This window comes from Coffea arabica, chromosome 4e (genome assembly GCF_036785885.1).
Source record: "Coffea arabica cultivar ET-39 chromosome 4e, Coffea Arabica ET-39 HiFi, whole genome shotgun sequence".
Classification (NCBI taxonomy): domain Eukaryota; kingdom Viridiplantae; phylum Streptophyta; class Magnoliopsida; order Gentianales; family Rubiaceae; genus Coffea; species Coffea arabica.
This window is the reverse complement of record NC_092317.1, coordinates 13,229,597-13,301,685: the sequence shown is the minus strand read 5'-3', so window position 1 is coordinate 13,301,685 and position 72,089 is coordinate 13,229,597. Positions and strand designations below refer to the sequence as shown.

General features: G+C 33.6%; 5 protein-coding genes and 4 long non-coding RNA genes across 12 annotated transcripts in view; all 9 read left to right on the top strand.

The window, feature by feature from the left end:
* Window positions 1-409, top strand: part of LOC140005480 (cysteine proteinase inhibitor 4-like) — an 823-nt gene extending 414 nt beyond the window's left edge. The window contains exon 3 of the mRNA XM_072046479.1: window positions 125-409. Within this exon, the coding sequence (XP_071902580.1) occupies window positions 125-409 (285 nt within the window). The remainder of the gene's footprint in view (window positions 1-124) is intronic.
* Window positions 410-15,460: 15,051 nt separating this feature from the next.
* Window positions 15,461-17,028, top strand: LOC140005479 (uncharacterized). Its single transcript, XM_072046478.1, has 2 exons — window positions 15,461-16,838; window positions 16,958-17,028. The coding sequence occupies exons 1-2, from the start codon at window positions 15,461-15,463 to the stop codon at window positions 17,026-17,028; spliced, it is 1,449 nt and encodes a 482-aa protein (XP_071902579.1).
* A 109-nt stretch (window positions 17,029-17,137) lies between these two features.
* On the top strand, window positions 17,138-17,946 carry LOC140006064 (uncharacterized). The gene is made up of 2 exons (XR_011813649.1): window positions 17,138-17,711; window positions 17,800-17,946. It is a non-coding gene; the product is annotated as an uncharacterized lncRNA (long non-coding RNA).
* A 1,934-nt stretch (window positions 17,947-19,880) lies between these two features.
* On the top strand, window positions 19,881-21,934 carry LOC140006063 (uncharacterized). 2 transcript variants are annotated; one of them, XR_011813648.1, is made up of 5 exons: window positions 19,881-19,898; window positions 20,038-20,225; window positions 20,326-20,418; window positions 20,503-21,019; window positions 21,734-21,934. It is a non-coding gene; the product is annotated as an uncharacterized lncRNA (long non-coding RNA). The 2 variants fall into 2 exon arrangements; XR_011813647.1 differs by lacking the exon at window positions 19,881-19,898 and having other exon boundaries at window positions 19,984-20,225.
* A 12,498-nt stretch (window positions 21,935-34,432) lies between these two features.
* Window positions 34,433-35,255, top strand: LOC140005478 (cysteine proteinase inhibitor 4-like). The gene is made up of 3 exons (XM_072046477.1): window positions 34,433-34,484; window positions 34,599-34,666; window positions 34,971-35,255. The coding sequence occupies exons 1-3, from the start codon at window positions 34,433-34,435 to the stop codon at window positions 35,253-35,255; spliced, it is 405 nt and encodes a 134-aa protein (XP_071902578.1).
* Window positions 35,256-50,305: 15,050 nt separating this feature from the next.
* Window positions 50,306-51,873, top strand: LOC140005477 (uncharacterized). The gene is made up of 2 exons (XM_072046476.1): window positions 50,306-51,683; window positions 51,803-51,873. Exons 1-2 carry the CDS (start codon window positions 50,306-50,308, stop codon window positions 51,871-51,873), a joined length of 1,449 nt encoding a protein of 482 aa, XP_071902577.1.
* Window positions 51,874-51,982: 109 nt separating this feature from the next.
* On the top strand, window positions 51,983-52,791 carry LOC140006062 (uncharacterized). The gene is made up of 2 exons (XR_011813646.1): window positions 51,983-52,556; window positions 52,645-52,791. It is a non-coding gene; the product is annotated as an uncharacterized lncRNA (long non-coding RNA).
* A 1,933-nt stretch (window positions 52,792-54,724) lies between these two features.
* LOC140006061 (uncharacterized) lies at window positions 54,725-56,779 on the top strand. 3 transcript variants are annotated; one of them, XR_011813644.1, is made up of 5 exons: window positions 54,725-54,743; window positions 54,883-55,070; window positions 55,171-55,263; window positions 55,348-55,864; window positions 56,579-56,779. It is a non-coding gene; the product is annotated as an uncharacterized lncRNA (long non-coding RNA). The 3 variants fall into 3 exon arrangements; XR_011813645.1 differs by lacking the exon at window positions 54,725-54,743 and having other exon boundaries at window positions 54,829-55,070; window positions 55,348-55,451; window positions 55,537-55,864; XR_011813643.1 differs by lacking the exon at window positions 54,725-54,743 and having other exon boundaries at window positions 54,829-55,070.
* A 12,522-nt stretch (window positions 56,780-69,301) lies between these two features.
* Window positions 69,302-70,124, top strand: LOC140005476 (cysteine proteinase inhibitor 4-like). The gene is made up of 3 exons (XM_072046475.1): window positions 69,302-69,353; window positions 69,468-69,535; window positions 69,840-70,124. Exons 1-3 carry the CDS (start codon window positions 69,302-69,304, stop codon window positions 70,122-70,124), a joined length of 405 nt encoding a protein of 134 aa, XP_071902576.1.
* Window positions 70,125-72,089: the final 1,965 nt, after the last annotated feature.

Below are 72,089 nucleotides of genomic sequence, written 5' to 3'. Positions count from 1 at the left end.
TTTTTTTGAACAGGTGGGGAAGATTTGATTCTTAATTTTGTTAGATTGAGTTTCTGCCAAGTGTTCCAATATTTGGGATCTAGAATTATATATTCTCCAAGTTTTTTGGTTGACATTTTTGTAGGGTAATGCTGCTGTGCCTGATGATTGGAGTGTAGTGAGCACTCTCGACCGTCACATTCAAGCGCTCGGAGCGTTTGCAGTGGATGAGCACAACAAACAGACCAATGACCAGCTGGTGTTTGTGGCTGTGCTTTCTGGCATAAAGAAAACCGAGGACGATCGTTCCGCCTACTGCCTCCTTATTTCAGCTAAGAATAGCACGGGCAAGTTGGGCAGCTACAACGCAGTGATTATAGAATACAACACTGGGTGCCAGCAACTCTTACAATTTGAAGAGTCGCCATGAGTTACAGAGAACAAGGACTGAAGATTATGTATGCAATATTAAATATCTACCCTGTGCTAAATTAAGAATGGATGTTTCAGATGTAATGCTGAGGTGTTGAAAAAGGTGCATTTGTACCAGCAAAATGCACCTCACGTATTAAATAAATAAAACGCTGTGCCCTGTTAGAGTTTATATACTTTGCTTTTCGCCATTTTTTGCTTTCCTTGTTATATATATATATACACACTACAACAAAAATGACCTTTAAGGGCATTTAAAGGTATCAGTATAGATAATCTAACTTGACACTTTACCTTTCCTCACACCTCGGACGAGTGTTGTCCCTTCGAATATAGGGATAGGCTTGTAGCATTCAAATGTGTCAGGAAAACTATGCTGTTATAGCATCCCATCTGCCATCAAAAATCCCTTTTCTTGATAATCGAAAGTGTCATTACATATTGCTTTAGAAGCTGAGCTATGCTGACACTTTTAACTGCCAGGAGTTTTTTTTTTTTTTTTTGATATAGAAGCAACCTGCAGGTAGTGCTCCCTACTATACATTCCGTCAATCAAAAATCCAAAGGACTTGTAAAATTATCCTAAAGAACAGAATGCATATAGTAATCTAAAAGCAAAAGTTAATGCTTAAATATAATTTGTTGAACTAAAAGTCAGTAACAAGTACTAACATAGTAAATTCCTAACAAGTACAAACTTGAAAGATTCTCTTGTGCACAAACTAAAAGATTCTCATCCCTAACAAGTAGAAAGAACTTGTAGTAGCTTCCAAACTTTCCAATGAAATGAGAGCCTTCAGTCATAACCATGAATACCCCATCAATCTTCAGCCGGTTCCACCTGTGCACAAAGTTTGTTGGGATCATTAGATCACCATACCAGAAAGCCAATGCCCATGTGGCATACGTGACCAAATAGATAACTCCAAACCCTGCTCCCTTGGCAAACACAATCTTTATCCCTAATGGCACCGACTTATCAAACACATCAACGTATTTTTCAGCTAAAAGATCCTCTGCTACAAATGAGAATATAGTTCTAATCGATGATATGGCTTGCTCCGCTATGCTGCCTGCTCTACGGTAAGAGTCCTTAAATACACCATCAAAGAAAAAGTCAGCAAAGAAAACTAGGCTTCTCAGAAGTTATAGAATTATCACTGGAAATTTTTTGTTCTTTATCTCTTTTTTTACAGCTAAACCACCATATATTGCCTTACAGGCAATGCCACAGAACATAGTCAATGGTGTGACTGCAAAGATTGCCAGGGAAATCTTGATCTTAAGAATCGAACAGCGTAACCACATATGAATGTGAAGATGTGATGCACAAAATGTGCCATCTGCATTAAACAAAAGAAATTAATTGAAACCAACCCTGGAAAACTTAATGCATGGTATGGCTGTACCACACAAATGGTCACTGTCAGCTAATCCAAGAATGTTAACGTTAGTATTTGAAATTCAACTCATTCATACCTACATTCAAGTCACTACATCTCTAAATATCTCTGTATGTGGCAAACCATCTAGAACTTAATTAACTAATTCATCTCATTATGTTGCAACTCTCCTTAGATTACTTTTATTGATGCAAATTGTTGACCAAACTAATGTAGATACTGACCAAAGAAAGATTACCGGCAGTTCTGATTAAGATCATAGGAGTGATTAAGCAGAAGCGTCAACCCAAATTGAAAAGAGACCTACTCCTCCTCTTTGTTATCCGGTTCAAAGTTCAAATTGCAACCTCAGAGAAACGCTTACCTGTTAAATACGCGACCATTGTAATATCTCATGCTCAAACCAGCCGCTGTTCGACCTTCAAACCACCCAAAAACGCCATAGTTTCCCCTCTTAAAACCCGGTATGCTCACCATTTTCTCAAACATCCCAGACAGATACTACTTCCAACTTACAGCTACAAAAACTCCAAGTGTTTTGGTCAAGAGATAATTTGCCGAGATAGCTTGTTTACGGAGAGGTGAGAGAGATGAGAAGAAGAAAATTTTCACTAAGTCTTTTGGCCAGCAAAATGAAAGTTTTGAATATTTCACTAAGTGTTTTAGCAAATGAATCTTCCGCCAAAATCAAACGATGCCGTTTTGTGTCTTTTTTTTTTTTTTTGGTACATCTCACATTTTCTCAAGTGTCATGATAGATAGTCTAAAGGCACATTATTATTTGTATATCAGATAAAATAAAAAAATTAGAGTATATATTATTGAGTTGATAATAAGTGTCATAATAGGAGTGCTATAATGACACAAACCAGCAAGTGTCCTTATAGGCATGTCAGGAAATGTCATTTTTGTTGTCGTGATATATATATCAAGCCCAGGATGAACTAAAAGCCTGAATGAGCGCTCTATTCACCCAAGTATAGTCCGGCACACCGGGGTGAAGGGCTCGGCTCCATACTGGTATAACATGCTTGGGGTCAGTTTGAAAATAAATGAATTGTTAGTCATAGAATATCATTCTTAACTTCTCATTGATGTATTGTTTCATCAAAATTCAATCCAAATTAAATGGTATTCTCTTGTTCCTGAGTGGGTCTTTTTCATCATTTTAGGTTTTATATATCGAAATACAATCCAAATTACAATGGTATTCTCTTGTTCCTGAGTGGGTCTTTTTCATCATTTTAGGTTATATATATATATATATGTATGTATGTATGTATTTGTATATATAACTCTTCATAAATCTAAAGTCAGAGGCGTGGTAGTGGAGATTCTTGTGCTCGACACGGTAGTTTTAGCCTGTGTGGTGGGAACAGGTTGTACTTTTGGAGTATTTTAGTTGAATCAGTTGTAATACATTGAATTATAATAAAATTTGTGCAAAATAATTGTGTGAGCTAATGGAATAGGATTATAGTCGACAAGCACACCATAGTATTCTAGAAACTATAGCAAAGGCATGAATGCTTGTAAGTTCAAAGTCATAGTTAAGGCATTGTAGCCTTAGGTTGAGCTTCAGATTTTGGTTAGATGCTCAGTGGCTCCTTTTGTATGTAGGTGGTATGGAGCATCTTCATCATAACCTAATGAAGCAGTTTATTCAAGCCAACACTATTCACATAGGTAGTACCATTCACATAATTTTTGATAGTGCTGCTTCTTCAAGTTTGGCACTTCTTAGTTGCTGTCTCAGCGTTTTTGATAATGATGCATACTTTTCTCTTGCCTTTTGATTCCGAATTTGCCTCTTACCATTAAATTTATCAGTATTTTTGGGTTCTTCCATCCTAGATATTCACACAGACAGCCTAAGTGTTCAATTTGTTACCATAACAACTACAATTACTACTCATATTTCAACCAATACATGAGACTGGAAATAAGTAGCAAGGAACCAAATTAGCCTAATTGCCAACACAAAACTGCACCAACCAGATATGATTTCACATAGCCTTTGACACACAAAAGGAAGGAATCCAAATATTCATAGTCACGCCGAGTTCCAAAATTTTATGATGCCAACCACAAGAACTACAGCAATCATAATACGATTTTAAATCTCAGCCAATTAGCCTGCCATCTCATGAATACATAATGACGGGCTTTTGATATAAGTACAAGTTTAATTTCAAAATATACCTGTTTTACTGCAAGTATATAGGTCAAATTAGTAGTTTAAGGCATCTATCGGGTCGATCCCACAGGGAGCAACTTTACAAGTACTAAGACCTTACTTACTCTATTATTAAGACTTTACTTACTCTATTATTAAGACTAATATTCAATTAAAGCAAGAGAAGTTGTAATTACTACTATCTAACTAGTCTTAACTATATTACTTACAAGGTAACAATGGAGAAAATTCACTAAATACTTAAGTCTAGGGATATAGATTCAACTTATGGCATAAAAGATTCAAGTAAATAGATTTACCTCTTGTTACAACTCTTGTTTAACTAGGGATTCATTCCAAATCTCATTCTCATGACGAAATGGCCTAGGTCTAGTTTTCCCTATTCTCATAGTGAATAACTAGCTCTACTCTTGTTTCCTTTATGAAATGCATGGTTAATCCAATTAAGTGCATCTCTGTTCTCATGAGTCTACTACTTAAACTCTATTTATGTCTCCCATCATTATTACCAACTTTCATTGAATAATAACAACTAATAACTTGCTATTAGTGATCAAGCAACAACAAGTGATAAGCATGCATAATAGACAAGTTAATATAAAGTGTAATAAGTGTAAATCATATTCAACTCATATTAATAGCCATAAACTTCATCTATTTCCAAGATCTAGAAATTTAGCTACTTATATGGTAAATGACAAGAAAGAACATAATTTCATTGCATGAACACACATTGAATCACAAGTAAAAAGGTAGATAAAGAAAGCTTAGCCAAAAATAGTGAAGAAGCTTCCAATGATCTTCTATTTCTTCAACAAAAATGAGTTGTACAATGAAATCTTCAATTGTTCTCACAAATGTTCTAGTTAGAGAGAACAAAACAAGACTAAAACTAAGCTCTCATGCTAAAATCTGATGAGAACTAACTCTAATGTCTCCTCTCTAATGATTCTTACATGTATATTGTTAAGAGAGTCAAAAAGTGACAAGACATAAAGGTTCTTTTCTCTTCCTTTAGGAATCTTGAGCATGTGCAGCCGAAATTCTGTTCATAAATTGAGCAGGAAAGAAGTGTAGAAACAGAGCAAGTGGCAAAGCAAACGCGACTTGTAGAAGTCAAGCTACAATACGCGACTTGTCAATACACGGCTTCAAGTCGCGTATTGAAGGTCGCATATTCCTCTTTCTATTTGTTTCGTTTCCTTACTTCTTTTCTGCTCCAATTCAATTCTAAAGATTAGAACAAGATGTCCTCAATTGTATTCATGCCTTGCTCCAAGAGTGATTGACTTGAATAATAGCTTCCTTTCCAATGTTATCATTGAATCAAGCTCAAATAGAGTCAAAATGTGTCCGACTTGATTTGACATCGATAATTCTTCTCAATTCCTGCAAAACTAACAAACTTTTGCACATTAGGTTGCTCAAATGAAGTTCACAAAATTTAGAAGGTTAGGGAGCAAGTTACGTCTTAGAAGTCCTAAATTACATCTAAAATGAGCCTAAAAATTTACTAAAATTCACATATAATAAACACTTATCACATGACATAAATGGAATGTAAGCATTTATCTATAGGGTACCTTGATCATGAAACTACAGTTTGATAATAACCTCTGCTCACACTTGAGCCAACTGCTCCAACAAACATGTCAATTCAAGAATATAGTTACAACTTGGAAGAAAAATCTAACAAGCATACACAAAGTAGCTAATCAATGAATAATACACCGATTAATATATATATAAAAAATACCAAACGTCAAAGCTTAAACTGGAAAGTCCCACAAAGAAACAGAGCAGACAAACATATGGTGTTTTCTCCTGGTATCAGTCTCATAGTATGCACAACCAACTCAACCAATGGTGTTTGTGTTAACAGCCCCAGTTATTACAACTAGCTCAAACATCTGGTCAACAAATACTACAAAAGAAGAAGAGTCCTGCGGTTACACTTGGGGGATGGTTTCCAACAAATTCTTCATCTCTCATGCATTGATGATGTCTTAAATACAACATAGTTATTGATTTTAATCATCGCACTCCTTGAGGAGTTCACTTGCTTGTGTGGAAGTTGTAGGGTTATTAAATCAAGTCTTTTTAGGATTTATTTATTTATTTAAAAAATTATTGATTTTGTTGTAAGAGAGAGAAAAAATTCAAAGTGTTAATAAGAAATGCCTCCTAGTCCCGTTTCTTCGTTTTTGTCTTCTGGCCTCGGAACTCATTTGTCCTTTCTTGCTTGATTGAGGTGCAGAACTTTCGGACTTGTTTTGTGTCCACTGTTTGTGATTTATTTGATTAAATATTGTAAGGGCCTACATCGTGGTATTCAAAGTTAGGTTTATTGGAAGATATGTCTATGCCAACTACATCGACTGTGCCAACAAATATTACATATGCAATGCCAAAACTCACATGGAGAAAAGATTATAGTTTTGTGAGAACTCAAATGGAAACTGATTTGAGGCAAGTGTCAATAGGCAAAGAAGTATGCATTGTCTCAAATTCACTAGACAATTGATGCTTCAAATTTTGAAAAAAAAAAATGCTAATGCCAAAACTACAAATCAAGCATAGGATATTTTGGCAAAGACATACAAAGGAGTTAATATAGTTCAAAAAAATAATTTACTAATGTTGAAAAGGAAATTTGAGTTGATCACCAAGAAAAATATCAGAAACCATTGGATCATATATTTCAAGATGATTGACGTCAAAAACAAGATGGAGCTCAATAGTCATGATCTCATGAATAAGGTGCTAGTAGAAAAAACTCTCAATACTTTACCCATGAAATTTGATCATATGGTGGTTGTGATTCAAGAGACAAAAGATCTCTCAACCATGACCATTGAAGAATTACAGGTTCGTTAATTCTTCATGAGCAGAGAATTAATGGAAAATTGGAAGATGGTGCAGAAAAAGAAACAGTGGAGAAAGCATTGCATATGCAGATAGATAAATCCAAGGAGAAGGATGATGGTTCCAATTAGAGGAACCAAAAGTTCAGAGGAAGAAGATGAGGAGGCCATGGTAGAGGTAATTTTTACTAGCAGAGAGGTAACAATTATCCCAAAAATGAGCTAGCAAATAATAATAATTCTCTCACACATAATATTCAATGCCATAATTGCAAAAAAAAATGGTCATTATAAAAATGAATGTTGGTACAATTATAACAAGAAAGGCAAGTATGCTAATATGGCAAATAATAATAGAGAAAAAAATGAGACTATTTGTAAATTTGGATGAGTCTTTTAGATCATTTGTTAAATTTGGTAATAATGAAAGAGTGCCCATGCTTAGGAAAGGAAAAATAAGGATTAATTTGAAGACTGGTAAATCTAATTTTATCTTTGATATTTTCTATGTGCCAAACTTTTATCATAATTTGCTGAGTCGTGGACAGCTTTCTGATAAGAGATATGATTTATGCTTTAACTATAACATTGGTATTATTACTAATGATCGTCTAAGACTAATAGTAAAGGTATACATGAATATTAGCCATCTATAGCCTATCACTCCCAATTGTCATGATTTACCTTACTTTAACTCTGTTGTTCTTGATGATATTTGGTTATGGCACATGCGCTTGGTCACTTGAATTTTGGGAGTTTGAGTTTTCTTGCCAAGAAGAATATGGTGTATGGACTGCCTTCCATTGACTTTTCTGCTAAGCACTGTAATTCTTGTATTTTGGCAAAGAAATGCAGAGATTCTTTTCCTAAAGGTAAGGTTAGGACGGCTAGTCATCTATTGGCATTGATACATGCGAACCTGTCCTCAGTTGAGGTACCTTCCAATGGTAACAGTAAATATTTTATTACCTTCATTGATGATTTTAGTGGAAAAACTTAGGTATATTTTTTGAAAAATAAATCTAATGCTTGTGATATTTGTAAGAGTTTTAAAGTGTATGTTGAGAAGCAAAGTGGCCATTTTATTAAAATTCTGTAAACTGACAGAGGTACTGACTTTACTATCTGTGATGATTTTTTAGAGATATATGAGATTGAACACCAATTGGCAGCCAAAAAAGCTCCTCAACAAAATGGAGTAGTGGAGAGGAAAAATCGCACTTCGATGGATATAGTGAAATCGATGATGCATGCCAAGAATATGCCTAAAGATTTTGGACAGAAGCCATTGTTTGTACTGTATATGTTTCTAATTGGTCTCCTATGCGATGTGATAGTGCTAAATTGTTATATAATTTGTGTCAATTCTCCTATCATTTTAGTAGATTATTTCATTATTGTGTGGATTCTACTTAAATTTTGTGTTTGGTTGGTATTTTAAGAGTTTGGAATAAAAGAGTTTAAAAAGAGTTGTTGAGAAGATTATTTGATGTTAAGCACGGACGCGTCTTATAGTAGGTTCTAGAATTCAAAAGTGCGGGACTCCAAAGTAATATTAGAAGATCGATCGATTATTCTCTGCAGCTTTGAGAAGAGACCAAGAGTCCTATCTATCTTTGGAAAGCTCTCTTTTTATCTAAGATAATTAGTTAGGATTATTATTTTATCTTTAGCTTTTATCAAAAGAGAAATTTTATTTTTATCTAGATAATTTCTAGGTAATTAGGGAATATCCTTTTAAGTGTGAATATCGATATATTCACAACTCATTCTCAAGAAAGCGGGATCATAGATGGTAGTTAGTTTTTTCTTCTCTTTCTCTAGAAAATAAACATCGATATTTTTCTCTCATTGACTACACATTCACCATGAGGAGCAACTAAATTTCCTTTTCTAGTCGAAGGTTAACTTAAACATGCGGTTCCAAACATCTGTGAAATCGAATCATTTTTATCTATTTCTTTTATTTATTGATATTCATACGTTTTCTAGTTTAATTTTTCATGATTATTTTGTTATTTGAATATCAAGGGCTCGATATTTGAACTAACATAACAATTGACATGCATGGGATATGCATACAATAATAAATCTCAATCCACAGTCAAGTTTTAAATTTATAATTTTCTAAACTACCCCACACGCGATTTTTTACAAGTATACGGGTCGTGGGCGAGTATAGGGTAGTTAGGGTCGAACCCACAGGAAAAACGGACAACTACTGCCACTACTAAAGTTTCTCTATTATTTAAACTACCAACAAAGTAAAACCAATAAGTCCAAACTACTAATGGGAAGAAAATACAAACGAAAGCTCCGTTGGTAATGGAATCCCTATCTACTCATGTTAATGCAATTTTTCAACTAATTGAGTACTAAAATCTCGATTAAGTCATGGCGTAATTTCCTTATGTATGTGATACCTACTTTCGCCAGTGTACCAACTATATTTATAACTAATCCATACCTACTTTTGTGATTATGAAATCAACCATAAACTCATTTACTTCTATGAAATTACTACAAAACAAGTTACAAACGTGCACCTCTACTTTCGTGAGTGTATTCCCTACGTTTAACACTTCCGTGAACTAGTGTCAAATTTCAATTTTCATTGCAAATTTAACACCTTGAAATTATCACAATCAAGGGCCAATTAATCATGATTTTGAGAACAAAAATGCTAAATAACTCAATCAAGATAATAGTCCAAAATAATCAAGAAATCAAAACATAGCAATCATAGATAGTCCAACCAAATACCTAAGGCATAAACTTTAAAACAACAACAACAATATAATATCAAAACTAGTAGATTCACTAAACATAGAGTTAAATACAAGATAAAGAGTTTGGGGAAGAAGATAACCCTTGTCACTAGAGCCTCCCACCATACCCCTTCTTCATCCCAATCTTCCGTCTTGCTCAGCTTTTAATTAAATGGATACATAACACAAATTCTAATCTAATCCTACAAACTAATAGAAATGGAAAAGCTATAAACATGGTGGGTTTATGTCTTGCCTCAAAGGGCAAGACACAACCCCTTTTATTTCTCTCTTTTGCTCCAAAGCTCTCACCCTCTCTAAGACTAACTAGAAACTAAAGGCTCCCAAAAGCTCAACAAAGTTCCCTCTCTTTATAATCTTCAAATCCCCTTGAATCTTCCATAAGAAACTTGATTTGGTCTTGAAGAGTCAAAAGGTGAAAATGGAATGACATAAAGTTGATGAAAGTTGATGTCTTGAACCTAAAAAGTAGCTGCCAAAATGTCATAGATGCTACAAGAAAGAAGGATGAAAAGCTGTGCAAGTTGCAGATTTTTTCTGCCTAAGTATCCGACGTGGTATCTGAAACGAATTTCACTGTCCCACATTGTATACTACTAAATACTCTTCTTCAAAAAACTCACTGCCGACTTCACTCTTTGAATCTGATCTCATATATTGCTCAATACTCTTTTCTCTTGCAAAACCTTCTAGCGGGTATCCAGTTTGATATCTAATTCGAAATTCACTATCTCACCCCATATAGTCTCATCCAATCCGACGATGACTTTTTGTAAACGGCCCCGTATTGTCCTTACTTCTTTATCCCTACCAAAATATAATAAACATTAATAACTAAAAAGGATGAATTCAGAAGTCTTCTCAATGTTATTCAAAAAAATCAAATATTGTCAAAATGGTCACTCACATTGTCTTAGGAGCTCAGAATTAACTATAAATAAACTAAAATATGCATAAGTTATTAGGTAAAATGGATACTTGTCAATAATCTACTGCTATATTAATCAATTAAATTCGTAATTATTTAATTGATTAATACTAGTGGCGACTAGTGTGATTGGTCCCATATTAAGGAAACGTATAATCTGACTTAAACAAACCCTCATAGCGTGTTTGTTGGTTAGAATTGGACTTTTCTAGTTTTTATTGCAATCGAAAAATTAAATCCGACAACCGTACTTAGGGTTGTTTCTTGGTTAGGAAAATAGTTAATGGTCGTCCATTGACTATCAATAAACAAAGGAAAAGTTAGCTGTCAGAACTTGTTGATAGTTATAACCAATCTATAAATGAATATTTGAATTATTCTTACATTGATGATTAGTTGTGTGGATCGTGTCTGAAAAGTTGCACCTTTGGTTAGAGCCATATTTATTATTGACTTATTTTGCTGTTTAATTTTGTGAATTTTCTTTTTCTTAATTAGCTAAAATTCACCGAAAAATTTCCCTTCCTTTGTGCTCTAGAAAAAACGAATTTTTTCCAATTCTTGTGAATTCGACCCTACTCACCACTATTTACAAAATTCATATTTTTCTCAAGCAGATTTTTATTATTGCACAGGCTCAACACCTGTCAATTTTTTGCATCGTTGCCGGGGACTGATGCTTGATTAATTTGTTTCTTTTGTTAATTCATATTTTTTTATTTTTCACTTATTTTTTTACTAGTTTATGGCTGCAACATTTAATATCTTGGTGATAGACTGGATTTTATTTCTAGGAAGGGTAATGAGACTCGTGTTTTTTCTAATGATCAACATTTAGATACACTAACCTCTCATATAGAAAAATTGACTGTTGCAACTTGTAGAATTTATTATATCTCGTATCATTCAACCGACATGTGCCCTACATTTTAAGATGACCTGAGTGCCTCAATCCGTACTTTTGGAAATTTCTCAACACTATCTCAAATGTGGTGTGACCCACATTCAAATACGTATGATCAATAATGGTGGGACAATTTCAACTCTTTAATTATACAGCAAGGCCAGCAGGTTTTTAACATCAATATCAACAGCAACAATTATTATTCACGTCATGTATGTTTCGTGAAGAATGATGGAATTACAAATTGCTAATACATATCAATTTCAACATGAGACACAAATGAGAATTAGAAGGATGGAGGATCAAATATGTCTATTGCCATCAACAGTAAGCCAATTGATTCCTCCAAGTTGTGAAAAATTGCCCTCACAAACCATTATCAACCTTGAGAAAAATGAGAGTGCAGTTATCCTGACAAATGATGAGGAACTGCAAGAGTTTCAAGAAGAAGGATCTAATGATGTAGTTGAAAAGGAAGTTGAAAAGATGAAACCCCAATCTCAAATTACTATAGTAAATGAATTCAATGAATAATTTCCAAATATGATGACATCCCTTCCATTTCCTAGCCAACATTCTCTTGGCTCTTATTATGTAATTGCTATTAATAAGATTGACTTTGTTATACCAGAAGTTTTTGAATCACACGGTAGGAATCACTACAAGAAATATATTTTTCAGTGACAAAAATTTATGTGACAACAAAATCTTGTCACAGATAACCTAATTCAGTGACGACATTAGGTGTCATCACAGATGAGTACAGCACAAGCATAATCAGTGACAACATTGGAAGTTGTCATTCTCAACTCGTCACGAAATAGTTGGCGCGCATATCATTTGATGCCGCGGGAAATGATTTTATGACAACTCAAGTAAAGTCGTCACAAACGCTCTCTCTACAGTGACAACATAACTTGTTGTCATTGAAAGTCTACCCGGTTCCAATTTTGTGACAACTTTTTGCGTCACTATATACTACAGTATTTTCATCAACTTTCACTAATTCTACTATGACACCCTAATTTTATTATTTAGCCCCCAATTCTTTTATATTAGCAAAAGCACCGAAGATATGACACCCTAATTTTATAATTTAGCCCCTATTCATTATGTATTAACAAAATGCAAATGATATAATAACAAACTATTTTTAGATATTTGTAATTTTTGCTAAGTTGACATAATAGACATGTCTGAGCATAAAATTTTTTTTAGGAATTGTTTATTATTACTTATAACAACCCCCAAAAATCAATAACTGAAATAATTTGAAAAAGTGTAATTGAATATAATTTGTAGTCTAATGTTAGCACTGTGAAAGATTAGTATAACGTGTAATACATCATAAGTAATAATTATTTTCATATGGAATGGGTATATACGAAATTAAAATTATTCAGTAAAATATCTGTCGTGCAATAAGATTGAGAGTTGTAACACATTTAACAGAATATTTGATTACATGTTTCTTTTAATTTATTATAAAAACTAAGTAATAGACAAAGAGTAGGATAAACATGAGTAAGAAGTGTTATACTGTATATAAGCAATTCTATAGTATTTTCATCAAATTTCACTAATTCTACTATGGCACCCTAATTTTATTATTTAGCCCCCAATTCTTTTATATGAGCAAAAGCACCGAAGATATGACACCCTAATTTTATAATTTAGCCCCTATTCATTACGTATTAGCAAAATGTAAATGATATAATAACAAACTATTTTTAGATATTTGTAATTTTTGCTAAGTTGACATAATAGACGTACTTGAGCATAAAAATTTTTTCACGAATTGTTTGTTATTCCTTATAACAACCCCCAAAAATCAATAACTGAAATAATTTGAAAAAGTGTAATTGAATATAATTTGTAGTCTAATGTTAGCACTGTGAAAGATTAGTATAACGTGTAATACATCATAAGTAATAATTATTTTCATATGGAATGGGTATATACGAAATTAAAATTATTCAGTAAAATATCTGTCGTGCAATAAGATTGAGAGTTGTAACACATTTAACAGAATATTTGATTACATGTTTCTTTTAATTTATTATAAAAACTAAGTAATAGACAAAGAGTAGGATAAGCATGAGTAAGAAGTGCTATAATGTATATAAGCAATTCTATAGTATTTTCATCAAATTTCACTAATTCTACTATGGCACCCTAATTTTATTATTTAGCCCCCAATTCTTTTATATGAGCAAAAGCACCGAAGATATGACACCCTAATTTTATAATTTAGCCCCTACTCATTACGTATTAGCAAAATGCAAATGATATAATAACAAACTATTTTTAGATATTTGTAATTTTTGCTAAGTTGACATAATAGACATGTCTGAGCATAAAAATTTTTTCACGAATTGTTTATTATTCCTTATAACAACCCTCAAAAATCAATAATTGAAATAATTTGAAAAAGTGTAATTGAATATAATTTGTAGTCTAATGTTAGCACTGTGAAAGATTAGTATAACGCGTAATACATCATAAGTAATAATTATTTTCATATGGAATGGGTATATACGAAATTAAAATTATTTAGTAAAATATCTGTTGTGCAATAAGATTGAGAGTTGCCACACATTTAACAGAATATTTGATTACATGTTTCTTTTAATTTATTATAAAAACTAAGTAATAGACAAAGAGTAGTATAAGTATGAGTAAGAAGTGCTATACTGTATATAAGCGATTCTATGCATGTTAAATTTTTGAAACATGTTTTATTGTGTAAGTTTTATTGTAAGGTAATTTCTTAAATAATTTGTATATTGAGTTGTCCAAACCCAAAAAGATGTATATAGACACAAACAAGCACACATATATATACATGCACAAAAAAGAAACCAATATCAAATAATTTATTGATATTTATAGATGAGATTAAGGAAAAAAAAAAGAGATTAAGTATGAAAAAAGAAACCTGAAAAAAAAATTTGGCTAAAACAAAAAAGAAAAAAGATGTATGAAGCTAAAGGCGTGAATCCTGGAATCTCAAAGACGTGCTTAGATGCCAAAAAAAAAGAGCGCCAGTCTGAAATCTGAAAGAGACGCGAGGCGGGTGGCTGAAATCTCTACAAAACGACGTTGTTTTTGGTTGTTCACACACAAACAAAAGTCTCGCCGCTTCTCTCTTCCAACACTTAGACAAATTTCATTCTCAGTCTTTCCTTCCTATGGTGAACTAACCCTTCCTTCCCGTAGATTCGAAATGCCGCTCGCCACCGTTAGCCGCTGAAGTCCGCCGCTATCCACCACCATCAGCCGCTGAAGTTCGCCGCTACCCAGCAACTTGAGCTTTATTCTTCAGCCTTTCCTTCACCACTGACGATGACCCTTTCTCCCCTCCATTGACCCGCAACCGCGTCGAAATGCCGCTCACCACCGTTAACCGCTGAAGTCCACTGCTATCCACCACCATCAGCCGCTGAAGTCCGAGCTATCCAGCACCATAATTTATTCTTCAGCATTTCCTTCACCACTGACGATAGCCCTTTCTCCCCTCTATTGACCCGCAACCGCGTCGAGCTCTTTAGCACTAGCAAATCCGAGGCAATTGGGGAAAGCTATACATTTCTCAGGTAAGTTCAACTGAAGTTTGTTCTTTGTTCTTTATTTCTTTGCCATTTTCGAACCTACATTTTAATTTTCCCCTGTTTTTGTTGGCTCATTATCCAATGGCTTCTGTCCTGCCCCCGAAAGGCTTCATTTCCTTGCCATTATCCGAGGCAATTTGGGCTTCTGAAATGTTGCATTTTACATATTACTTTTCTTGATATATGATACTGATTTCATGGCTTTTCATATGAATTTTCATATTACTTTTATGGCTGCTTTTCATATGACTTGTAGCCTTAATTTTTGAAAAGGCTAGTTAACAAATTATTCTCTTTAGTTTGATATTAGAAAAGTATTTTGTACTAAAGGCTGATGTGTCTATATCTAGAACATGGATAAAACTTGGATGAAGATTAGCAATAGGAAGGACAAGGCTTATGAACTCGGAGTCAAAAATTTCCTCAAGTTTGCATATTCTCAAAAAGTTGAAAATCAGAAAATCCCATGCCCATGTACACAATGCAATAATTTTTGTAACCAAACTAAAACAGTTGTGGAGGATCATTTATTGACTCAAGACATTCGTAAAAGCTACACAAGATGGATACACCGTGGGGAACAATTTCGACACCAAAATTGTGGGGATAGTACTGAACATGGGGATGGAGAGGAGGATAGTGATACTGAAGATTTAAATGACATGTTGCACGACATTGGGACAGCACAATGGGGGGACAATTGGGCTGGTAGGGAAGAATCAACAGATGATAGTCTAAATGAGAATCATAGTGACACAGATAACTTTCTTAAATTGTTAGAAGATGCAAAAAAGGAGCTGTATCCAGGGAATCATTTTTACTCAAAGCTATCCTTTGTAGTCACTTTGCTCCATTTGAAAACAATGAGCGGGTGGACTATAAAGTCCTTCAATGCATTGCTGGAAATTTTTAGGCATGCACTACCTCCTGAAGCCACAGTTCCCAAGTCTTTTGCTGATGCTAAGAAGCTCATTCGAGACTTAGGTTTTAAATCTGAAAAAATCCATGCTTGTGTCAATGATTGTGTTCTCTTCCACAAGGAAAATGAAAATTTAGACACTTGTCCAAATCTAAATTGTAAAGAACCTCGCTACAAGATGGCAGGTTCAAGAGTTCCACGCAAAGTTTTGCGTTACTTTCCTTTGAAGCATAGGCTGCAACGATTATATACCCACAAAGAAATAGGTTCAGATATGAGATGGCATAAAGAAAAGTATGTGCATGATGATAACATCATGCGGCATCCAGCAGACAGTGAAGCATGGAAACACTTTGATAGGTTGCATCCGGACTTCGCCGTTGATCCTAGAAATGTGAGGTTAGGTCTTGCAACTGATGGTTTCAATCCTTTTGGGACCATGAGTAGTGCTTATAGCATCTGGCCTATTTATCTAGTGCCATACAATCTGCCCCCTTGGAAGTGTATGAGAGATCCTTTCTTTTTCCTATCAATGCTAATTCCTGGGCCTAAATCCCCGGGAAATGAGATTGATGTTTACATGGAGCCTCTAATAGATGAACTGAATGAAATGTGGCTTGGTGTTGAAACATATGATGCATATAGTGGCAAGAAATTTGACCTCCGGGCAGCTTTACTATGGACTATAAATGATTTTTCAGCTTATGCAATGCTGTCCGGATGGAGTACGAAAGGGTATCAAGCATGTCCTATTTGCATGGTTGAGACAACTTGCGTACATTTACCACACCGAAAAAAGTTGTGTTACACAGGTCATCGCCGCTTCTTACCCATTGACCATTCTTGGCGGCGAGAAAAAAAACCTTTCGATGGCAATGTGGACTTTAGGAATCCTGTTGTACCTTTATCTGGAAATGAAATTTTGGATCAGGTACAAAATATGGAGATAAATTTTGGGAAGACCAAGGCGCAATCCAATGCAAAGAAACGCAAGCGTTCTGAGAGTGGTTTGAACTGGACAAAGAAAAGTTGTTTCTTTGAGTTACCATATTGGGCAGACCTCCTTCTTAGGCATAATTTGGATTTAATGCATGTGTCAAAAATATCTCAGAGGCTGTCATTGCCACAATTATGGATATTGAAAACAAAACCAAAGACCACTGGTTGTGTCGTCAAGATTTGAAGGATTTGGGTTTGAAAAAAGAGCTACATTTGATTCCAAATGGCGACTCTTATATCATGCCACATGCCTGTTACAGCCTAACCAAGGAGGAGAAAAAAAAAGTATGTGAGTTCTTGAATTCTGTCAAATATCTAGATGGGTTTGCCTCAAACATTTGCCGATGTATAAAGAATGGCCAGTTTCAAATTTCTGGAATGAAAAGTCATGACTTCCACATTTTTATACAAAGGCTACTCCCACTTGCAATCCGTGGAAGTTTAACAAAAGAAGTTCGGCAAGTGCTATTCGAGTTAAGTGAATTCTTCAAAAAATTATGTGCTAGAACATTACATAGAGAGGTTCTGGAGGAGTTAGGCCAAAAAATTGCAGTCATCTTATGTAAATTAGAGAGGTTGTTCCCTCCAGCTTTCTTCGATATAATGATGCACTTGATGGTTCACTTGCCTGCTGAAGCTATCCTTGGCGGTCCAGCTCAATATCGTTGGATGTTCCCATTTGAGAGGTAGAGAGTTGTACATATAGCCTTGTAAGTTTTTTTTTATTAAAGACCACTGCAATCTTCTAATTTCTTTTATTTTCCTTTGAGAAAGACATATGACAGTGCTGAAAAGTTATGTTGGGAATAAGGCCCGGCCAGAGGGATGCATTGCTGAGCGGTACATAGATAAAGAATGCTTGACATTCTGCTCTATGTACCTAGACAATATTGATACGATATTCAACAAGCCTGAACGAAACAATGATAGGGGATATAATACTGGTGAATTGTCCATTTTTTCATGCCCTGGTCGTCCATTTGGAGGGCCCAAAAGGGGCAATTTCCTTGACTCAGAGCTGGAAAAAATTCATACATTTATATTGAACAATTGTGATGAGCTTGAGAACTATATAAAGTAAGCTTTTAATGTTAATTAAAGCTTGTACCTTTGTTCTATATTTTGATATGTTCATAAAAAATTTATGGGTTTATTGTTTTTGTCTATAGTGCGCATAAAATGGAGTTGGAGGCAGAGAGTGCTGAAAATGTGGACCAAAGGCACGATAGAGAATTTGCAAAATGGGTTAAACAGCGTGTATGTTTGTAGTGTCATTTGAACAGCCTACTTTTTTTATCTCTAATACAATAAATTACTGATTTAGGTGAAATTGTCCTTACTAGGTTATGTATGGCAGCGAGGCTTCCAATGGCGAGCTTCGAGCATTAGCATTTGGGCTAGACAACCGAGTTTGCATGTATACGGGCTACATGGTTAATGGGTATAGGTTTCACACGGAAAATCGGGAAAGGCAAAGAAAGACTCAAAACAGTGGTATTGTAGTTAGAGGTGAGCATGGTAACAATATGATCGATTTTTATGGTGTGATACAACAAATTATTGAAGTAAGATACTGGCTCGAGAAAAAAAAGGTTATAGTATTCAAGTGTGACTGGTGGAAGACCGATGATAGTGCTGGGATGCAAGTGGACAAAGAATGGGGTATCACAAGTGTCAATTCGTCCAGAAAATAGTATGAAGACCAACCATATGTCCTCCCTCAACATGTTCAACAAGTCTTTTATCTTGAAGACTTGAAACTAGGCAAAAACTGGTTTGTCGTCGAGAGGTTCAGTCCAAGGCACTTGTATGATGTTCCTGAAGATTTAGAAAAAGAATCAATTGTTGAGGAAATATATCAAGAAGAAGCAACTGGGGATTTCACTATTATAATAGACCTTGACAATCCACCATTACTTTCAAGAGAAGACAATGAGATACCGAAGGCTGTACCTTCATCCATTGTACATGCTAAGAAGTCAAAAAATAACTCAAATGGCACCTTTGAAGACTTCATTAATGATGATGATGAAGTGACTGAACATGAGTCTAACAATGAGGAAAACGAAGAGGAGATTCTTAGTGATAATGACATCGATTCGGAATAGGTGAAATTGATGAGGACTACATGACACTAAGTTTAATCTCTTTAACTCCGGCTAACTAGTTTTTATTCCTAAATTATACTATGCTGTAACACTAACTTCTTGTTACTTTTAGATGGCTGGACCAGGAAAGTGAGGCCAAATGCTGCAGAGAAAAGCTCAAGGTGCACAATAGCCTGCAATACCTAATTCAGTTGGAAGCAATCAACCAAGAAGTGCATCCAAGAGTGTATCCTCAGAGAATGCAATATTTGTCACTCCAACTTCTTCATCTAGAGAAATTGCTAGTGAGAGTAGGATGATACACCCTCAGATATCTGAGTCTCGTGCATCCGGAGAAAATGAGACTATTCCAGTTTCGGATGAGCAATAAAATGGTAAGTTAGACTTCATTTTCACGGCTGAAATTAAAAACCAAGTTTCTATTTCATGACTAACTTTGTTAATGTGGTCAAAGTAATGTATGGACTGATATTTGTTAATAGCTATGCTGCTGTCAGCAAGAAGAAGAGGACGTACACGAAATCTATCATTATCAAAAAAAAAAAGAGGCTAATGAGACGCTCACCATTGAAATTGATGATTGTATTTGGCGGATTGTTGGGAAGGATTCTCAATACTTCATCACAGAAGGGGGTTGTGTTGTTAGGAAGGCTGCTAGGCTTAATGTTCCAAAGTGGTCCCATTTCAATCCCGGTGACCGAGAAGGCATATATAGCACGGTTACGGTATTTGTTGACCTGCTAATACTCTAATTTCATCCAGAAAGTATGAGAGATTTTACTGCTTTAGATTTGCACTACTTTTGCACTCAAATCTTCCTTAGATTTAATATGTCATTTTCACATAGATTTGCTTGGTTTTAAGTAGATTGCACTGTTATTGTAGGATGACTTTCGATTTCCAGAGCACATCACCTCAAAAACTGCTATTAATAGGCAGTTAAACACACAATATCGAAACCATCGATATCGGCTTCACAAGTATTTTCAGAGTTTTGAATTAAGGCAAGAAGCATTGAGGCAACTTCCTGAAGGTGTGAGTGAAGAAGATTGGAAGTGGCTGGTCAGCTACTTTGAAAATGATGAATTTAAGGTTAGCTTGTCAAAATAACCTATCCTTTTATTAAATTTCAGATTTCACTTCACAAATTTGCTAATCTTTGTCAGTTAAAATTTTCACTAATTTGTGGCAGAAAATTAGTGAACGTAACAAGCAAAATCGTGCCAAAAATGACTGCCACACTACTGTTGGCACAAAATCGCTTGCAAGAGTTGTTGAGGAAAAGGTAATCTGAAACCCAGCCAACACTTGTACATGTACATCCTTTTTGTCATATGACTAAAAATGAAAAAATTGAAAATTTGGACAGAAAAGGAAAGAAGATGTCGAGCTTTCAGAGATAGACATGTTTGAGTTAAGTCGAAAGTCAAAGAAGTCAAGGGGCTGGTAAATGACAAAGCAAAAGAGACCTTGGTGAGCTGTTTCACTTGGATAATGGATTTTTAAATTATTGACATCCATTCCAGCTACATAATGATCATATTTTTTACTTGCCTAGGACAAAATGAGGGAATTGCAGGCTACAACTTCAATGACTAGCAAGGAAATATGCGAGCAAGAACTTGGTTACATACCTGGACACATTCGCGGTCGTAGTGCAACTAAGAAGCAAGCTGCTGAGGTAGAACGCTGGAGGCATGAGATTGAGGACAGCCGAAAAAGAGCAGATGAAGCAGAAAAACGAGCTGCAGAAGTAACTCAACAATTCACTGCTCAGCAAGAGTTGATTAAGACCTTGCAACAGCAACAAACAGAAACAAGAAGCCTGTATGATGAGTTAGCTAACCAGCTGAAAAACTTGCGCAAATAAGCAACTTCTGTGTCAGGTATAAATAAATTGTTTGCTCTTCATAGTTATTACAATTGAGGCACTTGAATTCTGGTTCTACAAAATAGAGATTCATTTTTAATACAATTGGGTTGCTTGATGGCACTTGAAATCTAGTTCCACCAAATCTGATTCCTATTTAATGCAATTGAGTTGCTTGAGCCTGATTTAGGTGCTTGAAATCTTGTTCATGTTTAATTACAGCCATTGAGGTGCTGGATGTTGCAACCAAAACTTTAGTGTTTTTAAAGCAAAGGTGTTTGAATGTTGGGATGTATTCCACTTTTTTCTTTGTCGAACTCATCTAAATTTTTCTATATCAGAATTTTTTTTTTGTGCTAAGGAAAAAGAGGCACATGTGATTGTGTGTGTGTGTGTGTGTGTTTTTTTTCTTGATATACTGTGTGGTTCACAATCATCTAGGCTCTCAATGATTTTAGGATTTTATTGTTGTTATTGTTATTGTTATTGCATATATATTTGTGAACATGCAAATATTTATTGTGTTTGTATTGTTATTCTATATTTCACAGAATATACATTCAATGTCTTATTTGCTATAATTTCACTTTATTTTTGTGTTAAGCAATTTACTTAGATTGCTATAATTTCAAATTAGAGTGACATTAGTTTTTATAATATGGTGCCTATCTAGAAGTGTAGTTCCAGTTTTAACACCAGTGCTCATTGCTTCAATTTTGGTAACGTGTAGGTTCTAACACGATTCCCAAGAAGAAGAAGCCAGTCATTGCTGTGGAGATGGTTTTTGATTTGAAGACTACAAGGCCTATCGTGCTCATGTTTTGTTCTAGATGGGAATCGTGCTCATATTTTTGTATAGAACTTTACTACTCTCTATTGTGGATGGGAAATCACTAGTATTGTAACTGAATGGCTTATTTTGGATGGTGCATGGTTTATGACTCATTTGAGGCAACATTTATATATATATGTATTTGGGTTGATCTTCTATTGGAAATGAATGTTGGCTTTCTTTTCGTATGTTGGCTTTTTTTTTCTCCTTGCTACTCAATGAACGTTTTGTGATTGTTGGCAGCTATGTTGCGTAATTAACATTAGATTATTGCTTTTTACAAAAAAAATAAATGACAATAAAAAAGTTGTCACTGCCAACAAGTTTCACTAGTGACACCAGAAAGTCGTCACTTTTTATGGATGGAAAACAATGACAACAAAAGTCGTCACTGAACGGAAGCATAATGTGACAACTCCAAGGGTTGACTATGACAAGAATTTAGCCAGCTTAGTGACAATAAAAGTCGTCACACAATGTACAACAATGAGTGACGACAAGAGTCATCACAAAAGCGAAATCGTTTGTGACGACTTTCAACAGTCGTCACATGGACCCCCTTTTGTGACATAGAACTAGTGACAGCTCTGTGACAGCAGTAAAAGTCGTCACTGACTTTTTTTGTGACGACTTCTGAATTTTGAGTGACGACTTTCGCCTGTCACAGAAACGCAATTTTCTTGTAGTGAATAAGTTAGAAATTGCGATGACCAAATATCTTGAATCGGTAATTGCTCGTGATAAAGGAGTGAGTGAAGAATTAAGGTGGCGTTCGGTAAGAGGGATTTGGAATGGAGAATTGGAATAAATCACATAATTGTTGTTTGGATTATTACTATCAGAATTGGGATTTTAGAATCATATCTAAACATTTGGAGTTTCCCAATTTCCTAGTGACCTTGAGAGTTTTTGACAAAATCCAAATCTGATTCTTGTTTAGAAACGGGGCCCATCTCGCCACCTATTAAAAAATTAATATATAATTATATATCATATATATTATAATCATAATAGTTTATTATAATTATATATTTTATTATAATATTAGTATAATTATATAATATATTTATAATTATTACAATATACTTATACTTATTATAATATAATTCTAATAATAAATATATTTATATTTATATTTAAAATTATATATAATATATTATATAACAATATATTTAAATTAGTTATAAATATGTATTATATGTGCATATAATTATAATATATATGTGTAAATAATAATATATTATAAAATTATAATTATAGTTATTATTATAAATATAATAATTTATTATATTTAATATGTAATATATATTATAATTATATAATATATTAGTATAATTAATATTTTTATATAATATAATTATAATTATATAATATATATATATAATTAATATATAATTTATAATTATATAATTATAATATAATATAATTATATAATTATATTTAATTATATATATAATATTTAATTTAATTAATTATAAACTTATAATAAGATATTATTAGTTATATATATTATATAATGTGTATCAATATATGTAATATAATTGATATTATCAATTATACTAATAATTATACATGGTTACTAATAAAAATTATTAATTAGTTATACTAAATTTACTAATATATTTAATTAGTACAAATTTCTTATATGTGACGCCCCCACTTCTCCCTAAGGCGAACCAAATAGTATCCGCGAAACGCCTGCCTAACTCTCGTCAGGATTCAAGTAATTCCATTCAAACTTATTATCGATCTACACAACACAAGTAAAACTTAAATACAGTAAATACGGAAGCGTTCAAGCATAACAATCGTCATCCATTATCCAACCCGCATATCGGGTGTTCAAAACACATCTTAAATCCCAACTATACATCACGCCCCAAAAGTTACATTTCAAATCCAAAAGTACAATCCAAAACCAAGACATAGCCAAAATATAATAGAAACCCTAAACAAAAACGCATCAGGAAGGTTTCTTCAATACATCTCCGAATTCAATCCTGTTAAGGAAAACAAATCTACAGGGTGAGCAAAACGCTCGTGAGGCCAAGAACACACATGCAAGCACGTAGTCCAGATAACAGTCCAAAATAACAGTCCAAGAGATAATTACAAGTAATTAATAAAGCCAGTGAAAGTAAGCAGAAACAATTCAAGGATATAGTAGCTCTCAGGAGTTAAGTTTCACTTGCTTTGCCAGTTCATTCATATATCTTCCCGCGATGACTCTCTGTCAACCGAGTTGATATTTCCAAACCGTAGATCACCCCTTACTTCTCATCCGTCCACCCTACACCACTTCGGGCCCGCACGACATTTATAAGGCTATACTCCACGAGTATGCCAAACAAGATCTCTCAAATAGATCAAGTTTATCATGTGATTCTCATGGCTCACCAAGGTTCCCGACCAGGCCCATGCCGGCTCGAGTTTCAAGGTCGGCCTATGAGTTTGGGCGTCCCCCATGTATCATGTAAATGCCGAGGAGATTCACTCCAACGACGTATGCAGCCATAGCATACCATGTCATGTAATAAAGCATTCGTCAGGTTTAAGCATGTATTTCAGGTCATGTAAACCAGGCAAAACATGTTAAACATGAGTCATTTGTTTCAAATGAGAACGAGTGCGATAAAGTACACACTCGACTCCATTTTCAAAATCAAGTAGGCTAAGCATGTAATCAGGTAAGCCAAGCATGAATCAATCCCATAGAGTTCAAGTAGCCATACACTTGACACTCACCGAGCAAATCAAGAAGAAATATTTTCTGGAAGTTTAAGTGTTCACAGTAGGATCCTCTTGAAGGTCCCCGAGTGCACCTGAGCAAAATATATTGTATTATCATTCACGTGCCCCAATTATCAAGGAAGATTGTATGTTAGTACAATCTAAGGAAATTTCAAGAAAAAGAACCTCAATTACTCGTAAATCGAGGTTCAATTAGAGTTTCTTAAAGTACAAGAGCGATCGAGTTTTCATTTCAGGAAATCAAGTATAAAATGTTCAAGTAATATCGAAGGAATAAGGGGTGCTTGAAAACTCCCTTCCTTTGGAATTCGGAAAATTTTCGGTTTTGATATGATATTTTAAAAAATCGTATCTCACATTTTACATGTCAAAAATTGTAAAACTTGGTACCGTTGGAAACCTTTTTGAAAGCACTAAAAGTTCTTAGAAGACACTTTTCCATGATTCTAAATGGAAGACATTCAAAAATGGGCTCAAAGTTACTGTTTCAGGGTACTTAAGGTTGTGTTGGGGTTGGTTTTTCGCTAACTTTGGAAATTCGGTAAAATTCACTCATTGCAAACCAGCCCTTGAAATTTATAACTAAATTAGAGTTTCAAGTAAGGTTTAGGACAGAACAAGCGGATCAAGAATCGGAGTTTCGAGCACCGAGATACGGTAGCTCAAAATTGGGGAAAATTCGAGACTGTTGAACAAATTCCAGATTTGGGTTTCCGACTTTGGATCTTTAGTTAAGTGTCGAAACGGACTTGGATTGGTACCAAATTTGACAGTATAATACTCCTATATAAAGGGTATCTCTCTATCAAATTTCATGAAAAATACCTTCAGGAAGGTAGTCAACTATCCAACCAAAGTTTTGAAAAATTCTTAAGGCATAACTGCCTTGAACTTCTTGTTCTTCATTTCCAAACATTTGGCCAAGGAAAATCCTCCAAACATGGTTCATTTGTGTAGGAAAGGCCTAAGGAACATACATGGTACATTTGGTAGGTGTTTAACACCACGAAACTCAATTAGCAAAACCACTCCAAGTCTTGTCTCAAATCAGTCCAAAAGTTGGGGTTTTCAAGAACAGGGCAGTCTCCGTATTTTGATCATAACTCACTCAATTTAACTCGAAATTGAGTATGGTTGATAGTGTTGGAAAATACATTCATAGGGCTAAAATTTCTCAAAGAAAACGTTTTGAAATTCAGTACACAACTAGCTCGAAATCGAGCTTCAAATCACAGCTTCTGTATTTCATTCCATCAGAACAGAGAAACAGAACAGCTGCATTCAAAAGAGTGGTGCGGCTCACACACATGGAACCAGAACATGAATTTTATACCGTTGGAAAGATAGGAATGTCTACTTTCAAATGCCGCTAACGGCACTTGATTTTGACATCGGAGCACGGAGTTATGGACGAAATACGAACACTGGTCTGAGCATTACGGGATCAGTTTCCAGATTACTAGCTTTGGGAAATAAATTCATTTGACCAACCAAAACTCAGTATTTTTCAATGAAAATTTTTATACAACTACTACAACATGTAAACAACACAATCAAGCCATTAAATCCTCAAATTTTTGCATTAAAGTGGCCAAACAAAATAGGGGCAAAATGGTCAGATTTGGCCTTTGCACCCATCATGAGTTTCCATCAATTTTCCACCAATAATCCAGTAGTTTAAGCACTAATCCAACATTATAAACATCATCAAGCATGAGATCAGCCTCCAAGACAAAGGTGGGAGTTCATAGAGCTCACCCATTTCATTTTACACCATAAACAAGTCATCCACATGAATATCCAAGCCTAGCGAGAAATCTTTGATGTTCCAGTTGGACGTCCACATCATTGCAAGCGTGGAAAGATGATTAATTTAAGAACGTTTACCAACGTAAATTGCAAGTGGCCCCTAAAAAGGGTGGCCAGTGAAAGGGGTAATTTCAGAAACATCCCCCAATATTTTTAACAATTTCTCTGAACTCCCTCTCCCTTAAAAATTAAACAATTACACATACCTCCCTTGGGATTGAAAAAGACAATTTAACTCTTAAATATTTTAATAAAATTCTCTTATATGGTATACGTATATTTACAATGAGTTTCCAAATTATTTGTTAATTATTTTTCCTTCTTATTTGTTTTTGTTAATTTTTCATCAATAAAACTGTAGAACTGTCACTATTGTGTCTAATTTGTATTGTAACTGAATGTTGAATTAGAAAAAGTTTTTACAAGTTAATTTTATATGTAATTGAATATTTTTGTTTATTTTGTTTTGTATTTCTTTCTTTTTAATTGACAAAAATGAAAAAGAAATGGGCCAAAATCACTATTAAATAATGATAATTCCATGACTTGAAAATTAATAAACTCTAAATGAGTTGTCAACATATTTTTTGTAGTTTATAATTCTAAATCCATAATAAAATACCAGAAAAAAGTTTCTAATTAATCATAATAATAAAATTATTATAGTTGTTTATAAAATAGCAAATATGTACATTTTCAAAATTTGGCACCTATTTCATATAATTATACTACATAATCTTATAATTGTATAGAAAAAAATTAAAACTCATTATACAACGGCATTTATGGGTATTCAAATAAATTTGGCCAAATCAATATTATTTTAATACATTGTTACTAAAAGTATTGAATTAATTGAGGTAAGCATAATTTTTGAAATCTCATGAGAATTCGATGAAATTGTCAGAAACCTCAGGACTCATGAGATTTCAAAAATTACGCTTTACCAGGAGAGGTTTCTGAAATCATCCCCAAATAAAAAGCATAGTATAGATACAAGTAATTTGTAGCAGGTTTAGTATGTTCATGAATAACAACAAAAAAGATTGCCAGCGCAATCTTTTTTTTGCATAATGATTAATAATGAATTGATCCAAGGTGTAAATAATTGTATAATAATCTTTTGTTAAAGTATTCATAGTTGTATGAAGAAATAATTGCATTTGAAGTATTTATGTACCATAGTAGTCTTTAAAAACTTATGTATACAAAAATAGTGTGGTGCAATCATATCTGCTAAATACTACAATTCATATAATAGATGAAATGTATTCTCTAGGATGGTAATTAAATTTATGATGTGTGTGATTATATTGATCGACATCGGTATTCATTTTAAGTAGGAATAAAATGAAACATAGCATAGTGCATTTGTGCATTAGTGATGTAGTGGTATGTAACAAAGTTAATAAGTTAAGCAATATAAAAAGTGTATTAATAAATGTACACGAAATTACTATGTACGATAATGCAAGTGTATTGAAAAAGGATAAATAAAATTAGAAAACAAGGATAAAAAGAATAACTCAAATGCATTAGGTGTGATAGAGGTTATTAGAAGAGACAAATTATAAATGAAATTAGTTGGAAGAGAGTTAGATGAAAAAATAAGTAAAACTCAAGTAGAACAAATTAGTTGTTATACAATCAAAGTTGATAATGTCTATATTGGCAGAGTATAAATAATGATTAATTCTTGAAATAATAATTATGGTATATATGTGTATTAATGTATGCGTGCATACATGTGTATATGTGTATCTATATCTATATGTATTCAGGAAGGGGTTTTTAGCAGAAACCCTCTCAATGACTTCTAAACTTCTCATTCTTTTTCCTAAATTTTTGTATTTATTTTAATACATAAAAAGTAATGAGTTATAACCAACCCTATCACTAGGTAAATTTAAAATTTAAAACTTTTCCACTATCTATTTCATAAACAGTTTGTTATTTATACTTCAAATCCTTTTTACTCCTTAATTAAAGACAAATCTCATTTGTAAGCTATTTTAATACAATTTTACATTTTTATAATTAAGAAATACTTTAATTTTACATTTTTAGTATCAAGAAAAGGAATAAGTAGGAAAAGGACAAAAAAATTAAATATGAATAAATATAGAAGAGGCATTTTTGTCCTAAAACATAAAGGAGACAAGCAAAGTGTCCATTTATTGAGTTGAGGGGGTAAAATGCAACTAAATGTAAAGTTAAGGGGCTCCTATAACTGCTCCTACAAATCCTATAATCATGCTCACATTTTCCCCACATTTCCCCCACGTTTCCCACTCCACATTTCTAAAACAAAAACCGACAACTACTAAAATTTTTAAAAAAATTTTTAAAAATTCTTTTAAATTTGCACACATATAAGGTGTGCCGTTCTCACTGGTATTAAATAGCATGTGTTCATAAATAACATATACTTTGTTATAGCATACCCTTTATGATCATTATTTTCCTAATAACGTAAGGTAAAAAAGATAAAAATAAATAAAGAATGTTTTAAAATGATTAAAATTAATATCTAGATAAAAATAGCAAAGAGAAGAAAATATTTGATTATATGAGAGAATGATGAAAAATATCAAGAAAATGAGGAAGTAGGAAAAGGGCAAAAAAAATTAAATATTAATAAATATAAAAAAGGCATTTTTGTCCTAAAACATAAAGTTGATGGACAAAGTGTCCATTTATTGAGTTGAGGAGGTAAAGTGCAACTAAATATAAAGTTAAGGGGCTCCTATATATTACCGCTCCTACAAATCCTATAATCATGCTCACATTTTTGCCACATCTCCCCCACATTTCCCACTCCACATTTCTAAAACAAAAACCAACAACTACTAAAATATTTAATAAATTTTTAAAAAATTCTTTTAAATTTGTAAACATATAAGGTGTGCCGTTCTCACCAGTATTAAATAGCATGTGTTCATAAATAACATATATTTTGTTATAGCATACCCTTTATGATCATTATTTTCCTAATAACGTAAGGTAAAAAAAGATAAAAATAAATAAAGAATGTTTTAAAATGATTAAAATTAATATCTAGATAAAAATAGCAAAGAGAAGAAAGTATTTGATTATATGAGAGAATGATGAAAAAGGGCAAAAAAAATTAAATATTAATAAATATAGAAGAGGCATTTTTGTTCTAAAACGTAAAGTAGACAGGCAAAGTGTCTATTTATTGAGCTAAGGGGTAAAGTGCAACTAAATGTGTTGGTACAATTTTTTAGCCTTTTTTTATTTATCCTTTTATTTTCATTTTTTTCAATAATCTTAGCACTGTGCGTAGCACGGGCATTCATGCTAGTTTACTAGTAACGATGATGGAGTCGAACATTCCATATAGGCGCACTTTTGGCGAATATGAGAAGTGAGATTTACGGGCTGCAAGAAAGGTGTGATTAAAAGTAATAGGATGGAAGCAAAGAAGAGTTAAGTATTGTCACGTTTTTTTAGTGTAAGTGGCAGGTCTCGAACTTGAAAATAGGTCCATCCCACGTACCATCCAAATCATCCCTTCCTCTCTAAGTTTCATCTATAGTACAAGTTAAGGTGTCACGAACATTTCGAGTTCGGTTCATTTGAGTGACAAAAAAGATTGACTGTATAATAAATAAATCAAAGTTGAACACGATGTTAGGTTCATTTAATAGTCGAGACGAGCACGACCCTATTCACAAACTATTCGAATAGTTCATGAACACATATATAATGACAATGAATAAATGAATAGCAATATTAGTATATTTTTAAATATACGATATATATGTCTTGTTTGAATAAAAAAAGTAATTATACATGAAATGAATATTATTTAATTTGTTAAAAAAATAAGCATAATTATGAATTTATTCTAAATCACAAGTGATCTTTAAAATGCATAATTAAATAGTTTTCAAAATGAAATTGGAGTTAGAGCTGAAGCTTGAATTCGATTGATTTAATTTAAAAAATTGACAATGAATTTGAAGTGTAACATATATACAAATTATTGAAGGCAATTCGAGCAACATTTATAGGTCATTTAATATTCAATGAAGGACGAATAATGTTCATATAATATGTGAATAGATCTTGAACATCATGTAATTAGATGGATTTGGCTTGTGGAAAACATATTATACAAGTATAATAAAAGTAAGAAAATTTGTGAAACTAGTAAAATTAAATGGTAGAGAAACAGAATGGAAAGTAGATGAATGATCGCTTGGTAAGTAGAAAAAAAGGAAAAAAATTGTGTCCGTAATTTGGCAGAGAGCAAAATGCACAAGGTATTAGGGTCTATTTGATAACATAAAAAAGTGCTGAATCTGAACTTTTTCAGACATTCAGATGTTTTGAGTGTTTGATAAATGAAAATACATTTGCTGAATTTGTTAAGTAGTGCTGAACTTGTGTGTATTTTTTTCAGCACAAGAATCCTAACTGAATGCTTAATTCTGATAAGAATTAATAAAATTACTTCAACTATCTTATCTTATCTACCAAATCTACCCTTGTTTATTAATTATATTCAAAATTCTTATCTAATTAAACAACTTAATATTCTCTATCTAATGGTTTTCTATTTATCTTTTCTGCCTTTCTAATGACTTTCACATCTTCTCCATACTCATCATATAATATATTTCATCTTTTTATATTAATTTGATTTAAAAATAAATATTATCATTTTCATGCCTAAAAATTTTAAACTAATTAAATCATAGGTTCTATTTCTTTTTTGGATGAAAAGATATAAGGGCAAAATTGTTAAATTTAACTTATTAAGCATTCAGTATAAATGTTTATCAAACAGTATAAATAGGTTCAGCATTAAAATTCAGACATTCATATATTTCTTTTCAGTGCTTAAAATTCAGTAAATTAATTGTTTCAGTATTCAGATTTCAGAATTCAGACTTCAGAATTCAGATTCAGTTTTATCAAATGGAACCTTAGCAATGCATTAAAACCGTTAAGACTATCTCATGGATGTAGTTACAACATTGCATTAAAAATGACCTTATTGATTAAAAAAATGGGAAAAAATTTCCAAGTTGTACCGTTAACCTCTTAAATGGGAACAATTATGAGAGAACTTAGTGATGCAATATGTTGCTTTAATGAAGTCCCAAAAAGTTTAGGCCATTTGTCAACGAATGTAACATTAATAATATATATCATAGGTGTCAATGCATCTCATTTGTATGTACATTTTTTGAATGCCTATCGTAAAAAATAGTATTCACATAATTATGGATAACTTAAAATGTGAATCTTAAAAATGAAATAACTAATTGTATGGAAATGTGTTGTAGTTTGTACTTATATAATTTACGTCAGTCTAAAATAGCCAATAGTGAGGACATTAAAATAAGAATTCTTCCCAAAGCAATCTAAGAATTTAAAGGGAATCTTACAAGATTGGTTCATTCTTATGTCTCTGATAGATAGCCAATAGTGAGGACATTAAAATAAGAATTCTTCCCAAAGCAATCTAAGAATTTAAAGGGAATCTTACAAGATTGGTTCATTCTTATGTCTCTGATAGATGGTCATAATTTTATCCGGGTTTGAATCATACAGAGAGGTACAATAAAGATAAAAAAAATCGTTAAAAAAAACGACAAAGGGTTGTGTATGTTCCGTGAAGGCAATCGAAAAAATATATTGAAGATACTTATGTCTTTACAAAATACCATTTCAATTCATCTTATTTTATTAAATGTGGGATGTGATATAATTTTGAAGGATGAAACGAATATATCTGTAATATTTTAATAATTATTTAAAAATTATTATTTTGTTTATGTTGTTTAAAAAATAAAAAATTATTTTGTAATATTTTAAGCTCGAGGTAGATTCAAAACTGAATGATACTTGCCAATTTGACAAGGGTCTAGCTTCGTAGCGGTTTAAGGCCTATGCGAGATTGGAGCCCGGAGGATGCATTCAGTTTTTAAATGAGTTACTAATAAACAAACATGGCCCGCTATTGTGCACTTTTTATTTCCCGCTAAACGTAAACCTTGCACAAATGTCCCTACCCATTGTCCTCCAAAGCAATTTATTCGAGTCCAAGGGTATTTGTACTTTTACTTTGCAAAACAGTCCTTGGTGCTGATTCATTTGAATTATTTTAATTACCTGTTGCCACCTCGACCCACCACTAAGCATTCACGGATCTCATGGATGCCACCTCACTCACTTTCAAACCGGTTTGAAACCGATACTGTTGTGCTGCAAGGACACAGCACATGCTGGCCCTCCCCATTAATGCTGCTGCGGTGGCTCATTGTACACTACATCTTTCCAACCGGTTGCTTTACTCTTCCTGGAGACATCCGTACTATCTCCACTATATAACCATCCCTTAGGATAAGCGGCAAACAGGGCAAACTTAGAATGGGAACAGGATAAAGATTCTTGCCTTGGCATTCACCTCTCATCCCACAGAACTGGAAATTCCCTGGTTTTTTCTAAAATTTTGATATGATTCCTGACTGAATGTCCATTTCACAAGCGGGATATGATTCCCAAGTGAATTCCCGTTTTGGCAAAAGAATGACACCTATAATGATGACATGCACTAGAACAGTGGACCTAAATTTATAACTCAAACTTCAATATTTTGAGTTTAAATTTAATAGGTGGATGAGGTTTAAATGAAGTTAGAAACAAAAAAATAAAAATCTATTATTTTGTATTGTTTCATATCTCTCAAAAAAAAAAGAAAAAAAAAAGCACATTGGTAGGATAACGTACCTTTTGCTTTTTCTTCAATAAACATGCCTTATTTTTTCCTCCATTGAATTAGCTGAGATAATAGAGTTGGTGTCATATCTTTCCATCAACCCAAATTCGAATTTCTCTTGGGACATCTATTCGTCACACAGGTTTTACTTAGTGCGTATTACCCCTCTATATTGTTGGTGAGCTATTGCATGAGACTGGTTGGCGAGCTTTTGGTTTTTCTTCAATAAACATGCCTTACTTTTTCATCCATTGAGTTAGCCAAGATAGTAGACTTGGTGTCATGCCTTCTTGCCAACCTAAATTCGAACCTTTCTTGGGACATCTGTCCGTCGCACAGGTCTCTCAAATAGTGGCTACGATTCCCTTGTCAACAAAAAAAAACATGCCTTATGCACATATCTTTAAAAAAAAAAAAAAAAAGAAAAAAAACCAGTAGTCAAGGGATGGGATTTAACGGTGCAGGAAAGAGAAAGAGGATTTTAACAAATGGAAATTTCTAGGCTGGAAAATCAAGAAAAAGAAATATGGGAACTACTTAAGGATTGAGAAATACGGAAGGGAAGAGTTATTTACAATAAAAAAGAATCAGTTCATACTAAAGACATTTCGCAAGGAAATGTACCATGCCCCTTTTAAGTCGATGGATAAGGCATCTTAGGACAAGCGGCAGACGGGGCAACCTTGACTGGGAATGGGATAAAGAGTCTTGCTTTGGCATATAACTCTCATCCCACAGAACGGGAAATTCCCTGATTTTTACTAAAATTGTGACATGATTCCTAAGTGAATCTCCAATTCACAAGAGGGATATGATTCCCAAGTGAATGCCGATTTTAAAAAAGGACTTCATGCTTTCCATCTAAGCTACCGAGGAACCTCAAGACGTGGACGATTAATGACAATAATATCATCAAATATATATATATATATATAATAATAATAATAATAATAATAATAATCACTTGTATGAAAATAGAGAAAATGAGACAATTATACGCTCAATGCTGTGCGCGGTAAATGATGAAATAATTTATTTTTTGGCTTCATAAACTCAGACTCAATCAAAGTTCTAAATTTTCCTAAAGTTAAAAGCAGAAATAGCGAATGATTGTGGGAGTATTGATTCCCAATTTCCGACGAAGGGCATAGAGGACATTTAGGTCCACAACATCGCCTATAAATTCTTCGTTCAATTCTCTCATACATTCATACTCAGCAATCGAGCTTCGCCAATCGCAACCAAGTGCAATAATCTGTTCTCATTACTCTTTGCGTAAAAATATGGCAGCAGTGGCAGCCAACTTCCCAGTGGCTGGTGTGGCAAAAAACCCGAGTTTGTTAATTCTCTGCGTTTTGCACGCATGCATTTATCTATTTCCCCATAAAATGAATGTGCAGCATCTGTATTTTCTTCGTACTGAAATGTCTGTTTCTTAATGGAAATCAGTGCAGGGATTGAAGCCTGCCCTGGTCGTTGGTGCACTGAAGCAATTAGCCGGACAGAAACAAGGACAGGTGAATGAATAATACTCATAGACCCAATATATCTGGACTGGTTTTGTCTGTGGTTTTGACTAGATTCTAGTATATTGCTATATTACAAGAAAATTCCTTCAACCTTGTTACAAGGTTCTATTAATGTAACTCCTCAATTTTCAATCTCTACGTGTCAGTCCTTTACTTTTTTTCTTGTCTTTTTTTTGAACAGGTGGGGAAGATTTGATTCTTAATTTTGTTAGATTGAGTTTCTGCCAAGTGTTCCAATATTTGGGATCTAGAATTATATATTCTCCAAGTTTTTTGGTTGACATTTTTGTAGGGTAATGCTGCTGTGCCTGATGATTGGAGTGTAGTGAGCACTCTCGACCGTCACATTCAAGCGCTCGGAGCGTTTGCAGTGGATGAGCACAACAAACAGACCAATGACCAGCTGGTGTTTGTGGCTGTGCTTTCTGGCATAAAGAAAACCGAGGACGATCGTTCCGCCTACTGCCTCCTTATTTCAGCTAAGAATAGCACGGGCAAGTTGGGCAGCTACAACGCAGTGATTATAGAATACAACACTGGGTGCCAGCAACTCTTACAATTTGAAGAGTCGCCATGAGTTACAGAGAACAAGGACTGAAGATTATGTATGCAATATTAAATATCTACCCTGTGCTAAATTAAGAATGGATGTTTCAGATGTAATGCTGAGGTGTTGAAAAAGGTGCATTTGTACCAGCAAAATGCACCTCACGTATTAAATAAATAAAACGCTGTGCCCTGTTAGAGTTTATATACTTTGCTTTTCGCCATTTTTTGCTTTCCTTGTTATATATATATATACACACTACAACAAAAATGACCTTTAAGGGCATTTAAAGGTATCAGTATAGATAATCTAACTTGACACTTTACCTTTCCTCACACCTCGGACGAGTGTTGTCCCTTCGAATATAGGGATAGGCTTGTAGCATTCAAATGTGTCAGGAAAACTATGCTGTTATAGCATCCCATCTGCCATCAAAAATCCCTTTTCTTGATAATCGAAAGTGTCATTACATATTGCTTTAGAAGCTGAGCTATGCTGACACTTTTAACTGCCAGGAGTTTTTTTTTTTTTTTTTGATATAGAAGCAACCTGCAGGTAGTGCTCCCTACTATACATTCCGTCAATCAAAAATCCAAAGGACTTGTAAAATTATCCTAAAGAACAGAATGCATATAGTAATCTAAAAGCAAAAGTTAATGCTTAAATATAATTTGTTGAACTAAAAGTCAGTAACAAGTACTAACATAGTAAATTCCTAACAAGTACAAACTTGAAAGATTCTCTTGTGCACAAACTAAAAGATTCTCATCCCTAACAAGTAGAAAGAACTTGTAGTAGCTTCCAAACTTTCCAATGAAATGAGAGCCTTCAGTCATAACCATGAATACCCCATCAATCTTCAGCCGGTTCCACCTGTGCACAAAGTTTGTTGGGATCATTAGATCACCATACCAGAAACCCAATGCCCATGTGGCATACGTGACCAAATAGATAACTCCAAACCCTGCTCCCTTGGCAAACACAATCTTTATCCCTAATGGCACCGACTTATCAAACACATCAACGTATTTTTCAGCTAAAAGATCCTCTGCTACAAATGAGAATATAGTTCTAATCGATGATATGGCTTGCTCCGCTATGCTGCCTGCTCTACGGTAAGAGTCCTTAAATACACCATCAAAGAAAAAGTCAGCAAAGAAAACTAGGCTTCTCAGAAGTTATAGAATTATCACTGGAAATTTTTTGTTCTTTATCTCTTTTTTTACAGCTAAACCACCATATATTGCCTTACAGGCAATGCCACAGAACATAGTCAATGGTGTGACTGCAAAGATTGCCAGGGAAATCTTGATCTTAAGAATCGAACAGCGTAACCACATATGAATGTGAAGATGTGATGCACAAAATGTGCCATCTGCATTAAACAAAAGAAATTAATTGAAACCAACCCTGGAAAACTTAATGCATGGTATGGCTGTACCACACAAATGGTCACTGTCAGCTAATCCAAGAATGTTAACGTTAGTATTTGAAATTCAACTCATTCATACCTACATTCAAGTCACTACATCTCTAAATATCTCTGTATGTGGCAAACCATCTAGAACTTAATTAACTAATTCATCTCATTATGTTGCAACTCTCCTTAGATTACTTTTATTGATGCAAATTGTTGACCAAACTAATGTAGATACTGACCAAAGAAAGATTACCGGCAGTTCTGATTAAGATCATAGGAGTGATTAAGCAGAAGCGTCAACCCAAATTGAAAAGAGACCTACTCCTCCTCTTTGTTATCCGGTTCAAAGTTCAAATTGCAACCTCAGAGAAACGCTTACCTGTTAAATACGCGACCATTGTAATATCTCATGCTCAAACCAGCCGCTGTTCGACCTTCAAACCACCCAAAAACGCCATAGTTTCCCCTCTTCAAACCCGGTATGCTCACCATTTTCTCAAACATCCCAGACAGATACTACTTCCAACTTACAGCTACAAAAACTCCAAGTGTTTTGGTCAAGAGATAATTTGCCGAGATAGCTTGTTTACGGAGAGGTGAGAGAGATGAGAAGAAGAAAATTTTCACTAAGTCTTTTGGCCAGCAAAATGAAAGTTTTGAATATTTCACTAAGTGTTTTAGCAAATGAATCTTCCGCCAAAATCAAACGATGCCGTTTTGTGTCTTTTTTTTTTTTTTTGGTACATCTCACATTTTCTCAAGTGTCATGATAGATAGTCTAAAGGCACATTATTATTTGTATATCAGATAAAATAAAAAAATTAGAGTATATATTATTGAGTTGATAATAAGTGTCATAATAGGAGTGCTATAATGACACAAACCAGCAAGTGTCCTTATAGGCATGTCAGGAAATGTCATTTTTGTTGTCGTGATATATATATCAAGCCCAGGATGAACTAAAAGCCTGAATGAGCGCTCTATTCACCCAAGTATAGTCCGGCACACCGGGGTGAAGGGCTCGGCTCCATACTGGTATAACATGCTTGGGGTCAGTTTGAAAATAAATGAATTGTTAGTCATAGAATATCATTCTTAACTTCTCATTGATGTATTGTTTCATCAAAATTCAATCCAAATTAAATGGTATTCTCTTGTTCCTGAGTGGGTCTTTTTCATCATTTTAGGTTTTATATATCGAAATACAATCCAAATTACAATGGTATTCTCTTGTTCCTGAGTGGGTTTTTTTCATCATTTTAGGTTATATATATATATATATGTATGTATGTATGTATTTGTATATATAACTCTTCATAAATCTAAAGTCAGAGGCGTGGTAGTGGAGATTCTTGTGCTCGACACGGTAGTTTTAGCCTGTGTGGTGGGAACAGGTTGTACTTTTGGAGTATTTTAGTTGAATCAGTTGTAATACATTGAATTATAATAAAATTTGTGCAAAATAATTGTGTGAGCTAATGGAATAGGATTATAGTCGACAAGCACACCATAGTATTCTAGAAACTATAGCAAAGGCATGAATGCTTGTAAGTTCAAAGTCATAGTTAAGGCATTGTAGCCTTAGGTTGAGCTTCAGATTTTGGTTAGATGCTCAGTGGCTCCTTTTGTATGTAGGTGGTATGGAGCATCTTCATCATAACCTAATGAAGCAGTTTATTCAAGCCAACACTATTCACATAGGTAGTACCATTCACATAATTTTTGATAGTGCTGCTTCTTCAAGTTTGGCACTTCTTAGTTGCTGTCTCAGCGTTTTTGATAATGATGCATACTTTTCTCTTGCCTTTTGATTCCGAATTTGCCTCTTACCATTAAATTTATCAGTATTTTTGGGTTCTTCCATCCTAGATATTCACACAGACAGCCTAAGTGTTCAATTTGTTACCATAACAACTACAATTACTACTCATATTTCAACCAATACATGAGACTGGAAATAAGTAGCAAGGAACCAAATTAGCCTAATTGCCAACACAAAACTGCACCAACCAGATATGATTTCACATAGCCTTTGACACACAAAAGGAAGGAATCCAAATATTCATAGTCACGCCGAGTTCCAAAATTTTATGATGCCAACCACAAGAACTACAGCAATCATAATACGATTTTAAATCTCAGCCAATTAGCCTGCCATCTCATGAATACATAATGACGGGCTTTTGATATAAGTACAAGTTTAATTTCAAAATATACCTGTTTTACTGCAAGTATATAGGTCAAATTAGTAGTTTAAGGCATCTATCGGGTCGATCCCACAGGGAGCAACTTTACAAGTACTAAGACCTTACTTACTCTATTATTAAGACTTTACTTACTCTATTATTAAGACTAATATTCAATTAAAGCAAGAGAAGTTGTAATTACTACTATCTAACTAGTCTTAACTATATTACTTACAAGGTAACAATGGAGAAAATTCACTAAATACTTAAGTCTAGGGATATAGATTCAACTTATGGCATAAAAGATTCAAGTAAATAGATTTACCTCTTGTTACAACTCTTGTTTAACTAGGGATTCATTCCAAATCTCATTCTCATGACGAAATGGCCTAGGTCTAGTTTTCCCTATTCTCATAGTGAATAACTAGCTCTACTCTTGTTTCCTTTATGAAATGCATGGTTAATCCAATTAAGTGCATCTCTGTTCTCATGAGTCTACTACTTAAACTCTATTTATGTCTCCCATCATTATTACCAACTTTCATTGAATAATAACAACTAATAACTTGCTATTAGTGATCAAGCAACAACAAGTGATAAGCATGCATAATAGACAAGTTAATATAAAGTGTAATAAGTGTAAATCATATTCAACTCATATTAATAGCCATAAACTTCATCTATTTCCAAGATCTAGAAATTTAGCTACTTATATGGTAAATGACAAGAAAGAACATAATTTCATTGCATGAACACACATTGAATCACAAGTAAAAAGGTAGATAAAGAAAGCTTAGCCAAAAATAGTGAAGAAGCTTCCAATGATCTTCTATTTCTTCAACAAAAATGAGTTGTACAATGAAATCTTCAATTGTTCTCACAAATGTTCTAGTTAGAGAGAACAAAACAAGACTAAAACTAAGCTCTCATGCTAAAATCTGATGAGAACTAACTCTAATGTCTCCTCTCTAATGATTCTTACATGTATATTGTTAAGAGAGTCAAAAAGTGACAAGACATAAAGGTTCTTTTCTCTTCCTTTAGGAATCTTGAGCATGTGCAGCCGAAATTCTGTTCATAAATTGAGCAGGAAAGAAGTGTAGAAACAGAGCAAGTGGCAAAGCAAACGCGACTTGTAGAAGTCAAGCTACAATACGCGACTTGTCAATACACGGCTTCAAGTCGCGTATTGAAGGTCGCATATTCCTCTTTCTATTTGTTTCGTTTCCTTACTTCTTTTCTGCTCCAATTCAATTCTAAAGATTAGAACAAGATGTCCTCAATTGTATTCATGCCTTGCTCCAAGAGTGATTGACTTGAATAATAGCTTCCTTTCCAATGTTATCATTGAATCAAGCTCAAATAGAGTCAAAATGTGTCCGACTTGATTTGACATCGATAATTCTTCTCAATTCCTGCAAAACTAACAAACTTTTGCACATTAGGTTGCTCAAATGAAGTTCACAAAATTTAGAAGGTTAGGGAGCAAGTTACGTCTTAGAAGTCCTAAATTACATCTAAAATGAGCCTAAAAATTTACTAAAATTCACATATAATAAACACTTATCACATGACATAAATGGAATGTAAGCATTTATCTATAGGGTACCTTGATCATGAAACTACAGTTTGATAATAACCTCTGCTCACACTTGAGCCAACTGCTCCAACAAACATGTCAATTCAAGAATATAGTTACAACTTGGAAGAAAAATCTAACAAGCATACACAAAGTAGCTAATCAATGAATAATACACCGATTAATATATATAAAAAAATACCAAACGTCAAAGCTTAAACTGGAAAGTCCCACAAAGAAACAGAGCAGACAAACATATGGTGTTTTCTCCTGGTATCAGTCTCATAGTATGCACAACCAACTCAACCAATGGTGTTTGTGTTAACAGCCCCAGTTATTACAACTAGCTCAAACATCTGGTCAACAAATACTACAAAAGAAGAAGAGTCCTGCGGTTACACTTGGGGGATGGTTTCCAACAAATTCTTCATCTCTCATGCATTGATGATGTCTTAAATACAACATAGTTATTGATTTTAATCATCGCACTCCTTGAGGAGTTCACTTGCTTGTGTGGAAGTTGTAGGGTTATTAAATCAAGTCTTTTTAGGATTTATTTATTTATTTAAAAAATTATTGATTTTGTTGTAAGAGAGAGAAAAAATTCAAAGTGTTAATAAGAAATGCCTCCTAGTCCCGTTTCTTCGTTTTTGTCTTCTGGCCTCGGAACTCATTTGTCCTTTCTTGCTTGATTGAGGTGCAGAACTTTCGGACTTGTTTTGTGTCCACTGTTTGTGATTTATTTGATTAAATATTGTAAGGGCCTACATCGTGGTATTCAAAGTTAGGTTTATTGGAAGATATGTCTATGCCAACTACATCGACTGTGCCAACAAATATTACATATGCAATGCCAAAACTCACATGGAGAAAAGATTATAGTTTTGTGAGAACTCAAATGGAAACTGATTTGAGGCAAGTGTCAATAGGCAAAGAAGTATGCATTGTCTCAAATTCACTAGACAATTGATGCTTCAAATTTTGAAAAAAAAAAATGCTAATGCCAAAACTACAAATCAAGCATAGGATATTTTGGCAAAGACATACAAAGGAGTTAATATAGTTCAAAAAAATAATTTACTAATGTTGAAAAGGAAATTTGAGTTGATCACCAAGAAAAATATCAGAAACCATTGGATCATATATTTCAAGATGATTGACGTCAAAAACAAGATGGAGCTCAATAGTCATGATCTCATGAATAAGGTGCTAGTAGAAAAAACTCTCAATACTTTACCCATGAAATTTGATCATATGGTGGTTGTGATTCAAGAGACAAAAGATCTCTCAACCATGACCATTGAAGAATTACAGGTTCGTTAATTCTTCATGAGCAGAGAATTAATGGAAAATTGGAAGATGGTGCAGAAAAAGAAACAGTGGAGAAAGCATTGCATATGCAGATAGATAAATCCAAGGAGAAGGATGATGGTTCCAATTAGAGGAACCAAAAGTTCAGAGGAAGAAGATGAGGAGGCCATGGTAGAGGTAATTTTTACTAGCAGAGAGGTAACAATTATCCCAAAAATGAGCTAGCAAATAATAATAATTCTCTCACACATAATATTCAATGCCATAATTGCAAAAAAAAATGGTCATTATAAAAATGAATGTTGGTACAATTATAACAAGAAAGGCAAGTATGCTAATATGGCAAATAATAATAGAGAAAAAAATGAGACTATTTGTAAATTTGGATGAGTCTTTTAGATCATTTGTTAAATTTGGTAATAATGAAAGAGTGCCCATGCTTAGGAAAGGAAAAATAAGGATTAATTTGAAGACTGGTAAATCTAATTTTATCTTTGATATTTTCTATGTGCCAAACTTTTATCATAATTTGCTGAGTCGTGGACAGCTTTCTGATAAGAGATATGATTTATGCTTTAACTATAACATTGGTATTATTACTAATGATCGTCTAAGACTAATAGTAAAGGTATACATGAATACTAGCCATCTATAGCCTATCACTCCCAATTGTCATGATTTACCTTACTTTAACTCTGTTGTTCTTGATGATATTTGGTTATGGCACATGCGCTTGGTCACTTGAATTTTGGGAGTTTGAGTTTTCTTGCCAAGAAGAATATGGTGTATGGACTGCCTTCCATTGACTTTTCTGCTAAGCACTGTAATTCTTGTATTTTGGCAAAGAAATGCAGAGATTCTTTTCCTAAAGGTAAGGTTAGGACGGCTAGTCATCTATTGGCATTGATACATGCGAACCTGTCCTCAGTTGAGGTACCTTCCAATGGTAACAGTAAATATTTTATTACCTTCATTGATGATTTTAGTGGAAAAACTTAGGTATATTTTTTGAAAAATAAATCTAATGCTTGTGATATTTGTAAGAGTTTTAAAGTGTATGTTGAGAAGCAAAGTGGCCATTTTATTAAAATTCTGTAAACTGACAGAGGTACTGACTTTACTATCTGTGATGATTTTTTAGAGATATATGAGATTGAACACCAATTGGCAGCCAAAAAAGCTCCTCAACAAAATGGAGTAGTGGAGAGGAAAAATCGCACTTCGATGGATATAGTGAAATCGATGATGCATGCCAAGAATATGCCTAAAGATTTTGGACAGAAGCCATTGTTTGTACTGTATATGTTTCTAATTGGTCTCCTATGCGATGTGATAGTGCTAAATTGTTATATAATTTGTGTCAATTCTCCTATCATTTTAGTAGATTATTTCATTATTGTGTGGATTCTACTTAAATTTTGTGTTTGGTTGGTATTTTAAGAGTTTGGAATAAAAGAGTTTAAAAAGAGTTGTTGAGAAGATTATTTGATGTTAAGCACGGACGCGTCTTATAGTAGGTTCTAGAATTCAAAAGTGCGGGACTCCAAAGTAATATTAGAAGATCGATCGATTATTCTCTGCAGCTTTGAGAAGAGACCAAGAGTCCTATCTATCTTTGGAAAGCTCTCTTTTTATCTAAGATAATTAGTTAGGATTATTATTTTATCTTTAGCTTTTATCAAAAGAGAAATTTTATTTTTATCTAGATAATTTCTAGGTAATTAGGGAATATCCTTTTAAGTGTGAATATCGATATATTCACAACTCATTCTCAAGAAAGCGGGATCATAGATGGTAGTTAGTTTTTTCTTCTCTTTCTCTAGAAAATAAACATCGATATTTTTCTCTCATTGACTACACATTCACCATGAGGAGCAACTAAATTTCCTTTTCTAGTCGAAGGTTAACTTAAACATGCGGTTCCAAACATCTGTGAAATCGAATCATTTTTATCTATTTCTTTTATTTATTGATATTCATACGTTTTCTAGTTTAATTTTTCATGATTATTTTGTTATTTGAATATCAAGGGCTCGATATTTGAACTAACATAACAATTGACATGCATGGGATATGCATACAATAATAAATCTCAATCCACAGTCAAGTTTTAAATTTATAATTTTCTAAACTACCCCACACGCGATTTTTTACAAGTATACGGGTCGTGGGCGAGTATAGGGTAGTTAGGGTCGAACCCACAGGAAAAACGGACAACTACTGCCACTACTAAAGTTTCTCTATTATTTAAACTACCAACAAAGTAAAACCAATAAGTCCAAACTACTAATGGGAAGAAAATACAAACGAAAGCTCCGTTGGTAATGGAATCCCTATCTACTCATGTTAATGCAATTTTTCAACTAATTGAGTACTAAAATCTCGATTAAGTCATGGCGTAATTTCCTTATGTATGTGATACCTACTTTCGCCAGTGTACCAACTATATTTATAACTAATCCATACCTACTTTTGTGATTATGAAATCAACCATAAACTCATTTACTTCTATGAAATTACTACAAAACAAGTTACAAACGTGCACCTCTACTTTCGTGAGTGTATTCCCTACGTTTAACACTTCCGTGAACTAGTGTCAAATTTCAATTTTCATTGCAAATTTAACACCTTGAAATTATCACAATCAAGGGCCAATTAATCATGATTTTGAGAACAAAAATGCTAAATAACTCAATCAAGATAATAGTCCAAAATAATCAAGAAATCAAAACATAGCAATCATAGATAGTCCAACCAAATACCTAAGGCATAAACTTTAAAACAACAACAACAATATAATATCAAAACTAGTAGATTCACTAAACATAGAGTTAAATACAAGATAAAGAGTTTGGGGAAGAAGATAACCCTTGTCACTAGAGCCTCCCACCATACCCCTTCTTCATCCCAATCTTCCGTCTTGCTCAGCTTTTAATTAAATGGATACATAACACAAATTCTAATCTAATCCTACAAACTAATAGAAATGGAAAAGCTATAAACATGGTGGGTTTATGTCTTGCCTCAAAGGGCAAGACACAACCCCTTTTATTTCTCTCTTTTGCTCCAAAGCTCTCACCCTCTCTAAGACTAACTAGAAACTAAAGGCTCCCAAAAGCTCAACAAAGTTCCCTCTCTTTATAATCTTCAAATCCCCTTGAATCTTCCATAAGAAACTTGATTTGGTCTTGAAGAGTCAAAAGGTGAAAATGGAATGACATAAAGTTGATGAAAGTTGATGTCTTGAACCTAAAAAGTAGCTGCCAAAATGTCATAGATGCTACAAGAAAGAAGGATGAAAAGCTGTGCAAGTTGCAGATTTTTTCTGCCTAAGTATCCGACGTGGTATCTGAAACGAATTTCACTGTCCCACATTGTATACTACTAAATACTCTTCTTCAAAAAACTCACTGCCGACTTCACTCTTTGAATCTGATCTCATATATTGCTCAATACTCTTTTCTCTTGCAAAACCTTCTAGCGGGTATCCAGTTTGATATCTAATTCGAAATTCACTATCTCACCCCATATAGTCTCATCCAATCCGACGATGACTTTTTGTAAACGGCCCCGTATTGTCCTTACTTCTTTATCCCTACCAAAATATAATAAACATTAATAACTAAAAAGGATGAATTCAGAAGTCTTCTCAATGTTATTCAAAAAAATCAAATATTGTCAAAATGGTCACTCACATTGTCTTAGGAGCTCAGAATTAACTATAAATAAACTAAAATATGCATAAGTTATTAGGTAAAATGGATACTTGTCAATAATCTACTGCTATATTAATCAATTAAATTCGTAATTATTTAATTGATTAATACTAGTGGCGACTAGTGTGATTGGTCCCATATTAAGGAAACGTATAATCTGACTTAAACAAACCCTCATAGCGTGTTTGTTGGTTAGAATTGGACTTTTCTAGTTTTTATTGCAATCGAAAAATTAAATCCGACAACCGTACTTAGGGTTGTTTCTTGGTTAGGAAAATAGTTAATGGTCGTCCATTGACTATCAATAAACAAAGGAAAAGTTAGCTGTCAGAACTTGTTGATAGTTATAACCAATCTATAAATGAATATTTGAATTATTCTTACATTGATGATTAGTTGTGTGGATCGTGTCTGAAAAGTTGCACCTTTGGTTAGAGCCATATTTATTATTGACTTATTTTGCTGTTTAATTTTGTGAATTTTCTTTTTCTTAATTAGCTAAAATTCACCGAAAAATTTCCCTTCCTTTGTGCTCTAGAAAAAACGAATTTTTTCCAATTCTTGTGAATTCGACCCTACTCACCACTATTTACAAAATTCATATTTTTCTCAAGCAGATTTTTATTATTGCACAGGCTCAACACCTGTCAATTTTTTGCATCGTTGCCGGGGACTGATGCTTGATTAATTTGTTTCTTTTGTTAATTCATATTTTTTTATTTTTCACTTATTTTTTTACTAGTTTATGGCTGCAACATTTAATATCTTGGTGATAGACTGGATTTTATTTCTAGGAAGGGTAATGAGACTCGTGTTTTTTCTAATGATCAACATTTAGATACACTAACCTCTCATATAGAAAAATTGACTGTTGCAACTTGTAGAATTTATTATATCTCGTATCATTCAACCGACATGTGCCCTACATTTTAAGATGACCTGAGTGCCTCAATCCGTACTTTTGGAAATTTCTCAACACTATCTCAAATGTGGTGTGACCCACATTCAAATACGTATGATCAATAATGGTGGGACAATTTCAACTCTTTAATTATACAGCAAGGCCAGCAGGTTTTTAACATCAATATCAACAGCAACAATTATTATTCACGTCATGTATGTTTCGTGAAGAATGATGGAATTACAAATTGCTAATACATATCAATTTCAACATGAGACACAAATGAGAATTAGAAGGATGGAGGATCAAATATGTCTATTGCCATCAACAGTAAGCCAATTGATTCCTCCAAGTTGTGAAAAATTGCCCTCACAAACCATTATCAACCTTGAGAAAAATGAGAGTGCAGTTATCCTGACAAATGATGAGGAACTGCAAGAGTTTCAAGAAGAAGGATCTAATGATGTAGTTGAAAAGGAAGTTGAAAAGATGAAACCCCAATCTCAAATTACTATAGTAAATGAATTCAATGAATAATTTCCAAATATGATGACATCCCTTCCATTTCCTAGCCAACATTCTCTTGGCTCTTATTATGTAATTGCTATTAATAAGATTGACTTTGTTATACCAGAAGTTTTTGAATCACACGGTAGGAATCACTACAAGAAATATATTTTTCAGTGACAAAAATTTATGTGACAACAAAATCTTGTCACAGATAACCTAATTCAGTGACGACATTAGGTGTCATCACAGATGAGTACAGCACAAGCATAATCAGTGACAACATTGGAAGTTGTCATTCTCAACTCGTCACGAAATAGTTGGCGCGCATATCATTTGATGCCGCGGGAAATGATTTTATGACAACTCAAGTAAAGTCGTCACAAACGCTCTCTCTACAGTGACAACATAACTTGTTGTCATTGAAAGTCTACCCGGTTCCAATTTTGTGACAACTTTTTGCGTCACTATATACTACAGTATTTTCATCAACTTTCACTAATTCTACTATGACACCCTAATTTTATTATTTAGCCCCCAATTCTTTTATATTAGCAAAAGCACCGAAGATATGACACCCTAATTTTATAATTTAGCCCCTATTCATTATGTATTAACAAAATGCAAATGATATAATAACAAACTATTTTTAGATATTTGTAATTTTTGCTAAGTTGACATAATAGACATGTCTGAGCATAAAATTTTTTTTAGGAATTGTTTATTATTACTTATAACAACCCCCAAAAATCAATAACTGAAATAATTTGAAAAAGTGTAATTGAATATAATTTGTAGTCTAATGTTAGCACTGTGAAAGATTAGTATAACGTGTAATACATCATAAGTAATAATTATTTTCATATGGAATGGGTATATACGAAATTAAAATTATTCAGTAAAATATCTGTCGTGCAATAAGATTGAGAGTTGTAACACATTTAACAGAATATTTGATTACATGTTTCTTTTAATTTATTATAAAAACTAAGTAATAGACAAAGAGTAGGATAAACATGAGTAAGAAGTGTTATACTGTATATAAGCAATTCTATAGTATTTTCATCAAATTTCACTAATTCTACTATGGCACCCTAATTTTATTATTTAGCCCCCAATTCTTTTATATGAGCAAAAGCACCGAAGATATGACACCCTAATTTTATAATTTAGCCCCTATTCATTACGTATTAGCAAAATGTAAATGATATAATAACAAACTATTTTTAGATATTTGTAATTTTTGCTAAGTTGACATAATAGACGTACTTGAGCATAAAAATTTTTTCACGAATTGTTTGTTATTCCTTATAACAACCCCCAAAAATCAATAACTGAAATAATTTGAAAAAGTGTAATTGAATATAATTTGTAGTCTAATGTTAGCACTGTGAAAGATTAGTATAACGTGTAATACATCATAAGTAATAATTATTTTCATATGGAATGGGTATATACGAAATTAAAATTATTCAGTAAAATATCTGTCGTGCAATAAGATTGAGAGTTGTAACACATTTAACAGAATATTTGATTACATGTTTCTTTTAATTTATTATAAAAACTAAGTAATAGACAAAGAGTAGGATAAGCATGAGTAAGAAGTGCTATAATGTATATAAGCAATTCTATAGTATTTTCATCAAATTTCACTAATTCTACTATGGCACCCTAATTTTATTATTTAGCCCCCAATTCTTTTATATGAGCAAAAGCACCGAAGATATGACACCCTAATTTTATAATTTAGCCCCTACTCATTACGTATTAGCAAAATGCAAATGATATAATAACAAACTATTTTTAGATATTTGTAATTTTTGCTAAGTTGACATAATAGACATGTCTGAGCATAAAAATTTTTTCACGAATTGTTTATTATTCCTTATAACAACCCTCAAAAATCAATAATTGAAATAATTTGAAAAAGTGTAATTGAATATAATTTGTAGTCTAATGTTAGCACTGTGAAAGATTAGTATAACGCGTAATACATCATAAGTAATAATTATTTTCATATGGAATGGGTATATACGAAATTAAAATTATTTAGTAAAATATCTGTTGTGCAATAAGATTGAGAGTTGCCACACATTTAACAGAATATTTGATTACATGTTTCTTTTAATTTATTATAAAAACTAAGTAATAGACAAAGAGTAGTATAAGTATGAGTAAGAAGTGCTATACTGTATATAAGCGATTCTATGCATGTTAAATTTTTGAAACATGTTTTATTGTGTAAGTTTTATTGTAAGGTAATTTCTTAAATAATTTGTATATTGAGTTGTCCAAACCCAAAAAGATGTATATAGACACAAACAAGCACACATATATATACATGCACAAAAAAGAAACCAATATCAAATAATTTATTGATATTTATAGATGAGATTAAGGAAAAAAAAAAGAGATTAAGTATGAAAAAAGAAACCTGAAAAAAAAATTTGGCTAAAACAAAAAAGAAAAAAGATGTATGAAGCTAAAGGCGTGAATCCTGGAATCTCAAAGACGTGCTTAGATGCCAAAAAAAAAGAGCGCCAGTCTGAAATCTGAAAGAGACGCGAGGCGGGTGGCTGAAATCTCTACAAAACGACGTTGTTTTTGGTTGTTCACACACAAACAAAAGTCTCGCCGCTTCTCTCTTCCAACACTTAGACAAATTTCATTCTCAGTCTTTCCTTCCTATGGTGAACTAACCCTTCCTTCCCGTAGATTCGAAATGCCGCTCGCCACCGTTAGCCGCTGAAGTCCGCCGCTATCCACCACCATCAGCCGCTGAAGTTCGCCGCTACCCAGCAACTTGAGCTTTATTCTTCAGCCTTTCCTTCACCACTGACGATGACCCTTTCTCCCCTCCATTGACCCGCAACCGCGTCGAAATGCCGCTCACCACCGTTAACCGCTGAAGTCCACTGCTATCCACCACCATCAGCCGCTGAAGTCCGAGCTATCCAGCACCATAATTTATTCTTCAGCATTTCCTTCACCACTGACGATAGCCCTTTCTCCCCTCTATTGACCCGCAACCGCGTCGAGCTCTTTAGCACTAGCAAATCCGAGGCAATTGGGGAAAGCTATACATTTCTCAGGTAAGTTCAACTGAAGTTTGTTCTTTGTTCTTTATTTCTTTGCCATTTTCGAACCTACATTTTAATTTTCCCCTGTTTTTGTTGGCTCATTATCCAATGGCTTCTGTCCTGCCCCCGAAAGGCTTCATTTCCTTGCCATTATCCGAGGCAATTTGGGCTTCTGAAATGTTGCATTTTACATATTACTTTTCTTGATATATGATACTGATTTCATGGCTTTTCATATGAATTTTCATATTACTTTTATGGCTGCTTTTCATATGACTTGTAGCCTTAATTTTTGAAAAGGCTAGTTAACAAATTATTCTCTTTAGTTTGATATTAGAAAAGTATTTTGTACTAAAGGCTGATGTGTCTATATCTAGAACATGGATAAAACTTGGATGAAGATTAGCAATAGGAAGGACAAGGCTTATGAACTCGGAGTCAAAAATTTCCTCAAGTTTGCATATTCTCAAAAAGTTGAAAATCAGAAAATCCCATGCCCATGTACACAATGCAATAATTTTTGTAACCAAACTAAAACAGTTGTGGAGGATCATTTATTGACTCAAGACATTCGTAAAAGCTACACAAGATGGATACACCGTGGGGAACAATTTCGACACCAAAATTGTGGGGATAGTACTGAACATGGGGATGGAGAGGAGGATAGTGATACTGAAGATTTAAATGACATGTTGCACGACATTGGGACAGCACAATGGGGGGACAATTGGGCTGGTAGGGAAGAATCAACAGATGATAGTCTAAATGAGAATCATAGTGACACAGATAACTTTCTTAAATTGTTAGAAGATGCAAAAAAGGAGCTGTATCCAGGGAATCATTTTTACTCAAAGCTATCCTTTGTAGTCACTTTGCTCCATTTGAAAACAATGAGCGGGTGGACTATAAAGTCCTTCAATGCATTGCTGGAAATTTTTAGGCATGCACTACCTCCTGAAGCCACAGTTCCCAAGTCTTTTGCTGATGCTAAGAAGCTCATTCGAGACTTAGGTTTTAAATCTGAAAAAATCCATGCTTGTGTCAATGATTGTGTTCTCTTCCACAAGGAAAATGAAAATTTAGACACTTGTCCAAATCTAAATTGTAAAGAACCTCGCTACAAGATGGCAGGTTCAAGAGTTCCACGCAAAGTTTTGCGTTACTTTCCTTTGAAGCATAGGCTGCAACGATTATATACCCACAAAGAAATAGGTTCAGATATGAGATGGCATAAAGAAAAGTATGTGCATGATGATAACATCATGCGGCATCCAGCAGACAGTGAAGCATGGAAACACTTTGATAGGTTGCATCCGGACTTCGCCGTTGATCCTAGAAATGTGAGGTTAGGTCTTGCAACTGATGGTTTCAATCCTTTTGGGACCATGAGTAGTGCTTATAGCATCTGGCCTATTTATCTAGTGCCATACAATCTGCCCCCTTGGAAGTGTATGAGAGATCCTTTCTTTTTCCTATCAATGCTAATTCCTGGGCCTAAATCCCCGGGAAATGAGATTGATGTTTACATGGAGCCTCTAATAGATGAACTGAATGAAATGTGGCTTGGTGTTGAAACATATGATGCATATAGTGGCAAGAAATTTGACCTCCGGGCAGCTTTACTATGGACTATAAATGATTTTTCAGCTTATGCAATGCTGTCCGGATGGAGTACGAAAGGGTATCAAGCATGTCCTATTTGCATGGTTGAGACAACTTGCGTACATTTACCACACCGAAAAAAGTTGTGTTACACAGGTCATCGCCGCTTCTTACCCATTGACCATTCTTGGCGGCGAGAAAAAAAACCTTTCGATGGCAATGTGGACTTTAGGAATCCTGTTGTACCTTTATCTGGAAATGAAATTTTGGATCAGGTACAAAATATGGAGATAAATTTTGGGAAGACCAAGGCGCAATCCAATGCAAAGAAACGCAAGCGTTCTGAGAGTGGTTTGAACTGGACAAAGAAAAGTTGTTTCTTTGAGTTACCATATTGGGCAGACCTCCTTCTTAGGCATAATTTGGATTTAATGCATGTGTCAAAAATATCTCAGAGGCTGTCATTGCCACAATTATGGATATTGAAAACAAAACCAAAGACCACTGGTTGTGTCGTCAAGATTTGAAGGATTTGGGTTTGAAAAAAGAGCTACATTTGATTCCAAATGGCGACTCTTATATCATGCCACATGCCTGTTACAGCCTAACCAAGGAGGAGAAAAAAAAAGTATGTGAGTTCTTGAATTCTGTCAAATATCTAGATGGGTTTGCCTCAAACATTTGCCGATGTATAAAGAATGGCCAGTTTCAAATTTCTGGAATGAAAAGTCATGACTTCCACATTTTTATACAAAGGCTACTCCCACTTGCAATCCGTGGAAGTTTAACAAAAGAAGTTCGGCAAGTGCTATTCGAGTTAAGTGAATTCTTCAAAAAATTATGTGCTAGAACATTACATAGAGAGGTTCTGGAGGAGTTAGGCCAAAAAATTGCAGTCATCTTATGTAAATTAGAGAGGTTGTTCCCTCCAGCTTTCTTCGATATAATGATGCACTTGATGGTTCACTTGCCTGCTGAAGCTATCCTTGGCGGTCCAGCTCAATATCGTTGGATGTTCCCATTTGAGAGGTAGAGAGTTGTACATATAGCCTTGTAAGTTTTTTTTTATTAAAGACCACTGCAATCTTCTAATTTCTTTTATTTTCCTTTGAGAAAGACATATGACAGTGCTGAAAAGTTATGTTGGGAATAAGGCCCGGCCAGAGGGATGCATTGCTGAGCGGTACATAGATAAAGAATGCTTGACATTCTGCTCTATGTACCTAGACAATATTGATACGATATTCAACAAGCCTGAACGAAACAATGATAGGGGATATAATACTGGTGAATTGTCCATTTTTTCATGCCCTGGTCGTCCATTTGGAGGGCCCAAAAGGGGCAATTTCCTTGACTCAGAGCTGGAAAAAATTCATACATTTATATTGAACAATTGTGATGAGCTTGAGAACTATATAAAGTAAGCTTTTAATGTTAATTAAAGCTTGTACCTTTGTTCTATATTTTGATATGTTCATAAAAAATTTATGGGTTTATTGTTTTTGTCTATAGTGCGCATAAAATGGAGTTGGAGGCAGAGAGTGCTGAAAATGTGGACCAAAGGCACGATAGAGAATTTGCAAAATGGGTTAAACAGCGTGTATGTTTGTAGTGTCATTTGAACAGCCTACTTTTTTTATCTCTAATACAATAAATTACTGATTTAGGTGAAATTGTCCTTACTAGGTTATGTATGGCAGCGAGGCTTCCAATGGCGAGCTTCGAGCATTAGCATTTGGGCTAGACAACCGAGTTTGCATGTATACGGGCTACATGGTTAATGGGTATAGGTTTCACACGGAAAATCGGGAAAGGCAAAGAAAGACTCAAAACAGTGGTATTGTAGTTAGAGGTGAGCATGGTAACAATATGATCGATTTTTATGGTGTGATACAACAAATTATTGAAGTAAGATACTGGCTCGAGAAAAAAAAGGTTATAGTATTCAAGTGTGACTGGTGGAAGACCGATGATAGTGCTGGGATGCAAGTGGACAAAGAATGGGGTATCACAAGTGTCAATTCGTCCAGAAAATAGTATGAAGACCAACCATATGTCCTCCCTCAACATGTTCAACAAGTCTTTTATCTTGAAGACTTGAAACTAGGCAAAAACTGGTTTGTCGTCGAGAGGTTCAGTCCAAGGCACTTGTATGATGTTCCTGAAGATTTAGAAAAAGAATCAATTGTTGAGGAAATATATCAAGAAGAAGCAACTGGGGATTTCACTATTATAATAGACCTTGACAATCCACCATTACTTTCAAGAGAAGACAATGAGATACCGAAGGCTGTACCTTCATCCATTGTACATGCTAAGAAGTCAAAAAATAACTCAAATGGCACCTTTGAAGACTTCATTAATGATGATGATGAAGTGACTGAACATGAGTCTAACAATGAGGAAAACGAAGAGGAGATTCTTAGTGATAATGACATCGATTCGGAATAGGTGAAATTGATGAGGACTACATGACACTAAGTTTAATCTCTTTAACTCCGGCTAACTAGTTTTTATTCCTAAATTATACTATGCTGTAACACTAACTTCTTGTTACTTTTAGATGGCTGGACCAGGAAAGTGAGGCCAAATGCTGCAGAGAAAAGCTCAAGGTGCACAATAGCCTGCAATACCTAATTCAGTTGGAAGCAATCAACCAAGAAGTGCATCCAAGAGTGTATCCTCAGAGAATGCAATATTTGTCACTCCAACTTCTTCATCTAGAGAAATTGCTAGTGAGAGTAGGATGATACACCCTCAGATATCTGAGTCTCGTGCATCCGGAGAAAATGAGACTATTCCAGTTTCGGATGAGCAATAAAATGGTAAGTTAGACTTCATTTTCACGGCTGAAATTAAAAACCAAGTTTCTATTTCATGACTAACTTTGTTAATGTGGTCAAAGTAATGTATGGACTGATATTTGTTAATAGCTATGCTGCTGTCAGCAAGAAGAAGAGGACGTACACGAAATCTATCATTATCAAAAAAAAAAAGAGGCTAATGAGACGCTCACCATTGAAATTGATGATTGTATTTGGCGGATTGTTGGGAAGGATTCTCAATACTTCATCACAGAAGGGGGTTGTGTTGTTAGGAAGGCTGCTAGGCTTAATGTTCCAAAGTGGTCCCATTTCAATCCCGGTGACCGAGAAGGCATATATAGCACGGTTACGGTATTTGTTGACCTGCTAATACTCTAATTTCATCCAGAAAGTATGAGAGATTTTACTGCTTTAGATTTGCACTACTTTTGCACTCAAATCTTCCTTAGATTTAATATGTCATTTTCACATAGATTTGCTTGGTTTTAAGTAGATTGCACTGTTATTGTAGGATGACTTTCGATTTCCAGAGCACATCACCTCAAAAACTGCTATTAATAGGCAGTTAAACACACAATATCGAAACCATCGATATCGGCTTCACAAGTATTTTCAGAGTTTTGAATTAAGGCAAGAAGCATTGAGGCAACTTCCTGAAGGTGTGAGTGAAGAAGATTGGAAGTGGCTGGTCAGCTACTTTGAAAATGATGAATTTAAGGTTAGCTTGTCAAAATAACCTATCCTTTTATTAAATTTCAGATTTCACTTCACAAATTTGCTAATCTTTGTCAGTTAAAATTTTCACTAATTTGTGGCAGAAAATTAGTGAACGTAACAAGCAAAATCGTGCCAAAAATGACTGCCACACTACTGTTGGCACAAAATCGCTTGCAAGAGTTGTTGAGGAAAAGGTAATCTGAAACCCAGCCAACACTTGTACATGTACATCCTTTTTGTCATATGACTAAAAATGAAAAAATTGAAAATTTGGACAGAAAAGGAAAGAAGATGTCGAGCTTTCAGAGATAGACATGTTTGAGTTAAGTCGAAAGTCAAAGAAGTCAAGGGGCTGGTAAATGACAAAGCAAAAGAGACCTTGGTGAGCTGTTTCACTTGGATAATGGATTTTTAAATTATTGACATCCATTCCAGCTACATAATGATCATATTTTTTACTTGCCTAGGACAAAATGAGGGAATTGCAGGCTACAACTTCAATGACTAGCAAGGAAATATGCGAGCAAGAACTTGGTTACATACCTGGACACATTCGCGGTCGTAGTGCAACTAAGAAGCAAGCTGCTGAGGTAGAACGCTGGAGGCATGAGATTGAGGACAGCCGAAAAAGAGCAGATGAAGCAGAAAAACGAGCTGCAGAAGTAACTCAACAATTCACTGCTCAGCAAGAGTTGATTAAGACCTTGCAACAGCAACAAACAGAAACAAGAAGCCTGTATGATGAGTTAGCTAACCAGCTGAAAAACTTGCGCAAATAAGCAACTTCTGTGTCAGGTATAAATAAATTGTTTGCTCTTCATAGTTATTACAATTGAGGCACTTGAATTCTGGTTCTACAAAATAGAGATTCATTTTTAATACAATTGGGTTGCTTGATGGCACTTGAAATCTAGTTCCACCAAATCTGATTCCTATTTAATGCAATTGAGTTGCTTGAGCCTGATTTAGGTGCTTGAAATCTTGTTCATGTTTAATTACAGCCATTGAGGTGCTGGATGTTGCAACCAAAACTTTAGTGTTTTTAAAGCAAAGGTGTTTGAATGTTGGGATGTATTCCACTTTTTTCTTTGTCGAACTCATCTAAATTTTTCTATATCAGAATTTTTTTTTTGTGCTAAGGAAAAAGAGGCACATGTGATTGTGTGTGTGTGTGTGTGTGTTTTTTTTCTTGATATACTGTGTGGTTCACAATCATCTAGGCTCTCAATGATTTTAGGATTTTATTGTTGTTATTGTTATTGTTATTGCATATATATTTGTGAACATGCAAATATTTATTGTGTTTGTATTGTTATTCTATATTTCACAGAATATACATTCAATGTCTTATTTGCTATAATTTCACTTTATTTTTGTGTTAAGCAATTTACTTAGATTGCTATAATTTCAAATTAGAGTGACATTAGTTTTTATAATATGGTGCCTATCTAGAAGTGTAGTTCCAGTTTTAACACCAGTGCTCATTGCTTCAATTTTGGTAACGTGTAGGTTCTAACACGATTCCCAAGAAGAAGAAGCCAGTCATTGCTGTGGAGATGGTTTTTGATTTGAAGACTACAAGGCCTATCGTGCTCATGTTTTGTTCTAGATGGGAATCGTGCTCATATTTTTGTATAGAACTTTACTACTCTCTATTGTGGATGGGAAATCACTAGTATTGTAACTGAATGGCTTATTTTGGATGGTGCATGGTTTATGACTCATTTGAGGCAACATTTATATATATATGTATTTGGGTTGATCTTCTATTGGAAATGAATGTTGGCTTTCTTTTCGTATGTTGGCTTTTTTTTTCTCCTTGCTACTCAATGAACGTTTTGTGATTGTTGGCAGCTATGTTGCGTAATTAACATTAGATTATTGCTTTTTACAAAAAAAATAAATGACAATAAAAAAGTTGTCACTGCCAACAAGTTTCACTAGTGACACCAGAAAGTCGTCACTTTTTATGGATGGAAAACAATGACAACAAAAGTCGTCACTGAACGGAAGCATAATGTGACAACTCCAAGGGTTGACTATGACAAGAATTTAGCCAGCTTAGTGACAATAAAAGTCGTCACACAATGTACAACAATGAGTGACGACAAGAGTCATCACAAAAGCGAAATCGTTTGTGACGACTTTCAACAGTCGTCACATGGACCCCCTTTTGTGACATAGAACTAGTGACAGCTCTGTGACAGCAGTAAAAGTCGTCACTGACTTTTTTTGTGACGACTTCTGAATTTTGAGTGACGACTTTCGCCTGTCACAGAAACGCAATTTTCTTGTAGTGAATAAGTTAGAAATTGCGATGACCAAATATCTTGAATCGGTAATTGCTCGTGATAAAGGAGTGAGTGAAGAATTAAGGTGGCGTTCGGTAAGAGGGATTTGGAATGGAGAATTGGAATAAATCACATAATTGTTGTTTGGATTATTACTATCAGAATTGGGATTTTAGAATCATATCTAAACATTTGGAGTTTCCCAATTTCCTAGTGACCTTGAGAGTTTTTGACAAAATCCAAATCTGATTCTTGTTTAGAAACGGGGCCCATCTCGCCACCTATTAAAAAATTAATATATAATTATATATCATATATATTATAATCATAATAGTTTATTATAATTATATATTTTATTATAATATTAGTATAATTATATAATATATTTATAATTATTACAATATACTTATACTTATTATAATATAATTCTAATAATAAATATATTTATATTTATATTTAAAATTATATATAATATATTATATAACAATATATTTAAATTAGTTATAAATATGTATTATATGTGCATATAATTATAATATATATGTGTAAATAATAATATATTATAAAATTATAATTATAGTTATTATTATAAATATAATAATTTATTATATTTAATATGTAATATATATTATAATTATATAATATATTAGTATAATTAATATTTTTATATAATATAATTATAATTATATAATATATATAATTATAATTATATAATTATATAATTATATAATATATATTATATAATTATATAATATAATTATAATTATATAATTATATAATTATATTTAATTATATATAATATTTAATTTAATTAATTATAAACTTATAATAAGATATTATTAGTTATATATATTATATAATGTGTATCAATATATGTAATATAATTGATATTATCAATTATACTAATAATTATACATGGTTACTAATAAAAATTATTAATTAGTTATACTAAATTTACTAATATATTTAATTAGTACAAATTTCTTATATGTGACGCCCCCACTTCTCCCTAAGGCGAACCAAATAGTATCCGCGAAACGCCTGCCTAACTCTCGTCAGGATTCAAGTAATTCCATTCAAACTTATTATCGATCTACACAACACAAGTAAAACTTAAATACAGTAAATACGGAAGCGTTCAAGCATAACAATCGTCATCCATTATCCAACCCGCATATCGGGTGTTCAAAACACATCTTAAATCCCAACTATACATCACGCCCCAAAAGTTACATTTCAAATCCAAAAGTACAATCCAAAACCAAGACATAGCCAAAATATAATAGAAACCCTAAACAAAAACGCATCAGGAAGGTTTCTTCAATACATCTCCGAATTCAATCCTGTTAAGGAAAACAAATCTACAGGGTGAGCAAAACGCTCGTGAGGCCAAGAACACACATGCAAGCACGTAGTCCAGATAACAGTCCAAAATAACAGTCCAAGAGATAATTACAAGTAATTAATAAAGCCAGTGAAAGTAAGCAGAAACAATTCAAGGATATAGTAGCTCTCAGGAGTTAAGTTTCACTTGCTTTGCCAGTTCATTCATATATCTTCCCGCGATGACTCTCTGTCAACCGAGTTGATATTTCCAAACCGTAGATCACCCCTTACTTCTCATCCGTCCACCCTACACCACTTCGGGCCCGCACGACATTTATAAGGCTATACTCCACGAGTATGCCAAACAAGATCTCTCAAATAGATCAAGTTTATCATGTGATTCTCATGGCTCACCAAGGTTCCCGACCAGGCCCATGCCGGCTCGAGTTTCAAGGTCGGCCTATGAGTTTGGGCGTCCCCCATGTATCATGTAAATGCCGAGGAGATTCACTCCAACGACGTATGCAGCCATAGCATACCATGTCATGTAATAAAGCATTCGTCAGGTTTAAGCATGTATTTCAGGTCATGTAAACCAGGCAAAACATGTTAAACATGAGTCATTTGTTTCAAATGAGAACGAGTGCGATAAAGTACACACTCGACTCCATTTTCAAAATCAAGTAGGCTAAGCATGTAATCAGGTAAGCCAAGCATGAATCAATCCCATAGAGTTCAAGTAGCCATACACTTGACACTCACCGAGCAAATCAAGAAGAAATATTTTCTGGAAGTTTAAGTGTTCACAGTAGGATCCTCTTGAAGGTCCCCGAGTGCACCTGAGCAAAATATATTGTATTATCATTCACGTGCCCCAATTATCAAGGAAGATTGTATGTTAGTACAATCTAAGGAAATTTCAAGAAAAAGAACCTCAATTACTCGTAAATCGAGGTTCAATTAGAGTTTCTTAAAGTACAAGAGCGATCGAGTTTTCATTTCAGGAAATCAAGTATAAAATGTTCAAGTAATATCGAAGGAATAAGGGGTGCTTGAAAACTCCCTTCCTTTGGAATTCGGAAAATTTTCGGTTTTGATATGATATTTTAAAAAATCGTATCTCACATTTTACATGTCAAAAATTGTAAAACTTGGTACCGTTGGAAACCTTTTTGAAAGCACTAAAAGTTCTTAGAAGACACTTTTCCATGATTCTAAATGGAAGACATTCAAAAATGGGCTCAAAGTTACTGTTTCAGGGTACTTAAGGTTGTGTTGGGGTTGGTTTTTCGCTAACTTTGGAAATTCGGTAAAATTCACTCATTGCAAACCAGCCCTTGAAATTTATAACTAAATTAGAGTTTCAAGTAAGGTTTAGGACAGAACAAGCGGATCAAGAATCGGAGTTTCGAGCACCGAGATACGGTAGCTCAAAATTGGGGAAAATTCGAGACTGTTGAACAAATTCCAGATTTGGGTTTCCGACTTTGGATCTTTAGTTAAGTGTCGAAACGGACTTGGATTGGTACCAAATTTGACAGTATAATACTCCTATATAAAGGGTATCTCTCTATCAAATTTCATGAAAAATACCTTCAGGAAGGTAGTCAACTATCCAACCAAAGTTTTGAAAAATTCTTAAGGCATAACTGCCTTGAACTTCTTGTTCTTCATTTCCAAACATTTGGCCAAGGAAAATCCTCCAAACATGGTTCATTTGTGTAGGAAAGGCCTAAGGAACATACATGGTACATTTGGTAGGTGTTTAACACCACGAAACTCAATTAGCAAAACCACTCCAAGTCTTGTCTCAAATCAGTCCAAAAGTTGGGGTTTTCAAGAACAGGGCAGTCTCCGTATTTTGATCATAACTCACTCAATTTAACTCGAAATTGAGTATGGTTGATAGTGTTGGAAAATACATTCATAGGGCTAAAATTTCTCAAAGAAAACGTTTTGAAATTCAGTACACAACTAGCTCGAAATCGAGCTTCAAATCACAGCTTCTGTATTTCATTCCATCAGAACAGAGAAACAGAACAGCTGCATTCAAAAGAGTGGTGCGGCTCACACACATGGAACCAGAACATGAATTTTATACCGTTGGAAAGATAGGAATGTCTACTTTCAAATGCCGCTAACGGCACTTGATTTTGACATCGGAGCACGGAGTTATGGACGAAATACGAACACTGGTCTGAGCATTACGGGATCAGTTTCCAGATTACTAGCTTTGGGAAATAAATTCATTTGACCAACCAAAACTCAGTATTTTTCAATGAAAATTTTTATACAACTACTACAACATGTAAACAACACAATCAAGCCATTAAATCCTCAAATTTTTGCATTAAAGTGGCCAAACAAAATAGGGGCAAAATGGTCAGATTTGGCCTTTGCACCCATCATGAGTTTCCATCAATTTTCCACCAATAATCCAGTAGTTTAAGCACTAATCCAACATTATAAACATCATCAAGCATGAGATCAGCCTCCAAGACAAAGGTGGGAGTTCATAGAGCTCACCCATTTCATTTTACACCATAAACAAGTCATCCACATGAATATCCAAGCCTAGCGAGAAATCTTTGATGTTCCAGTTGGACGTCCACATCATTGCAAGCGTGGAAAGATGATTAATTTAAGAACGTTTACCAACGTAAATTGCAAGTGGCCCCTAAAAAGGGTGGCCAGTGAAAGGGGTAATTTCAGAAACATCCCCCAATATTTTTAACAATTTCTCTGAACTCCCTCTCCCTTAAAAATTAAACAATTACACATACCTCCCTTGGGATTGAAAAAGACAATTTAACTCTTAAATATTTTAATAAAATTCTCTTATATGGTATACGTATATTTACAATGAGTTTCCAAATTATTTGTTAATTATTTTTCCTTCTTATTTGTTTTTGTTAATTTTTCATCAATAAAACTGTAGAACTGTCACTATTGTGTCTAATTTGTATTGTAACTGAATGTTGAATTAGAAAAAGTTTTTACAAGTTAATTTTATATGTAATTGAATATTTTTGTTTATTTTGTTTTGTATTTCTTTCTTTTTAATTGACAAAAATGAAAAAGAAATGGGCCAAAATCACTATTAAATAATGATAATTCCATGACTTGAAAATTAATAAACTCTAAATGAGTTGTCAACATATTTTTTGTAGTTTATAATTCTAAATCCATAATAAAATACCAGAAAAAAGTTTCTAATTAATCATAATAATAAAATTATTATAGTTGTTTATAAAATAGCAAATATGTACATTTTCAAAATTTGGCACCTATTTCATATAATTATACTACATAATCTTATAATTGTATAGAAAAAAATTAAAACTCATTATACAACGGCATTTATGGGTATTCAAATAAATTTGGCCAAATCAATATTATTTTAATACATTGTTACTAAAAGTATTGAATTAATTGAGGTAAGCATAATTTTTGAAATCTCATGAGAATTCGATGAAATTGTCAGAAACCTCAGGACTCATGAGATTTCAAAAATTACGCTTTACCAGGAGAGGTTTCTGAAATCATCCCCAAATAAAAAGCATAGTATAGATACAAGTAATTTGTAGCAGGTTTAGTATGTTCATGAATAACAACAAAAAAGATTGCCAGCGCAATCTTTTTTTTGCATAATGATTAATAATGAATTGATCCAAGGTGTAAATAATTGTATAATAATCTTTTGTTAAAGTATTCATAGTTGTATGAAGAAATAATTGCATTTGAAGTATTTATGTACCATAGTAGTCTTTAAAAACTTATGTATACAAAAATAGTGTGGTGCAATCATATCTGCTAAATACTACAATTCATATAATAGATGAAATGTATTCTCTAGGATGGTAATTAAATTTATGATGTGTGTGATTATATTGATCGACATCGGTATTCATTTTAAGTAGGAATAAAATGAAACATAGCATAGTGCATTTGTGCATTAGTGATGTAGTGGTATGTAACAAAGTTAATAAGTTAAGCAATATAAAAAGTGTATTAATAAATGTACACGAAATTACTATGTACGATAATGCAAGTGTATTGAAAAAGGATAAATAAAATTAGAAAACAAGGATAAAAAGAATAACTCAAATGCATTAGGTGTGATAGAGGTTATTAGAAGAGACAAATTATAAATGAAATTAGTTGGAAGAGAGTTAGATGAAAAAATAAGTAAAACTCAAGTAGAACAAATTAGTTGTTATACAATCAAAGTTGATAATGTCTATATTGGCAGAGTATAAATAATGATTAATTCTTGAAATAATAATTATGGTATATATGTGTATTAATGTATGCGTGCATACATGTGTATATGTGTATCTATATCTATATGTATTCAGGAAGGGGTTTTTAGCAGAAACCCTCTCAATGACTTCTAAACTTCTCATTCTTTTTCCTAAATTTTTGTATTTATTTTAATACATAAAAAGTAATGAGTTATAACCAACCCTATCACTAGGTAAATTTAAAATTTAAAACTTTTCCACTATCTATTTCATAAACAGTTTGTTATTTATACTTCAAATCCTTTTTACTCCTTAATTAAAGACAAATCTCATTTGTAAGCTATTTTAATACAATTTTACATTTTTATAATTAAGAAATACTTTAATTTTACATTTTTAGTATCAAGAAAAGGAATAAGTAGGAAAAGGACAAAAAAATTAAATATGAATAAATATAGAAGAGGCATTTTTGTCCTAAAACATAAAGGAGACAAGCAAAGTGTCCATTTATTGAGTTGAGGGGGTAAAATGCAACTAAATGTAAAGTTAAGGGGCTCCTATAACTGCTCCTACAAATCCTATAATCATGCTCACATTTTCCCCACATTTCCCCCACGTTTCCCACTCCACATTTCTAAAACAAAAACCGACAACTACTAAAATTTTTAAAAAAATTTTTAAAAATTCTTTTAAATTTGCACACATATAAGGTGTGCCGTTCTCACTGGTATTAAATAGCATGTGTTCATAAATAACATATACTTTGTTATAGCATACCCTTTATGATCATTATTTTCCTAATAACGTAAGGTAAAAAAGATAAAAATAAATAAAGAATGTTTTAAAATGATTAAAATTAATATCTAGATAAAAATAGCAAAGAGAAGAAAATATTTGATTATATGAGAGAATGATGAAAAATATCAAGAAAATGAGGAAGTAGGAAAAGGGCAAAAAAAATTAAATATTAATAAATATAAAAAAGGCATTTTTGTCCTAAAACATAAAGTTGATGGACAAAGTGTCCATTTATTGAGTTGAGGAGGTAAAGTGCAACTAAATATAAAGTTAAGGGGCTCCTATATATTACCGCTCCTACAAATCCTATAATCATGCTCACATTTTTGCCACATCTCCCCCACATTTCCCACTCCACATTTCTAAAACAAAAACCAACAACTACTAAAATATTTAATAAATTTTTAAAAAATTCTTTTAAATTTGTAAACATATAAGGTGTGCCGTTCTCACCAGTATTAAATAGCATGTGTTCATAAATAACATATATTTTGTTATAGCATACCCTTTATGATCATTATTTTCCTAATAACGTAAGGTAAAAAAAGATAAAAATAAATAAAGAATGTTTTAAAATGATTAAAATTAATATCTAGATAAAAATAGCAAAGAGAAGAAAGTATTTGATTATATGAGAGAATGATGAAAAAGGGCAAAAAAAATTAAATATTAATAAATATAGAAGAGGCATTTTTGTTCTAAAACGTAAAGTAGACAGGCAAAGTGTCTATTTATTGAGCTAAGGGGTAAAGTGCAACTAAATGTGTTGGTACAATTTTTTAGCCTTTTTTTATTTATCCTTTTATTTTCATTTTTTTCAATAATCTTAGCACTGTGCGTAGCACGGGCATTCATGCTAGTTTACTAGTAACGATGATGGAGTCGAACATTCCATATAGGCGCACTTTTGGCGAATATGAGAAGTGAGATTTACGGGCTGCAAGAAAGGTGTGATTAAAAGTAATAGGATGGAAGCAAAGAAGAGTTAAGTATTGTCACGTTTTTTTAGTGTAAGTGGCAGGTCTCGAACTTGAAAATAGGTCCATCCCACGTACCATCCAAATCATCCCTTCCTCTCTAAGTTTCATCTATAGTACAAGTTAAGGTGTCACGAACATTTCGAGTTCGGTTCATTTGAGTGACAAAAAAGATTGACTGTATAATAAATAAATCAAAGTTGAACACGATGTTAGGTTCATTTAATAGTCGAGACGAGCACGACCCTATTCACAAACTATTCGAATAGTTCATGAACACATATATAATGACAATGAATAAATGAATAGCAATATTAGTATATTTTTAAATATACGATATATATGTCTTGTTTGAATAAAAAAAGTAATTATACATGAAATGAATATTATTTAATTTGTTAAAAAAATAAGCATAATTATGAATTTATTCTAAATCACAAGTGATCTTTAAAATGCATAATTAAATAGTTTTCAAAATGAAATTGGAGTTAGAGCTGAAGCTTGAATTCGATTGATTTAATTTAAAAAATTGACAATGAATTTGAAGTGTAACATATATACAAATTATTGAAGGCAATTCGAGCAACATTTATAGGTCATTTAATATTCAATGAAGGACGAATAATGTTCATATAATATGTGAATAGATCTTGAACATCATGTAATTAGATGGATTTGGCTTGTGGAAAACATATTATACAAGTATAATAAAAGTAAGAAAATTTGTGAAACTAGTAAAATTAAATGGTAGAGAAACAGAATGGAAAGTAGATGAATGATCGCTTGGTAAGTAGAAAAAAAGGAAAAAAATTGTGTCCGTAATTTGGCAGAGAGCAAAATGCACAAGGTATTAGGGTCTATTTGATAACATAAAAAAGTGCTGAATCTGAACTTTTTCAGACATTCAGATGTTTTGAGTGTTTGATAAATGAAAATACATTTGCTGAATTTGTTAAGTAGTGCTGAACTTGTGTGTATTTTTTTCAGCACAAGAATCCTAACTGAATGCTTAATTCTGATAAGAATTAATAAAATTACTTCAACTATCTTATCTTATCTACCAAATCTACCCTTGTTTATTAATTATATTCAAAATTCTTATCTAATTAAACAACTTAATATTCTCTATCTAATGGTTTTCTATTTATCTTTTCTGCCTTTCTAATGACTTTCACATCTTCTCCATACTCATCATATAATATATTTCATCTTTTTATATTAATTTGATTTAAAAATAAATATTATCATTTTCATGCCTAAAAATTTTAAACTAATTAAATCATAGGTTCTATTTCTTTTTTGGATGAAAAGATATAAGGGCAAAATTGTTAAATTTAACTTATTAAGCATTCAGTATAAATGTTTATCAAACAGTATAAATAGGTTCAGCATTAAAATTCAGACATTCATATATTTCTTTTCAGTGCTTAAAATTCAGTAAATTAATTGTTTCAGTATTCAGATTTCAGAATTCAGACTTCAGAATTCAGATTCAGTTTTATCAAATGGAACCTTAGCAATGCATTAAAACCGTTAAGACTATCTCATGGATGTAGTTACAACATTGCATTAAAAATGACCTTATTGATTAAAAAAATGGGAAAAAATTTCCAAGTTGTACCGTTAACCTCTTAAATGGGAACAATTATGAGAGAACTTAGTGATGCAATATGTTGCTTTAATGAAGTCCCAAAAAGTTTAGGCCATTTGTCAACGAATGTAACATTAATAATATATATCATAGGTGTCAATGCATCTCATTTGTATGTACATTTTTTGAATGCCTATCGTAAAAAATAGTATTCACATAATTATGGATAACTTAAAATGTGAATCTTAAAAATGAAATAACTAATTGTATGGAAATGTGTTGTAGTTTGTACTTATATAATTTACGTCAGTCTAAAATAGCCAATAGTGAGGACATTAAAATAAGAATTCTTCCCAAAGCAATCTAAGAATTTAAAGGGAATCTTACAAGATTGGTTCATTCTTATGTCTCTGATAGATAGCCAATAGTGAGGACATTAAAATAAGAATTCTTCCCAAAGCAATCTAAGAATTTAAAGGGAATCTTACAAGATTGGTTCATTCTTATGTCTCTGATAGATGGTCATAATTTTATCCGGGTTTGAATCATACAGAGAGGTACAATAAAGATAAAAAAAATCGTTAAAAAAAACGACAAAGGGTTGTGTATGTTCCGTGAAGGCAATCGAAAAAATATATTGAAGATACTTATGTCTTTACAAAATACCATTTCAATTCATCTTATTTTATTAAATGTGGGATGTGATATAATTTTGAAGGATGAAACGAATATATCTGTAATATTTTAATAATTATTTAAAAATTATTATTTTGTTTATGTTGTTTAAAAAATAAAAAATTATTTTGTAATATTTTAAGCTCGAGGTAGATTCAAAACTGAATGATACTTGCCAATTTGACAAGGGTCTAGCTTCGTAGCGGTTTAAGGCCTATGCGAGATTGGAGCCCGGAGGATGCATTCAGTTTTTAAATGAGTTACTAATAAACAAACATGGCCCGCTATTGTGCACTTTTTATTTCCCGCTAAACGTAAACCTTGCACAAATGTCCCTACCCATTGTCCTCCAAAGCAATTTATTCGAGTCCAAGGGTATTTGTACTTTTACTTTGCAAAACAGTCCTTGGTGCTGATTCATTTGAATTATTTTAATTACCTGTTGCCACCTCGACCCACCACTAAGCATTCACGGATCTCATGGATGCCACCTCACTCACTTTCAAACCGGTTTGAAACCGATACTGTTGTGCTGCAAGGACACAGCACATGCTGGCCCTCCCCATTAATGCTGCTGCGGTGGCTCATTGTACACTACATCTTTCCAACCGGTTGCTTTACTCTTCCTGGAGACATCCGTACTATCTCCACTATATAACCATCCCTTAGGATAAGCGGCAAACAGGGCAAACTTAGAATGGGAACAGGATAAAGATTCTTGCCTTGGCATTCACCTCTCATCCCACAGAACTGGAAATTCCCTGGTTTTTTCTAAAATTTTGATATGATTCCTGACTGAATGTCCATTTCACAAGCGGGATATGATTCCCAAGTGAATTCCCGTTTTGGCAAAAGAATGACACCTATAATGATGACATGCACTAGAACAGTGGACCTAAATTTATAACTCAAACTTCAATATTTTGAGTTTAAATTTAATAGGTGGATGAGGTTTAAATGAAGTTAGAAACAAAAAAATAAAAATCTATTATTTTGTATTGTTTCATATCTCTCAAAAAAAAAAGAAAAAAAAAAGCACATTGGTAGGATAACGTACCTTTTGCTTTTTCTTCAATAAACATGCCTTATTTTTTCCTCCATTGAATTAGCTGAGATAATAGAGTTGGTGTCATATCTTTCCATCAACCCAAATTCGAATTTCTCTTGGGACATCTATTCGTCACACAGGTTTTACTTAGTGCGTATTACCCCTCTATATTGTTGGTGAGCTATTGCATGAGACTGGTTGGCGAGCTTTTGGTTTTTCTTCAATAAACATGCCTTACTTTTTCATCCATTGAGTTAGCCAAGATAGTAGACTTGGTGTCATGCCTTCTTGCCAACCTAAATTCGAACCTTTCTTGGGACATCTGTCCGTCGCACAGGTCTCTCAAATAGTGGCTACGATTCCCTTGTCAACAAAAAAAAACATGCCTTATGCACATATCTTTAAAAAAAAAAAAGAAAAAGAAAAAAAACCAGTAGTCAAGGGATGGGATTTAACGGTGCAGGAAAGAGAAAGAGGATTTTAACAAATGGAAATTTCTAGGCTGGAAAATCAAGAAAAAGAAATATGGGAACTACTTAAGGATTGAGAAATACGGAAGGGAAGAGTTATTTACAATAAAAAAGAATCAGTTCATACTAAAGACATTTCGCAAGGAAATGTACCATGCCCCTTTTAAGTCGATGGATAAGGCATCTTAGGACAAGCGGCAGACGGGGCAACCTTGACTGGGAATGGGATAAAGAGTCTTGCTTTGGCATATAACTCTCATCCCACAGAACGGGAAATTCCCTGATTTTTACTAAAATTGTGACATGATTCCTAAGTGAATCTCCAATTCACAAGAGGGATATGATTCCCAAGTGAATGCCGATTTTAAAAAAGGACTTCATGCTTTCCATCTAAGCTACCGAGGAACCTCAAGACGTGGACGATTAATGACAATAATATCATCAAATATATATATATATATATAATAATAATAATAATAATAATAATAATCACTTGTATGAAAATAGAGAAAATGAGACAATTATACGCTCAATGCTGTGCGCGGTAAATGATGAAATAATTTATTTTTTGGCTTCATAAACTCAGACTCAATCAAAGTTCTAAATTTTCCTAAAGTTAAAAGCAGAAATAGCGAATGATTGTGGGAGTATTGATTCCCAATTTCCGACGAAGGGCATAGAGGACATTTAGGTCCACAACATCGCCTATAAATTCTTCGTTCAATTCTCTCATACATTCATACTCAGCAATCGAGCTTCGCCAATCGCAACCAAGTGCAATAATCTGTTCTCATTACTCTTTGCGTAAAAATATGGCAGCAGTGGCAGCCAACTTCCCAGTGGCTGGTGTGGCAAAAAACCCGAGTTTGTTAATTCTCTGCGTTTTGCACGCATGCATTTATCTATTTCCCCATAAAATGAATGTGCAGCATCTGTATTTTCTTCGTACTGAAATGTCTGTTTCTTAATGGAAATCAGTGCAGGGATTGAAGCCTGCCCTGGTCGTTGGTGCACTGAAGCAATTAGCCGGACAGAAACAAGGACAGGTGAATGAATAATACTCATAGACCCAATATATCTGGACTGGTTTTGTCTGTGGTTTTGACTAGATTCTAGTATATTGCTATATTACAAGAAAATTCCTTCAACCTTGTTACAAGGTTCTATTAATGTAACTCCTCAATTTTCAATCTCTACGTGTCAGTCCTTTACTTTTTTTCTTGTCTTTTTTTTGAACAGGTGGGGAAGATTTGATTCTTAATTTTGTTAGATTGAGTTTCTGCCAAGTGTTCCAATATTTGGGATCTAGAATTATATATTCTCCAAGTTTTTTGGTTGACATTTTTGTAGGGTAATGCTGCTGTGCCTGATGATTGGAGTGTAGTGAGCACTCTCGACCGTCACATTCAAGCGCTCGGAGCGTTTGCAGTGGATGAGCACAACAAACAGACCAATGACCAGCTGGTGTTTGTGGCTGTGCTTTCTGGCATAAAGAAAACCGAGGACGATCGTTCCGCCTACTGCCTCCTTATTTCAGCTAAGAATAGCACGGGCAAGTTGGGCAGCTACAACGCAGTGATTATAGAATACAACACTGGGTGCCAGCAACTCTTACAATTTGAAGAGTCGCCATGAGTTACAGAGAACAAGGACTGAAGATTATGTATGCAATATTAAATATCTACCCTGTGCTAAATTAAGAATGGATGTTTCAGATGTAATGCTGAGGTGTTGAAAAAGGTGCATTTGTACCAGCAAAATGCACCTCACGTATTAAATAAATAAAACGCTGTGCCCTGTTAGAGTTTATATACTTTGCTTTTCGCCATTTTTTGCTTTCCTTGTTATATATATATATACACACTACAACAAAAATGACCTTTAAGGGCATTTAAAGGTATCAGTATAGATAATCTAACTTGACACTTTACCTTTCCTCACACCTCGGACGAGTGTTGTCCCTTCGAATATAGGGATAGGCTTGTAGCATTCAAATGTGTCAGGAAAACTATGCTGTTATAGCATCCCATCTGCCATCAAAAATCCCTTTTCTTGATAATCGAAAGTGTCATTACATATTGCTTTAGAAGCTGAGCTATGCTGACACTTTTAACTGCCAGGAGTTTTTTTTTTTTTTTTTGATATAGAAGCAACCTGCAGGTAGTGCTCCCTACTATACATTCCGTCAATCAAAAATCCAAAGGACTTGTAAAATTATCCTAAAGAACAGAATGCATATAGTAATCTAAAAGCAAAAGTTAATGCTTAAATATAATTTGTTGAACTAAAAGTCAGTAACAAGTACTAACATAGTAAATTCCTAACAAGTACAAACTTGAAAGATTCTCTTGTGCACAAACTAAAAGATTCTCATCCCTAACAAGTAGAAAGAACTTGTAGTAGCTTCCAAACTTTCCAATGAAATGAGAGCCTTCAGTCATAACCATGAATACCCCATCAATCTTCAGCCGGTTCCACCTGTGCACAAAGTTTGTTGGGATCATTAGATCACCATACCAGAAACCCAATGCCCATGTGGCATACGTGACCAAATAGATAACTCCAAACCCTGCTCCCTTGGCAAACACAATCTTTATCCCTAATGGCACCGACTTATCAAACACATCAACGTATTTTTCAGCTAAAAGATCCTCTGCTACAAATGAGAATATAGTTCTAATCGATGATATGGCTTGCTCCGCTATGCTGCCTGCTCTACGGTAAGAGTCCTTAAATACACCATCAAAGAAAAAGTCAGCAAAGAAAACTAGGCTTCTCAGAAGTTATAGAATTATCACTGGAAATTTTTTGTTCTTTATCTCTTTTTTTACAGCTAAACCACCATATATTGCCTTACAGGCAATGCCACAGAACATAGTCAATGGTGTGACTGCAAAGATTGCCAGGGAAATCTTGATCTTAAGAATCGAACAGCGTAACCACATATGAATGTGAAGATGTGATGCACAAAATGTGCCATCTGCATTAAACAAAAGAAATTAATTGAAACCAACCCTGGAAAACTTAATGCATGGTATGGCTGTACCACACAAATGGTCACTGTCAGCTAATCCAAGAATGTTAACGTTAGTATTTGAAATTCAACTCATTCATACCTACATTCAAGTCACTACATCTCTAAATATCTCTGTATGTGGCAAACCATCTAGAACTTAATTAACTAATTCATCTCATTATGTTGCAACTCTCCTTAGATTACTTTTATTGATGCAAATTGTTGACCAAACTAATGTAGATACTGACCAAAGAAAGATTACCGGCAGTTCTGATTAAGATCATAGGAGTGATTAAGCAGAAGCGTCAACCCAAATTGAAAAGAGACCTACTCCTCCTCTTTGTTATCCGGTTCAAAGTTCAAATTGCAACCTCAGAGAAACGCTTACCTGTTAAATACGCGACCATTGTAATATCTCATGCTCAAACCAGCCGCTGTTCGACCTTCAAACCACCCAAAAACGCCATAGTTTCCCCTCTTCAAACCCGGTATGCTCACCATTTTCTCAAACATCCCAGACAGATACTACTTCCAACTTACAGCTACAAAAACTCCAAGTGTTTTGGTCAAGAGATAATTTGCCG

Bases quoted from the DNA above. Each gene is read 5' to 3' on its own strand.
- LOC140005479 (XM_072046478.1), top strand. From the start codon at position 15,461: ATGGATAAAACTTGGATGAAGATTAGCAATAGGAAGGACAAGGCTTAT. The intron at 16,839-16,957 runs GTCATCGCCGCT...ATTTTGGATCAG, and splicing joins AAAAAAGTTGTGTTACACAG to GTACAAAATATGGAGATAAA.
- LOC140005478 (XM_072046477.1), top strand. From the start codon at position 34,433: ATGGCAGCAGTGGCAGCCAACTTCCCAGTGGCTGGTGTGGCAAAAAAC. The intron at 34,485-34,598 runs GTTTGTTAATTC...AATGGAAATCAG, and splicing joins TGGTGTGGCAAAAAACCCGA to TGCAGGGATTGAAGCCTGCC. The intron at 34,667-34,970 runs GTGAATGAATAA...ACATTTTTGTAG, and splicing joins CCGGACAGAAACAAGGACAG to GGTAATGCTGCTGTGCCTGA.
- LOC140005477 (XM_072046476.1), top strand. From the start codon at position 50,306: ATGGATAAAACTTGGATGAAGATTAGCAATAGGAAGGACAAGGCTTAT. The intron at 51,684-51,802 runs GTCATCGCCGCT...ATTTTGGATCAG, and splicing joins AAAAAAGTTGTGTTACACAG to GTACAAAATATGGAGATAAA.
- LOC140005476 (XM_072046475.1), top strand. From the start codon at position 69,302: ATGGCAGCAGTGGCAGCCAACTTCCCAGTGGCTGGTGTGGCAAAAAAC. The intron at 69,354-69,467 runs GTTTGTTAATTC...AATGGAAATCAG, and splicing joins TGGTGTGGCAAAAAACCCGA to TGCAGGGATTGAAGCCTGCC. The intron at 69,536-69,839 runs GTGAATGAATAA...ACATTTTTGTAG, and splicing joins CCGGACAGAAACAAGGACAG to GGTAATGCTGCTGTGCCTGA.